This window comes from Leiobunum rupestre, chromosome 6, assembly GCF_980474605.1.
Source record: "Leiobunum rupestre chromosome 6, qqLeiRupe1.1.hap1, whole genome shotgun sequence".
Classification (NCBI taxonomy): domain Eukaryota; kingdom Metazoa; phylum Arthropoda; class Arachnida; order Opiliones; family Sclerosomatidae; genus Leiobunum; species Leiobunum rupestre.
Window position 1 is genome coordinate 4,749,757 of NC_143389.1, and position 72,089 is coordinate 4,821,845.

At 37.2% G+C, this 72,089-nt stretch overlaps 5 protein-coding genes across 5 annotated transcripts; 2 read left to right on the forward strand and 3 right to left on the reverse strand.

Moving 5' to 3' along the window:
* Positions 1 to 581: 581 nt before the first annotated feature.
* LOC149938854 (uncharacterized) lies at positions 582 to 2,768 on the reverse strand. The gene is made up of 3 exons (XM_090179015.1): positions 970 to 2,768; positions 667 to 901; positions 582 to 596 (listed from the first exon to the last, which is right to left on the reverse strand). The coding sequence occupies exons 1-3, from the start codon at positions 2,766 to 2,768 to the stop codon at positions 582 to 584; spliced, it is 2,049 nt and encodes a 682-aa protein (XP_090035141.1).
* Positions 2,769 to 22,938: 20,170 nt separating this feature from the next.
* LOC149938855 (uncharacterized) lies at positions 22,939 to 25,076 on the forward strand. Its single transcript, XM_090179016.1, has 5 exons — positions 22,939 to 23,286; positions 23,339 to 23,590; positions 23,736 to 23,900; positions 23,967 to 24,063; positions 24,112 to 25,076. The coding sequence occupies exons 1-5, from the start codon at positions 22,939 to 22,941 to the stop codon at positions 25,074 to 25,076; spliced, it is 1,827 nt and encodes a 608-aa protein (XP_090035142.1).
* Positions 25,077 to 25,652: 576 nt separating this feature from the next.
* LOC149938856 (uncharacterized) lies at positions 25,653 to 28,045 on the forward strand. Its single transcript, XM_090179017.1, has 2 exons — positions 25,653 to 27,643; positions 27,709 to 28,045. Exons 1-2 carry the CDS (start codon positions 25,653 to 25,655, stop codon positions 28,043 to 28,045), a joined length of 2,328 nt encoding a protein of 775 aa, XP_090035143.1.
* Positions 28,046 to 47,796: 19,751 nt separating this feature from the next.
* LOC149938857 (uncharacterized) lies at positions 47,797 to 48,171 on the reverse strand. The gene has a single exon (XM_090179019.1). It carries the CDS (start codon positions 48,169 to 48,171, stop codon positions 47,797 to 47,799), a length of 375 nt encoding a protein of 124 aa, XP_090035145.1.
* Positions 48,172 to 54,511: 6,340 nt separating this feature from the next.
* On the reverse strand, positions 54,512 to 58,407 carry LOC149938858 (uncharacterized). The gene is made up of 4 exons (XM_090179020.1): positions 58,113 to 58,407; positions 57,050 to 57,264; positions 56,182 to 56,465; positions 54,512 to 54,716 (listed from the first exon to the last, which is right to left on the reverse strand). The coding sequence occupies exons 1-4, from the start codon at positions 58,405 to 58,407 to the stop codon at positions 54,512 to 54,514; spliced, it is 999 nt and encodes a 332-aa protein (XP_090035146.1).
* Positions 58,408 to 72,089: the final 13,682 nt, after the last annotated feature.

The following is a 72,089-nucleotide window of genomic DNA, read 5'->3' on the forward strand; positions in this document are numbered from 1 at the left end:
GGGATTGACCTGGCCATTTAAATCTCCAACCCATAAAAACCTGACCGAATCTTTGTCGGGCTTATCTAACGCGACCTGTAAAAAGGCATTTTCTATATCCGCGACAATGGCGATGGAGTTATTTCTGAAGCGGATAAGAAGTGCTAAAATGTCGGGGTTTAAGCTGGGCCCAGGTGATAGGCAGTCATTTAGTCAGGGTGCCCGGGTGACGTGCGCGGAGGCATCGAGGACGACGCGAAGCTTCGTAGTTGCGGCGCTCGCCCGAAGCACCTCCTGGTGTGGGACATAGTAGGTGCCTGGGGGGGAGGAATCCAATTCTGATAAGGGGACCTTTTCTACGATACCCTGTTCAATTTGTTCATCAATAACCCTTTTGTATTCTAAATAATACTGAGGATCATTTTGGAATTTTTTGATTAACCCATTTAACCTCTTCGCCGCTACGGGGTAATTATTAGATAGGCATTCTTTACTAACCTACCAAGGGAACTTTACGCAATACCTTCCCTCTTTATAGGTTATGTCATTGAAAAATGTTTCTAGGGTTGGGTCATCGGAACTTTCATGTATTTCCTTGCTGCTTATTCCCAAACTCTCTAAATCCCAAAATGTTTTTAGAGTGTCATTTATTTTCTTTTGGCCTTAACTAATTAACATGGTTTTTACCGATTTGTGGTGTCTAACTTGGGATTTAATCGGTCCCTGCAATGTCCACCCTAATTTGGTGTGTTGGGCTACTAATGACGAAGTAAACCTTTCTATTTTATCTGTGGCAACATTCCAAAAATAATCACCACCTATTAAAATGTCTAAATCAGTGTTCACTTCGGGACCCCTATAGTCGTCGGCTAATTGCATTCCCTTTGTTTTCATAATGGTTTCGATCTCGCCAATTTCGGCGCTATTATTAGTGCAACACAAAAATGGTACTTCAACCGCAATAATTTCTACAAATTCGTGGGGATTTGCCTTACTTTTTTACGTAACTGATCCGAGGGACTTTTGTTCCCAAAACTATAAACTTCTAAATATTCTTCGCCCACAACCGAAAGTCCCAATTTTCTAGACAGCTCCTCTTTGACAAAACTAACCTGGGACCCCCCTTCGAGCATGCACCTGATCATTTTTCGGTTTTGTGGTTGGGAGGGATTTCTTAACAAGGCGGTCGTGGTTTGTAACAAAACAACATTGTCATTGCATTTAACGCACGCTACGGTAGATAATACACTTGCCTCTTCGATTTTATTTTCTTTCATATCTGACCTAGGACTTTGATTGACAGGGTTATTTTCGCAGACGGCGAAATGATGGCATTTTGGGCATTTTAAACATGTTTTAAATTTAGACTGGCAATTTCTAACCTCGTGACCTCTACGGAGGCAATTGAAGCATCTATCGGAATTTTTTACAATTAATCTTTTTTGTGCAAGCGTGTGACCAGAGCAGTTTACAGTTTTGTGGGTATTTTTATCACAAAATAAACAATAAACGTCATTTGCATTTCTAACATTTGTATTTAAAACTGCGGCTGATGGGCTCGTTTTATAGGATTCGGACCTGAATTTACTTTTAAATCTATCTCTTTCACGATCTTTATCGTGGTTTTGATTACTTAACTTCCTATTTGAGGCGTAACTAAGCGAGTCTGCCATCCCTCTACTTTCTACCTGTTCTCTAAGCAATTTGACGAAATTGCCCGCGTCCCAATCTCCTGGGCTTGTTTTGGTCGATTGTCTACGGACACAAAATTCCGTTCTAATATCTAGGGGTAAGCATTTTAAGAGGTGAGGACATAAATAAGAGGCTTTTTCCTTCATGTCTACTTTTAATACTTTGAGACTTCTTAAACTAATTTCGAAAGTGTCTAACATCTTACGTAACTCTCTTAAATTACTAGAATCATTTATGGGCAGAATTTCTAGCAAACGCGATTGGTGCGAGTCCATAGCTAGGTCGGGTTTATCGAATCTATTTATAAGAATTTCTACGGCTTCGTCGTACGAACCGTCCGTTTCTTCTAAACCGTCTACCGCTCTTAAAGCGTCACCTTCTAAGTAGGACGTTAAGTAAATAAACATTTCTGCCTTACTCAGATCTTGATTTTTGTCCACCGTCGCTTTAAACCGTCCCCAAAAGCTGGTCCACTTGGAGTTTTTGTCGCCGTTGAATTTGGTGATGGTGATTTGCGGGAGTTTAATCTCCGCTTTATGGCTCCGCGTCGGCGGTTGATAGGCAATGGTCGATGCCGTTGTTGATCCTCCTTTTTTCCAGATGATCCTGTTGGTTTTGGATTTGCAGAGGGTTATTTGTTCCCTGAAGAGGACGGCGTTCTCCATCTCGGATTGCAGCTGGTCTTCATCGTACATGTATCCTACGACTTTGACTTCCGCATCGGCTAACTCGTCTTCGCTTTTGGTGAGAAGGGTCATTTCGTCCTCGAAGTCTTCGGCGTCGTGTGAGTCGGGGCTTGTCATCATATCCATGATGTGGTCGACCTTTTTCGTGACCGCCTTTCGGATACCGTTTCTGATAGCTCTGGCTAATTTGAGCTCTTTACTCTCGGCTTTCGCTCGCGCTCCTCCTTCTGGAACGCCGTTGTTGGTGGTGTTGCTCCCATTCGTATTAATTTCGCCTGAGAGAGGGACTCGCTTCGTTGCGGCTTGGGTTGCGGATCTGGTGCGGTGACTTTCTCCGGAGGATTCTTGTCGTCGTTCGTCATTTTGAGTTGGTTTTTTACGTGATTCTGGTATCCCGGGTTTCGGCACCATGTAGAAATAGGCTAGTTTTAGCTGGGAGAGCTTAATTAACTTGATAGCACGGACTGAAACATGTTACCTAGCTTGTTAAAATAACACTAAATATCAACGATAACAAGAAAAAACAGATTTATTTGGACTTAGTAAAACTGGACTTGTGGTTACAAATTTTAACCTTTCTTGGTTGCGGACGAGAAGATGAGTGCCCGTTAGATTTGGGTCTAACTCTTAAGAAAACGTCGGTCCGCGGGGGGATGTGAACGTGGTATTTCCAACTACGTCACGCTCGTTTCCTCAACTCGGCCTTAGCAGGCAATACACTACAAAAACATTCCAAAAAATTCCCACCACCTGCACTGGAAATTTACAGATAATTATTTTAAGGTACAAATTATTTGCATCGAAAAATGGTCATAGTTTTTACAAGGTAATAAATAGCTTTGGTAGTCGCTTACAGAAACGCGATCTAAATTATGTGGGTGCATGTTTGACTGTTTCGTCATAAATGAGGATATAATTGAATTTACACTAGGTTTTATAGAGGTGTCCACGTTATTCGAGGTCTAAAGTGAAGAGTGACGTGCACTTTACCACGTTCGAATTGTACCGGCTGCCCAGTGTCACACATAATATTAATTTCAATGGTTTGAAAATTGTTGCTCGCAATAGGCATATAATGCGGTCTAGAAAACTCTTTTTCCACTGTATCCCCATCTTTTCCTTGAATACTTAGAATACGTAACAGTGGGACATCCGAGTCTCCAACCGATCGACTTTGAATTATGTCCGAGTATACGAACAGGGAATGTAAACCGGCATCCATATCGCAACTGAAAGGGGCCGTCATACTATAAACGACTGTGATATCCTTGCCAGGTGTTCTAGTGAGGACTAATATGAGGGCGATTTCGTGAGGGAAATATATTTGGTTATTTTTCAATAATGTTATAACGACGCGTCGATTTGCTCTACTATAAAAAAGCTGAACTCTAGAGCTTATATTTCGACCGTCATCATCGGTAGGCATTATTTCCAGTTAATCTTCGACCGTGTAGTACCCTGTCGGTATTACAATATTTATGTAATCCATTGCGAGGGGGCTATTGAAACCGTCAGTTTTCCCCTCCCGGTTTTCACCCGAATCTTTTAAAGGTATTGTTTTCCAAATTCGAACTACGCATTCGTTTGGGACGTTATTCCATGTCCTTGGATAACTTATTTCGGTGAGTCCAACTTCGTAAACACCATCAAGCTTTACAGGTTCCGGTAAATAAGATCGGAATTAACTTATCGTGTTGTTGGGGAAATAACGCGTGGAAGAGTCGGATGGCAGTGTAATATAAAAACTCATGATGTAACGATTTCCTGCACCCAAGAATCAAAATCAGAGCTGTAACCTTTCCAACGTACGAGTAATTCCTTAGTCCCTGTGGGCGTAGTTCTTTTTCTTAAAACTCTATCTATTTTAAATAAACAGTTATCGAGATCCTTTCCGACTTTCTGTATTTCCTCTTTGGAGAACACACCCTGTATGAGCTCACATTTCAAATCTTCAAGTATATATACCGCGGGGTCCCTCGGTAACCGCTTCACCACCTTAAATAATTCCTCAGTATATGTTGTTTTATACCCTTTTTCAAATATCCCCTCATTCACACCAAGTCGTTTATTTCAAATGGGTACGAAACTGGGGGTGAAAAATACTTTACCATATAAATTGAGCCATACTTATTTACAATTTTCACTATTAACTTCGACAGGTTTAAATTTTATAGATCTATGAAAGTTATTGTTATATGATTCCAATAAATCCGGTAATACGTCAATGTATTTATGAGTATTATTTTGAGTAAAGTAACGGTACATGCGAGTTTTCAAAGTTCGGTTAAAACGTTCAATAATGCTGCTTTTTACTTCCGAGCGGGTGGTGAAGAATTTTATGTCCCTATGCTTCAGTTCTTTTTGAACCTCATTTGATAAGAATTCACCACCACAGTCCGATTGCACGATCTTCAGTTTTCGTCCAGATTCTAAAATTGCTCGAAACGCCTTGACCATCGTTGTTCCTTTCTTGTCCTTGGTGGCGACGGCAAAAGCGAATCTGCTAAATACTTCAATACAACATAGTAGATAACGATAAACGTCGTTGTGACGTTTAATATTTTGCATGTCTGCCAAATCAAGTTGCCATTGTTCATCGATCCCATAAAAACTATCGTTTTATTCCTTTTGAATTTTTTCCTAATGGGTTTATGTAATGTATACGTATCCTGCCGCTTCAAAAATTCTCTAACGTCGTTTAGAGAAACTTTTAAACCATTCGCTCTAGCCCCCCCGATAGAGGGCGTGCCCCCGTAACTTCCGGGGTCTTTCACATTAAAGTATATTTTTTCTAGCTCATCCATGTCTAGTGTAATTCATATTACACTCGTGATTCCAGTGTACGTATTTTAATATCTCCATAATGATAATAATCAATAGTATCAAAAATGTTGTTATACTTTTAGGTGATTTTATTAATGATAAGGCTATCCTCGCCGTAGTGGTGGGGTCTCTACACCCTACCATCATGACACGTGAATTGTAAATGAAATAAAAACGATATGTGATATAGATTTATATTTATTTCAATTTAATGCAATTGAGTAGTCCATTACCATTCAAAGATGCGGGACTATACGGTAAAGCATCAAAATAATTTGGAACTTCATCTACCGATTCATTCCATACGTCGTTATGCGGAACAATACCGTTGAAAGAATTATACGGAAATGTATTTTTTACAAGTGTTCTGGGTACATTTTCATTGATAAGCAATTCGTAAAACTTATCTATTCCGATAACAATATTTTTTGGTTTACTTTTATAGTTTTTAACCGTTTCGTGTAGAATGTCCATAATATTGGACGTCCTTTATATAAAAGTTCACCTTTGGGGGTCCATTCAATCTTTTCATTACCCTCAATCCGCTTGTATAATGCTATAGCGGGTTTAAGATGTGTATCGGGGATCGTGATTGAAATTTCCGAATACCAATTCTTTTTTTGTCATTATCAAGTTTTTTATCCCCCATCTTTTTCCTTACACCTCTCTTATTAATAGCGCGTTGTAATACGTGGTTATATAAGTCCACTTTTTGAGACTCATTGAGTTTCTGGTTATTCAAAATAGACTGCTTTTCCAAATCCTCATTAAGTTCCACCCTCGGTTGGGAATTCAATCGACGATAAACCTCTTCGGGAAATAGGATCATCTTTCTAGCCATTCTTAATAGCTTTACTTATAGCTGCTCTGGCGGCACTGCCAATAATTGATAGAAGGGGTGCTAACAGCAAAGGTAGAAATCCGCCCTTTTGAACTAGAATCTTTCTACGTTTTGCTACGGTGTTTGGTTTAGATAACTTCCGTAAAACCTGAGAGTGCTTCTTCAGTCGCTTCCTCCGTTCGTCTGAGAGTTTCACGTTCCCATGTAAAACATTTATACAACATTCCAAAATCGCCTTGATTGAATCGTCATTAGCATTTTTGATGGCCGCCTTTCTTTGACACGGATTACAAGTAGCTAGACATCTCAAAAAGTGTTTGTTTTTACGAATTCTCTTCATTTCGGTAAAAAGACGGCAGCTTCCTCTGCAGGTATAAGTCCGGTTCGTAGCCTATGGTCATCTGACGTAGTCGGTTTCAAATCAACCCATAAATACCCAAAGTCTCTAGCGATCACCTGATGAAAGGCGTCGATGACGTATTTACTGTTTGTGGGGGATATCTGTCTCGCCAAATGAAATATCGCCGATTTGTCGCGCGGGGACTTGAAAATAATTAGATAGTGCACGTTTAAATTTAATGTTCTAATCTCTTTTCCGGGGTAATACAAATTTTGCATGAGCACGAAGACTGAGGTGTTTTTATGAAGGGACCCGCGTATAAATAAATTCGTCACATCTTTGTTATTCGATATCTCACATAGTAAATCATCGAGTATTACGAAGTTCCTGACATTGGGATCCAATATTTTAACGTTCAATAATCCTTCGGTGAATTCGACTTTAGGTGTGTGATCTAATACCGTATTAAACAGTTTTGGTTGATACTCGGTATAACACCATATTACCCTCTCCGGTGGTGGTGAAATACATACATCCATATCTTTCAGCACGTTAGCCACAAAATAACTTTTTCCAGATTGAGTCGCCCCGGCGATAAGGCCGTTAAAGGGATGTTGTAAGGTGAAATCCATGTTAAGAATGACTCGATTTTCGAAAAACAATTTATTTTATTTATATAATTTATGTAAATTGGATGATAAAGAATGACTCAATTTTCGAGAAACAATTTTATTTAAATAATGTATGTAAATTGGATGAAACACATGCACACACAGTTTTTGACTTAGGAGAATTCACGCCGAAAAATTTCAAAACCTTAAATTACTTCAGAAGGTTTATCCAGTGGTGTCCAAAAGCTAAGGTTTTTTACCGTCCCCTAATAGATAGCGTTTGGTGTCGCATGGATTCAAAGATAACTTTCTTTGATTGATTGTAAATAATTCGTGTTTGCAACTTAATATTCGATTCATGGAACTAATAGTGACTTTTCTGTTAAACGAACAATCGCGATAGTGGCTATGTCTAATATTTTTTTAACAGTGTGCCTAGAGATACCCTTCAAGGTTTTTTTCTCCCCCTTTCTGGACAATAAACTAAAGGATTTGGGTCTCAATCCGATAAATTCTTCGGCGCAAACACTCAAGCTCTTCCTTCATCGTCCCTAAAACTTTATGGTTCGTTTTGTCGGAATTGGGGTGATCTTTAGGATAATCTGAAAAATCAAAAAGGTGGGAATTCGCTCTTAAGTCGGTGTACACGTCCGATGTTATTATATCGTAAATTAAACTGTCCGTATCTGTAAATAATAAAATGGCGGAGTTTCCGTACTTATTTTTGATAAAATCATAATGGAATCTATACATAAATAACTTTGACAAATCTAAAATTGAAAATCCCGTATAAATCGGTCGATTCAATGTCAGCTTCTTCTTCGTCATTTGAATCCCTACAAGGTCGTTATGAAATATTGTAAATCTCTCGAACTCTGGTGACGAGGCTTCTTAGTCGCCATTTCCGGGGTTTGCACCAGGTGGAAATCTATTCTATTCCTCAAATTTTCCATTGTTTTGAATGTAAATGATATAATTATTAAGAACAGCGCTATATATTACAGTTATATAAATTACTAACAAAACACGCTGTTGTTCATGTATTTAAAGAGGTTGCGTGCTTCCGTTTCTCGGTGTTAAAATCAATATAGTGCCGAAGCCATGGTCCTTGTCTAATGACAGTATACGGTGCACAGCGGTTAAAATCAACTCTTTTTCGACGTAGTAAGTTAAATTTCTGTAATGTACAACGTAGCGTTCTTTTTTGCATAAATTTTGAATTAACTTTGGTAGGGCGTCCTTTTCGGGGAGTCCTACTTCCTTTAAGAGCAGTTTGTAATATCTAGAAAACATATCTTTTGTGATTGTTTTGGATTCGGGGGCTAGCGGATAGCGATCGTGAAGTTAATGCAACTCGTCAGGGTATTCGAGGTCTACCTCAAGTATAGCTGGAAGGTTTACGACATTCTTTTGCGTGAAATCCAAAAGGTCTTTCTCTAGCACCCACTTAAAGTCTCCCATTGGTAATGAATCTCGCATCACAGTTCCATATAAATTCGTAACGTCGAGATACATGATATAATTTTCCGGTTTGGTGACGTCATATGACTCGGGGAGGTATCGATTATTAGCTTTTGCATACGCCGACTAATAACCGAGACGCCACCTCTCAAACCCCTTTCGATAAAAAAATGCATGTTGATATCTGTTAGTAACTCCAATTCCACCTTGGTCATTTTTAGAGCCGCCTGCCAGGCGAATCCCGAACCCGTGAAGGCGTGCGCGCAATCAATACCGTAAAACTCATATCCCATTGTCCTGAATGACTCGAATACGCAGGCCAATTGAAGGGTGTCAACTTTAACGTACAAATCGTGAAATTCAAATAAAGAGACACAGGGTGTAAAAAAATTGTGGCATTTATGTTATGCATATGTTGAAAATACCTAAGTTTTTGATTTTAAAGGCGGTCCAAACTTCACGCGCATGCTGATAAGATTCGTCGGATATATGTTCGTTCGTTAATGTATTGAAAAAGGCTTCCTTCGGTGGTAGTTCACATTCATCAAACTTTTTCATATCCGAAATATAATCATAAGGATATGTTTGTTTTTTTAATAGTAGGGCAGCCTGATCGGGGGGCAACGATGCGTTGAGAATTGCGAAGCTATCGAGTCCACTCTGGGCTAAATTCTCCACTAGGGTTTCTAAGGACGATGGCAGGAAGCGTATTGAGTCTATGAATCTTAGACGACCGTAAGAAAAACTGATGTACACTTAGGACGTGGTGGGAATACACTTGATTTGTTTATCTTTACATAATCCAAGTCTATCCATTATTAGGTGGGCGTCATAATGTGATAAATTGTGAACTTCAACCGGGATGAAAGCGCCAACACGTAGCTTTAGATTACACGAACGATGAGCCACTCCCCTAAAACGACCTATTAAACCGTAAATGAAAGTATAAATCATTTATTGGTAAACTTTACAATGTAATGGATAATAATTTTAATACCTGTGTAATGGTCGTGGTCTTTAACTTTTGGGTCCTCATCCGTGAACACTTTCAAGAAAATTGCTGTTATTTCATTATATTTCAAATTATATATAGCATTTAAGAAATTAAGCTCTACTCGGTCATTCCAGTCTAACATTAAACAATCATGTTTCAATTGTGATGGTTGGTCCATATCGCATCCATCGCAACGTTTTCGAATGAAATTATCAAACTGATTAATGGTAATATTTCTTATTTGCCCGTAAACACGTTTAGCTTCATTGTGACAAATCATGATTTCATCGAATTTATCCATTACCACCTTCCATGTCTGAAGGGCGATGCTGAATCCAACTTTCGATGGGTAGGTCTTCCCGTTATTTATTCCAGTGCCCAAAATAATTTCACGAATGTTTTGCAATCTGTTATTTTCAAAAACGTTCAAATCGATTTTCCTCGTCTGAGACCCCTCGAAAAACCACGATGACGGGGGAATAGAATCACTTTCTAGGTATGACGTAATTCGTTCTCGGTCCATCCACACTTGTTTAAATTCGAATTCCGATAACGTAATACCGGAATCAACATCTGTTCGCCCCAGTTTGATTGCACATTCCGGAGTTATAGCGGAAATATTGAAAACTTTCATTCCATTTCTTTTAAATATATAAGGGTAAAATTAATAAAATATATTTGTTATAAACATATATTAGCTTAATGATACTTACATTTCCGATATTGAAAAAGTGGCAGAATTGACGTGAATAATAAATTCCCCGTCCGTGAAATCCTTTATATACGGTATCATTGTTTATTTAAGATTTCATTCTAAGATAATTCAAGTGTAAGCTTTAAGTATTTTTATAAAAGATAAACTTTATATTCTTCAATAATTTAAATATACCACCGAAAACCGGAAGCAATGAAAATACGATTTACCACCATACCACCAAATTAATGAAATACGATTATACCATCATACCACCAAATTAATGAAATACGATTATACCATCATACCACCAAATTAATGAAATACGATTATACCATCATACCACCAAATTAATGAAATACGATTATACCATCATACCACCAAATTAATGAAATACGATTATACCATCATACCAGCAAAAATACCATCATATGGTATATAATTGGTATATGACTGTCATTCTTCCCCTACTCATGAAGAAACGTGTTCCTCATTATTCTGAAAAAATATTCACCTTGATACAATATGTCGTTATCAGTTTAGCGAATACAACGTAAGTGAAAATTGTAGAGCAATATAAAGTTAAACAAAAGATAAGACTCACATTCAACTTAGCAACGTGAAATCACTTTTTCATCGGGTTTACACGCTTATTATATCAATAAGTAATTAATATGCCTACTTAATCAATAAATTGTTTATTATTTAGACAATTTCGTTTCTTAGAAAAACAGCAAACTTATAATTTAAACGCCTAAGAAATATTATACAACTCAAACCGTAGGTTCTTAATGTGATGTAATCATCAATTGAAAAAGTATTAGCTATGGCTTATCGGACTAGATTTAATATTAAATTAATGGTAATAACAAAAAATTATACTTTATTATGTTTCTTAATTTATAAAGGAACGGTCAAGTTTTAACCAGTTCGATAGCCCTATAGCCCGTTAAAAACTAAAAGTTTTGGCGAAAGCCGCATAAAAAAAAATATAAAATGGTTGAATCGCGCGTCCGCTGCGACACCAGGTGAGAAATCGGTGAGACAGAAAAACAACCTAAAAGCGCGTGCTGCTGAAGACGTGAAAGATTTGTTTTGCACGCGCGGCGCGTTCCAGTTATACGAGACCTAAGCCTAATTTGCCCGATTTTAAAAAATAGGATAATTCCCAAATCGCTCACTATGGTGCTGCTGGCGATACACCTTAAGATGGCGGCGAAAATTCAAACCCAAATACTTTTTATGTTTAAATAAAAATTTCTTGTGCACTTTTAACTGTTTGTTGTTTTAATTTCTATTCAATACATCTGCACAAGTAGCTAAAAATTCTTTAAATTAATAAAGTGTGCTTACGCCAAATCCTTTGATCAAAGATGTCTTCAAATTAAATTTTTAGCATACTTATGAGCTTTGACGATATAATCAACTGTATAGTGGAGTATTTCATTTACTTAGGTAATAAATTAAAGAAAACATCGACGTCGAGGATTGTAATAGGCAGTTGGCTACTGAGTTTATCCATATTTTTAATTTGGTATACGAGTTTCATGACGGAAGAATTAATGATTTCAAATTCCGATTACATAGACGATGTCGATGATCTTTTGCGAAATTTAAAAATGAAACCTTTACTAACGGGAAACTCGAAGATAGATCTTATCACACGAGAAAGTTACATCGTCAACAATGTGTATTCATTCTTAAAAAGGTTATGCTTTCAATTATTTAAGCTAGCGTAATTATGTCCAAAGCGTAAATTTTCTTATTTTAATCAAGCGTTAATAATCAAAATCGATTGTTTCCTCATTTATATCTAGCGTGATTATGTCCAAAGCGATGATTTGATATTTTAAACATCGTGTTTCTGTCCAAAGTGAGGATTTTCTTAATTAATTCTAGCGTTAAAAATCGATAATTTTCATATTTTTATCTATCGTGATTATGTCGAAGGTGATAATTTCCACGTTTTTATCTAGCGGTATTATGTCCAAAGCGATTTTTTCAAAACGACTATTTCCATATTTTAATCTAGCGTTGTTTATTCGAAATCGATGATTTCTACATTTCAATCTAGGGTTATTATGTCCAAATCTATGACTTGATACTTTAATCTAGCATTATGTCCGAAGCGATGATTTCCTATTTTAATATAGCATTATGTCCAAATTGATAATTTCCTTATTTTAATCTAGCGTTATTTTGTCCAAAGCATTATTTTTATATTTAAATCTAGGTTTAAATATTCGAAATCGATGATTTCTATATTATAATCTAGCGTTATTAGGACCAAAGCGATGATTTCCATATTTTAATCTGACGTTTTAATGACCAAAGCGAAAGCGTTTTACACTTTATCCTTAACCCTGAGTTCCGTCTTTGGCAAGGGTATAGATTTACGAGCGCAAACTCTGGTGGCTTGTTAATCGTCTAGGTTTTAATCCTAAAATTGGAAGGGATAATAGGAGAACCTTAGAATATTTATTTGAAATACAGTACTTCCAGCAAGGAAACCAGTCGTTGCAGACGATATCTGTTTCCACCACTGGGTTTTTGACGTTTCCTCTTTCTGTTTAGAAACGTATGAAGTTCATTTCCAATATTTTGAATTTCTAAATCAATAATTTAAAATAGGGTTGGTGCTTTCTACGTCGTCAGTAGAGCTCTGTGTTCTTCTCGAGAGCCGCTGTGGGAAAGACAACGGGGTTTAAAATGATTTCAGGCTGGAGCCGGGAGTTAAAAGTTTTTTTTTGTATCCTTGACCACGTGGGAACTGTTTGAGCCGCGCTTATTTTAGACCAAAGACAATACAGCAGAGGATTCGAAAGAGTTGTTTCTTAAGAGCGTAAATCGTTTAAAAGCCTATTGCTTTCTTGACCTCGGTCACGATGGAAGTTTTAGAACAGCGTATATTTAAAACGAGGAATGGAAAATTTTGTTTTTATATTTAAGTCCTTAATTATTACAAACATAACGAGGTTAAGCATAAGTTTATAGTCATAATTTTTGTTACTTCTATCGTTATATAAATTGTGTTTCGTATGATTTAATTCTCTTTAAACACTTCTTAACTCGAAACAACTCTTATTTTTAATTTACGTACTTTACGGCCGAGATATGATTAGTTTTGGAGTAAAACATGACTAATTCAATTCTGGTTACGAAACATTTTTCTTGGAGTTTTACCCTTATTTCATAAAATTTGTATGCTGTTAACTTTTAAAATGGTTGTTGTGGTTATTCTATCCGTCGTACTAACAACTCTAATACAGTTGGAAATTCGTTTATCCGGCGCACTCGGAATTGATTTCCATGTTAATAACAGTTTACCTTATTCTATTTAGAATTTTATGCTCTCCAACACAACTTACGAAACATGCCTTTTAAAATATGTCTTGTAGAGGTTAATGGTAATAGTAATTTTAGGAAGCTGTTGGGTCGCGTGGCGTGAATGGCTTGTCACCACCATCTCACGCATCGAAACCCAGCCATCTGAAAGCATGGCATTAAAAGTCGCCAGATGACTTGAACCTTAGGTGGTGCCTTTCCTTGGGTATTGTCCTAGCTAATTATTATATTAACGCGCAATTAAGAATAATAAACACCAATTTTTTTAGATAGAACTGTTTTTGTACAAGATTTTGTTGATTTGTTTAAATAAACCAGTTTAAAATTATTTTATTTTCGTTTCTCAGAAGAATGTGGAAAAGGAGCTTTGTTCTGGGAATCAGATTACCGAAACTACCCCATTTCATATGTGGACAATTTGCTTAAGAAAAGGAAGATGAAAGTGTACGAAGGAAAAAGTCCATGGAATATCACTCTCTTCACTTTTTTTCAACAAGAAAATTGAACGGAAACTTATCGAAACTTTAGACCAACGGTAAGAAATTAAACATTTCTAAAATTACGTAAATTCTGTTTTTAAAATCCATTAGTAAGGTTTTCTGATTCTTGAAAAAGAGTTCAACATATGAAATATATAACGCGTATATTACTCCATCTGTAAACGTACTCTGTGTTTTTTACTTGCAATCCTTTTCCCCCTAAGTGACAATGTTCAGAATAATCATTATCGTAAGTTTAAAGACCTATTTAAAAGAAACAGTGGGAAACTCACGATGATACATGTTTCAATAGAGAACAAAATATTTGACGAATTATCTTTACGATCTTCACTAAAGAATACGTAACTACTAAAACGTTAATAGAGAAAAAGTTTTATTTTGGAAGACGTTTCCCAAACGAAGCGGCTTGCTTGATTATACCTTACCCCGCAGGGGAATTAACACATAGGGCAAAGATAACAGAAATACACTTAACGAAATTTATATTACTTTCACAGCAAATCCCAAGTTAACGAAAATTTTAAAATTTTGCAAGTATTTTTATGTTCTACAAGAAGACTAATCAAGAGGAGCAGATATTTCGTAAGCTTAAATTCAATCAAAGGCGACTCTGGGTGTCCGAAGACAGTTCTTTAAAAGCAGTAGCGAAACCTTCAACACTGAAATTCCTGTCACGCGTGTTTTGTCTGTACATCTGGGGAATTGCCGCGTCTCTTTTGGCTGTCACGCTCGAGGTTATAATTGATTTTAAGCCGCCTCGTAAATCGGGTGCAATAGCAGACCCTGAAACAAGAGACCGAAACTTATCAATAGCTACTGCGACTTCTCAAAACTCGATCGGAAGAGACAAAGACCCAAAACTTGCTAAGAAAACGATTCTCGTTCGAAAGCTGGTGTTGGAACGAAGCCATTACACTGAGACGTTAACAACTGAATATTACGGCTAAAATTGGGATTCATGCCTAAGCAACTAAAGGCTAGAGCTTCCGAATGGCAATACAAAAGAAACCGAAAGTGGTGAAGCAAGACACCCATTCGTTAAGTTTTTTAAATTAGTGAAACAGCTTTTGGTGAAATTAAATAAAAAAATAAATTTGATATAAAAAATTAAAAAAGCACTTATTAATTTTAAATTTGACAAAACTACTCGTGAGTAAACCCTCTGAGTAAAGCGGATTAACCTGATTTGAGGCTGCAAAAATAGTTTTGATACAATACACTGCGTGAATTATCAAATTCGAAAACAATTATTCTAGATAAAAACAATTCCAAACGTAAGCACGGTAAAGCTACAAAAATTAACTTCAAATTTAAACTAATATTTATAAATCTAACGTAGATAAGATACCTCAAAAAAGATGTTGGTATTTGTTATTTTTAAGTAGTTTAATGAATATTCCTCGTAAATACTAAAATACAATTTATTTTATTTAAAATATTTTGATTTAACAACATACTAGTTTGCCAAGTAAATATTAACTTCATTTATTATCTGTTTAATAAACGAGACAGTTGAGTGGCGACTTCGTCATAACATGGGTCTTAATTTAAATTAGAGAACCTTAAACCGTTAAGTGTTTAACATACACCAAAGCTTTAAATCTATGCCATTTTACTTTCAGGTCTTAAATAAATAGATTGATACATGTAGGGTTATAGTCTTTGCAAAGGGTTTATTTTGATAGAAAAATCTTCTGTTTAAGGTTAATACAAAATAAAGCACTTTTTTAATCTGAATCTTGAAAATATTTATAGGTTAAAAACATTTACTGAACGGAAAAATTTTGGGTATATCATCACGTTGAACTAATTTTCAATAGTACTTTCATTTTATACGACTATAAAAAAAAGATTTTATTGAAATTATATATTTTTTCCGAATAAAACCTTAGTTCCTCACCTTAGTTATCCAACTATCCACTATTAGTTTCAACTTAGTTGTAAAGATCTTTTGAAGATGTAACTCTTCAAATCGTTGAATAGTAATTAAACAGGTGGCTGCGCAGGTCGACTACAAGCGACTACGCAAAGAAGTCAAAACCCTACTAAGTCGAGACAGGATACTGTTCTCTCAGTCAACGTACGAGAAATCACTTAAGGATCCCAAACACCTATGGCGCTATTTTAACGACAGGCTTAAGACTAAATCGCCGCCCGTATCACTTAAAATTAACGAAATAATTACTTCCGATCCCGAAAATCTGGCTCAGGCATTTTCAGACAGCTTTGCTAACATCGCAACTGAATCCCTCTCTGACGTCACTAACTACTTCGTCGAAAACATCAACTCTGTGCAGCATATTATGTCTCATATACACGTTAGTGAGGCCTCAATCCACTCTGCCATCAATAAAATCAAACCGTCCGAATGTACTGGTATTGATAACATTCCTATTTTTATAATTAAGGGTTGTGCAGCTATCTTTGTCCCACTTCTCTTTCATATATTTAATCTTTCCGACGCGGCCGGCACTTTCCCCTCTTTGTGGAAAATTACTGTAGTCACTCCAGTGTACAAATCTGGTTTCTTCGGGGATGTCGCTAACTACCGCCCTATTTCACTGTTATGCTGTTTTGCCAAAGTCTACGACGCTACAATGCAGACACTTATCTACGACTGGTTCAAGCCCCATTTCACCGATTCTCAACACGGGTTTCTCCGAGCCCGATCGGTTGAAACAAACCATGTAACTTTTCTCAACGATGTTAATAGATTTATCAAAAGCATTTGACCGAGTTTCGCACAAATTGCTTCTCCATAAGTTACACCAATACGGTTTTGTCGGCAAGGCCTCGCTTTGGTTAAAGGACTACTTAAGTAACAGGACCAACAGACTCAAATGTAATGGCAGTCTGACTTCAGTCTCGTTCCCTACCACCTGCGGGGTCCCCCAAGGCAGTTCCCGGGGGCCACTGCTCTATAATATCTATGCCAATGATTTACCATCCGTCGTTCACCACTCTAAGCTCAAGCAAGTCGCGGATGATAATAAAATTTATAAGACCGTCAGAAACATCGATGATTGCAAAGAACTACAAGACGACCTTTCCAGAATCTCGTCTTGGTGCACTGCAAACATTTTAATTATCAACGAAGCTAAGAGCCAACTTATTACATTCTCAAGAAAATGCCACGAGATCATGTACATTTACCAAATTAACCCCGCACCTGCGTATTAAAAGACCTGGGAACCATTTTGGACTCTGGTCTTTATTTCCGTGAGCACGTTGCTATGGTAGTCGGGCGATGCCGAAGAACGCTTTTTGGACTTTTACGCCTTGCAAAAGATCTCGACTCGGTGAATTGTTTCAAAACCCTCTACCTTAGCCTAGTGTGCTCTAGGCTCACATTTGACATGGTATCGTGGGGAGGATGCGCCAACTACCTATTAACGAGAGTTTACAACGTTCAGAGAAGATTTATTGAGCTTGCGCACACTCACTTTCTTCCCAGGCTACCCTACGATCAAACCAGTCTGCACGACCACCTAAGATTGGAGCCTTTGGCGTTGTAAGCTAAAAAAAAGGGAACTCGTTCTTATCAAAAGAGTCATATGCGCCTCCCAATTTTAAGAGCTAACCAACTCGCTCAATTTCCCCAGTCAGGGCACCCGTCAGAAAACAACATTCGGGGGCACCGCACTTGTTTCTCCGTTAAGCAGATTGCAGGCGACTTGCAATTTATTTTCCGAAACTATAGATATATTTTCGTGTAAATATGCTGATATACTGAACTTAAAAGAAAACATAAAACCCTTAAATTATCGTATGTAAAGTTTTTCTAATTGTAAAATATTTCCACATACTCCACGTTTAAAACACTGTAAAACCTACAAATTAAAATTTTTTGTAAATATCAAAAACTTGAAATACATATCCCTACTATACACGTTTTCAGTATCAAGCCTGTTAAACCAATTTATCAAAAACTTATAAAAAAGTATTCCAAAAATTTTAAACTTATAAAAATGTATTCCTGATTTTATCAAAATGTGTTTCTAATAAAGACGCTTCCCGTGTCCAACCTTGTAGGTTCAATTTGTAACTGTTGTTGAACACGTTAAATAAACATTTCATTTCATTTCATTTCAAACTGACAATTGATTGAACCAAATTCATAAGCAAAGATAGTCATCAGAAAAAACCAAAATTAGGAGCATAAACCCTTTGTTTACGATGCCTTCAGAAACGGCCCTTATCGACCAAAAATGTTAGTCATTTCCCAAAATAGCTGCTACCATTTAGACTAGTACAGATACGCTTAGTAAAAACAGTTATTAATTAGTGAAGTTTTAGAATATAAGGTATTATTTACACTAATTTTTTCAATGTCAGCGACATTTTAGCTAAAACTTGGAAAATTTTGCTTATTTAATAACCAACTAATACGTTAAACGATTATTGTATTATATCTTCATTATTTAAACTGGCTTCCATTGGAAATTTAAAAAAAATGTTTTGTATTAACTAGTGATCAATTTGATGTTTAACCACTGGCTTTGTTTAAATTGATAAAGATCGAGTCTACCCTTTATTTTTAATGCACATTATCAATGATCAATTGTAACCTTAAGACACATAATAAACTTATCAACACGATAACGCACTGAATTGTATGAATAAGCGTTAAAATAATTAAAGTTCCTCAACATCGTTTTGGTCGGATTTACCTAGTTTTCCGGTTAACTAGTTAAAAGATATTTTTGTTGAATAATGGTCACAGCAAATTGACATCAAAACGTTAGAAGTTCGAACTGATGGCGGAAAGCTGTCCCGTTAATCTTAAATCATAGATTTCTACATTTAGGTTGTAATTAACGGCGTGTTTCATTCTATTACCCACTGGACATCGTTACAAATTAAATAATAATTTCATCCATTCAATGATTTACATATCTTAGCGTTATCTCACCTAGGTCCATAATTGTTTTTCGACAACAAAGTGAACAACACCAGTGGCTATCCTTTTTTGTAGCCACTGTTTTATCTTGTAGGCTCCGACCTCCCTTACTTTAGCCTTCCGTTTCACCTAGCGCTACAGGAATTATTGCTTAAAAAATCTGGTTTCCCGTCTATTATATCGTCGCAATGCACTGCCTGGCCTAGCGCACATAAATTAAACTCACGATTGCGTTTTATTAGATAATTAATTCCTTTAAACTCCATCATCTTTATTCTACGCTAAACTGTGAAAAATAATGGTATAAAAATGGTATATTAAGGGTATGAAAAACAATAATATACCATTAGGGGTTGAAATACGGCACGGTCGTAGATGGTTTAAAAAGGGTTTACATATTTTCAGCGACACTTTAGGGTTTTAAAAAAGACCCCCTTGTCCGTTCACGGGTTGAAATAGTATCCATATCCAATATGGTACGGAAATGGTCTATATCTAACACCTTTAGGGGAATGTTTAAGCTTTGAAGAAATCTTTTAAATGTATATTGTTTTCAGCACTTAAATGTTCTCAAAAGTTAATTTGTAAAGATCGTTGTTTAGTGGCTTAGCTACGAAATCAGAGAGAGAGAGAGAGATATATATATATATATATATATATATATATTGGATATAAATTGAAATACTAAAGTTGATTTAAAGCTAAAAAAATGTTATATTTAACAATTAATTAAGCTATTAATAACCACTGGCGTAGACTATCGGTTCTGTGTCCAAACCCCCTCCCCTTTGACTGTACAAAATTTCCACCCCTTCTCGACACTTTCACATCTCGACCCCCCTCCATTGATGAATTTCTCGCTATGCCACTGTTAATACCATATAACAATATAAAAATAAAAATTGTTTAAAAGAAAAAGATCAACAGATCTTTATTTTTTTAAACTTTGACAAGCATATTTATTAAAATTTGAAAACATTAAGACAAAGACACGTAACGCTAGATGGCAATGTATAGCTCCCCAAATTCTGTTTTTGCCGCCGCGAAGAAAATAACGTTTTATTAGAGCGCGATATATATATAAAATTCTTAGTCATATTGGATTTTTCAATTTATGTTATTTCGTTGATTTTTAAAAAAAAAATAGACAAACTCGGTACTTCCTCACATTTTTTGTAAAAAAATGTTATATTTTTATTTCGTAGAAAGAAAAGACTCGCAATGGGTAGTAATAAATAAGTTATCGGACCAATGTCCAATGACCCCCCTCTAAGATTTTGAAAAGTTATCGGACATTCGCAAAATGTATCGGACAGTGTCTAGTGTCCGGTGCTTATTTCATGCCCTGACTTCCTGCCAAAAGAATCTGCAACGGAAATAAATTTTGCAATTGATGATTCACGGTTTAAAGTAGATTATTATTAATCCAACCATAAGTATATAATAATGTTACATAAGTACATAATAATGTTACATAAGTATACAGGGTGTCCACTAAAAACGATCCAGGTCGAATATCTCAGAAACCGTTTTCTCTAGGAATTTGAAATTTTTATGTTACGTAGCACGTGCAGGGGGCCAAAGAAGAATGATAGCCTCGATGACCTTGAACCATGTCTTCAAGGTCATCCAAAAACTATCTCGAGAACCGTAAGTGCTAGAAAGTTGGTTCCAATAAGAAAGGTGTTCCCCTTTTTATGCCTACATAGCGTGAACATGATCGGATTCGACCAATAGTAAGTCGAGAAAACTTTTACCAAAATCACAAATGTCGTAAAAGGGAAAATTGCAAGACAGCGCTAATAACTCCAAAACAAGTCGTGCTACATTATCGAAATTTGCTAGACAATCGCATCATGGTAGGGTATTTTAATATTTGGAAAATTGTATAACCTTGAACCGTTGCCTTCAAGGTCATAATAAAATTATCTCGAGAACCATTACGTTTAGAGCAAAAATTCCAATAAGAAAGTTGTTCTTCGTCACATTTTATGTATTAATAACATTAAATTATAATTTATAATTGGAATTTTTGATCTAAACCTAATGGTTCTCGAGATAATTTTAGTATGACCTTGAAGACATGGTTCAAGGTCGTACATTTTTCCAAATATTAAAATATCCTACCATGATGCGATTGTCTAGCAAATTTCGATAATGTAGCACGACTGGTTTTGGAGTTATTAGCGCTGTCTTGCAATTTTCCCTTTTACGACCTTTGTGATTTTGGTAACAATTTTATCGACTTACTATTGGTCGAATCCGATCATGTTCACGCAAAGTAGGCATAAAACGTGACGGGGAACACTTTTCTATTTGGAACCAACTTTCTAGCACTTACGGTTCTCGATATAGTTTTTGGATGACCTTGAAGACATGGTTCAAGGTCATCGAGGTTATCATTCTTCTTTGGCCCCCTGCACGTGCTACGTAACATAAAAATTTTAAAGTGCTAGAGAAAATGGTTTCTAAGATATTCGCCCTGGATCGTTTTTTAGTGGACACCCTGTATAATAATGTTACATAAGTATATAATAATGTTACATAAGTATATAATAATGTTACATAAGTATTCCACTTCCTTTTTTTCACATGCAAATCGTTTACTGAGAGCAAGAGAGACTCTACGACGGGCTTTGGCAACGTTATACGTTTTTTCGCTTTCTTGTCTCCCGCCACATTGAACAGCGCCTCGCTAGGGGGCGAATTTCTTACCATGATGACGTCTCTCTATGAATAGCTTTCGGTAAAATATTTCCCAAAGCGGCATACAGTACTTATTGAAGAATATTATAAACCTATGATCCAAGATAATTATAAAAATTAGGCTTATAATAAAAGCATGGCAACTACAATTCTATTGTTATGTTATTTTTATTATACGTGCTAATTACAAATAAGGTATAGCTTAAAGGGTGTTAATTAGTTTGTGCGTAGCTAACCGATTTTGATCTTACACAGAAAAAACAACGTTAAGCTTTTCAGCATTTGAATTGCAATTTAACGCGTTATAAATGTAAATGGCTACTTTTGACGTTGATTCCCTAAACACCAAAATGTTTAAATCAAAAATGGCAAATCATTTAAACACGAGGAGCAAGCGAAAATCTATAAAAAAGCGTAAAACACCTAGGCGTTTAACAAAATCAACATCAACCTAAACATCTGTGTTTTAAAGTGTTCAGAACGGATCCACTCAGAAAAAACAACGTTTCGCTTTTAAACACTTGAATTGCAATGTAACGCGTTATAGATGTAAACGGACAAAATGGCTAAACAACTAAACACGAGAAGGAATCGAAAATCTAAAGAAACACGTTTGAAACCTAGACGATTAACAAAATTAGCATAAACCTAAACACCTGTGTTTTAAAGTGTTCAAAATGGTTCCTCTGGGATATAGATTTTGAAACGCCTTTTGTTATAAAAGCCAAAGTTTCCGCTAATAACGCGTTAGATCCGACTGCGCCGATGTAACCGTTTATTTTGCTTCTTTCAAATTCTAATGTTCCTCACAGATTTAGTTATAATTCGTAAACGAGTTATCCTACGGATTTGCGACCGGTGAAATTCGGCACTAAACAATACGTAACATCCGAAAGTATGGTCACCAAACTTTGTCGATTACCGTTGGACTCGTGATGTTAGAATTTCTTGAAATTTAAAATTAATATTTTAAGGTGGCCGGAATGTTCAGTCATAACTCTAAGTGTTTTACAAACTCACCTTTTTTAATTTTCATATTTTTTACGCTTATCAGTCATTAGATATGAGATCCTATTTTTAATTGTGTATATATTCATTGCCATTTTTATTAAAAGTCAGTAACGATCAGATCTTTAATTGTAGCATGTAATCGTCCTAAAATAAATAATTGATTGATTTTCTTTGAACCGTCGTATATTCTTATTTCGTATCTGTCACGAACATTATTTGGTCCGTCGAACCAGATATAAGTCGCGTTACAGTTATTTGAGCAGATTAATTGTCAACACCAGTATCCTGAGTCGTGAGAAGCAGTATCACCTAATTAGAATCCGGTTCGAGTATTCAACCTCAGTTATTAACCATTATGGACGGCTACCTCGTCAGGAGACGAACCGTCAAGGGACAACTTACTAGATTGGAATCAATAGTATCCGACCATGTGATTACGCCAATCACACCGGTCGCAACAACAGTCTACAAGCAGAGGGCCGACGCGCTGGCAGCAGAGTTGGAGATCGTACAACAACATACCACCGCTTCATGCTCTACAGAAGACTTCGATGCTCACGAAACCGAGTACAATCAGCTCGTAGCTCGTATGGAAGACATTGTTATATTTTTCAACACTCTTAGTAGTCAAGCAGCAGTTATTCGAACATCCAGTTTCAGTCAACCAACAGCCAACATCAAGTTACCAAAAATGGAGTTACCGGTATTTGGGGGCAATTACATCGATTGGTTCCCATTCCACGACCTCTTTACAGCGACAGTTCACAACAATGGCTCGCTGTCAAGTGCTCAGAAGTTTCAATAAGTACAATCCACTCTACGCAGCGAAGCAGCTTTGCTTATCCATTCCAGTGACTGACGGTAACTACGCAGGGGCTTGGGACATTCTACTGAATCGATTTAATAACACCAGAGAGGTCATTAATGCTCATGTGAAGCGCCTGTTCAATCAACCGCAAGTCAAGGACGAATCAGCTACCTCATTGCGACGCCTGATTGATACCACGGCACAGTGCATACGCGCACTTAAAGTTCTAAAAGAGCCAGTCCAATTCTGGGACGCAATTCTCCTTCATATAATTGGCGAAAAACTCGACCATGAATCCAAATGACATAATTATATGTATTTGTACCCCGCTGCTCCGCTTTAAGTGGGAACTATCACTAAAGGGCACAGCAAGACCAAGTTATGAAAACCTGACCACATTTCTCGAGCAGAGGGCTAGGGCACTGGCCGCCTCTCAACCAACAAAGGATTCCAGAGTCAAACCATCCACCACATTTACCAAGAAGATCCCGATTTCGCACTATGGATCAGTACGAGATGACGCTTGTCCGATCTGCACAGAACTGCATCCTACATTCAAATGTCCATCACTGTAGAAAGTCTCGCACGAAGATCGGTGGAATCTGGTCAAGACCCAATCTCTCTGTTTCAACTGCCTAAGAAGGGATCATCTGAGTAGTGACTGCAAATCAGGTAAGTGTCGGAAATGAAACGCTAAACACATCACACTCTTGCATCAAGATTCGCAAGAGAAGGAGTCGAAATCCCGAAGCAGATTGAACAGCGAGGTAGTGGCTCATGTTTCCAGGCAGTTACTAGGCCCATCTCAAGTAATACTACCAACGGCCATTATCCAAGTCAAGGGAGGAAATGGCTATCTCTGGTCAGCTCGAGCGCTGATAGACTCCGGATCCCAAGCAAGCTTTATTTCTGAGAAGTTCATGCAGAAATTGCAACTTGTACGAAATCACCAGAGCACGAGCATTGGTGGAATCGGGATCTGTCATTCACACGGCAGCGCAACTTTGCACATTAGCTCCAGAATTGACGCAAAAATTAACGCAACGATCCAAGTTTTAATACTGAAGGAAGTCACGGAGAAACTCCCTAACTTTACCGTCAATCTACGAAATTGCGCTCATATCAAGAAGTTACAGTTGGCCGACCCAACATTTCACGTTACAGGAGCGGTCGACATGCTACTTGGAGCGGATGTCTACCTTGACCTAATTCTAGGTGGAAAATTCCTGGGAAGATCTGGAGTTCCGGGTGCCTTTAACACCGTCTTTGGCTGGGTAATCACTGGAAGCTTGGGAAGTCAAGATCGAGGGTTGACTAGTCCGTCAATCACCGTCAATTATTGCCACCTCGAAACACAACTTGCCAAACTCTGCAAAATTGAAGAAGTAGGACACAGACCGAATCTTACACCCGTGGAAACTCGATGTGAACAAATATTCCAAGACACCGTCAGACGAGATGATTCTGGGAGATACATCGTAAAACTACCAATCACCAAAGATACAAGGAAACTTGGTGAATCAAGAAACATCGCATTACGAAGATTCAAGTATACCGAACGACGTCTAGAAGCAACATCCAAACTTCATGACAAGTACAGAAGGTTCATGGAAGAATATATTAACTTAAACCATATGGAGCCTGTACCATCCGATAGCATGCACATCAAGAACGCTTACTACTGACCTCATCATGCAGTTTTCAAGGAGTCAAGTTCAACAACGAAACTCAGAGTCGTATTTGATGGGTCTTCAAAAGCAACCATCGGCATTTCCTTGAACGACATACTTCTCGTTGGTCCAAAACTACAAGCTGATTTGGTAAATCTTCTAATTCGATTACGAAGTCACGCAGTGGCATTAATGGCGGATATAGAGAAAATGTATCGCCAGATTTTAATCAACCCAGAAGACCTTCATTACCAACGAATTCTGTGGAGGCGTCAAGGGGATGGACCAATTGAGGATTATCAATTGCGTACAGTCACGTATGGGACGGCGTCAGCACCCAACCTGGCCACGAAAGTCTTGCAACAATTATCAAAAGACGTCGCCTTCAAATATCCATTGGCATCTCAAGTCCTTAGTGAAGATTTTTATATGGATCATTTACTATCAGGCGCTGATGATAGTACCACTGCTATCAACTTACAGCGAGAGCTCAGTCAAGCCACATCCGAAGCAGGACTTACTTTATGAAAATGGGCATCAAATGATCCAGGCCTATTGGAAGGCATTCCATCCGAGCTGCGAGAGATTTTGATGCCTTTGAACATCGACAACAACGAATCCGTCCAAACATTGGGACTACAATGGACACCAGCGACAGACGTTCTGTCATTTCTCGTAAAAGCACCAAGAGCCAGACTAACCGTCACCAAACGCACAATTCTGTCCGACACGGCTACGGTATTTGACCCCTTGGGGTTACTGTCACCTGTAATCGTCCGAGCAAAAATCCTACTACAAGAAATGTGGCAAATCAAGGTCGGTTGGGACGAAGAGTTGCCTGAGTCGCTCGTCTATAAATGGCACACCTTCCGAGAAGACTTAACTAACATTGAAAACCTTCGTATTCAGCGTTATATCAGCCAACTCCATCACAAGAGCGTGAGTATCTATGGGTTCTGCGATGCTTCGGAGAAAGCTTATGCGGCAGCAGTCTACTTGAAAACTATAACTAATTCCGGAGCTATCAACGTTCAGCTGGTCGTCGCCAAAACGAAAATAGCGCCTCTCAAACAGATTACGCTACCAAGATTAGAACTTTGCGCTACCGTTCTTCTCTCAAAACTCGTTTCACTTGTACAACAGTCTCTACGATATACCATTACCGACGGCCATGGTTGGAGTGACAGCAAAATTGTACTTTTCTGGTTGGCATCACCTCCGCAGAGGTGGAAGACGTTCGTAGCGAACAGGGTCCCAGAAGATCAGGATACTCAACCGACTATTCAGTGGCATCATGTTTCTGGCTCATCCAATCCTGCAGACTGCGCATCACGTGGAATTAAAGCTACGGAACTTCTTGATCATCCGCTAAGGTGGCATGGACCAAATTGGCTGCAAGACGAAACAGTCTATGATATCCCAATTCTAGAAGACGCAACTGAGTGCCGTAGCGAAGAACGAGTCCGATCAGTCGTCGTCCTACATTGCAACGTAGACCAGAGCCTTCTCACGAAATATTCTTCACTGACCACTTTAATCCACGTTACGGCGTACATTCAGCGTTTTAGTCGTAACGCAAGAGCAACCATAGACTCAAGACAACTAGGACCTTTAACCAAAGAAGAGAACGACATGGCGTTTAGTCACTGGATAAAAACCACACAGTCAATCAACTTCAGGGAGGAAATCTATCAGCTAAAGAGTCAGAAGGACCTTTCAACAAAAAGCAGAGTTCTGTCGCTTACACCTTTCCTTGACCAATCCGGTATCCTGAGAGTTGGAGGACGCATTCGGCACGCAAGGATTACAATCGACCAAATTCATTCAGTAATTCTACCCAGAAAAAGCCCATTCACTGATCTTATAATCATCAACGAACATATTAAATCGCTTCATGGTGGTCCACAACTGATGATGGCGTCACTGCAGTCAAAATTTTGGATCATTGGACTTCGTGATGCGGTCAGATATCATGTCCAAAAGTGCCTGAAATGCGTTCGACAACAAGCAAAGACGATAACTCAACTCATGGGTAACTTACCAGCTCCTCGAGTTAACCCTGGTCGGGCTTTCATAAAGTGCGGAGTGGACTACGCTGGACCTTTTCGTCTCAAGGTCATGAAGGGTCGTGGCTGTCGATCATTCAAGGGCTACATTTCAATTTTTGCCTGTTTCACAACCCGTGCCTTACATCTAGAACTTGTCAGTGATATGACGACCAATGCCTTCCTAGCTACTTTTAAGCGGTTTGTATCTCGTCGAGGAAGATGTACGGATGTCTTTAGTGATTGTGGGACGAATTTTGTTGGAGCTAACAAAGAATTAAAGGAATTCATGACGACCATTTCTACCAACACGAAGGATCCGACTATAACACGCTGGATGAGCGATGAAGGAATTATCTGGAACTTCAACCCATACGCGTCACCTCACTTCGGCGGACTTTGGCAGGCCGGAGTGAAGTCCGTCAAATACCACCTAAAAAGAGTTATCGGAGAAAAAAGCCTGACGTTTGAGGAAATGCAGACTCTTTTATGTCAAGTGGAAGACTGTCTAAATTCCCGTCAACTTACGCCAATGACGTCAGACCCAAGCGATCTCGCCGTATTAACACCTGGACATTTTTTAATCGGTGATGCGCTTACAGCTATTCCAGAGCCCGATTTGACTTCAACCACAATAAACCGATTGTCCAGGTGGCAACTCGGACAGCAATTACCACAGCACTTTTGGCGACGTTGGCAGCAGAGTTTCTATCCAGGCTTCAGCAACGTCCAAAAAGGACAAAACCAACTCGAAATCTACAGATTGGCGACTTAGTACTACTCAAGGAAGAATTACCACCAACCAAATGGAAGATGGCCCGAATTACCCAAGTACACCCCGGTGAGGATCAACTGGTACGTGTAGTCACAGTGAAGACGTCGGACAAGGAGTTAAAAAGACCGGTCACCAAACTTTGCCGATTACCGTTGGACTCGTGATGTTAGTAAATCTTGAAATTTAAAATTAATATTTTAAGGTGGCCGGAATGTTCAGTCATAACTCTAAGTGTTTTACAAATTCACCTTTTTTAATTTTCATGTTTTTTACGCTTATCAGTCATTAGATATGAGATCCTATTTTTTAATTGTGTATATATTCAAATGTTGCCATTTTTATTAAAAGTCAGTAACGATCAGATCTTTAATTGTAGCATGTAATCGTCCTAAAATAAATAAATGATTGATTTTCTTTGAACCGTCGTATATTCTTATTTCGTATCTGTCACGAACAGTTGGTCTTGTCCAATATTTAGTGAAATTTCGAGAAACTATTAGTACATACTACAGAACGATACCCAACTCGACCAGAGTTCTAAATTTAAAAGGTTTTTTCATATCGGAGAAAAACGACCACGTAATTCAGTACAAATTACTCGGAAACAGTTCACCGTACAGACCTGTGAAAATTATCATCGGGCACAACACCAAACGCGGTCCAATTCGTTGAACGCAAATTTCGGGGCCAACTGCCCCCTATTGCCTCCTTTGCCCTAACCCCCAAAAACTATGTTCGCCACCCCGCATCGCTGCGGACTCATCATCCTTAAAGGAGATCAAATTGCAAGTTGGGGCGAATTTTGCTGTTAAGCTATAGGGACGGTTTGCAGCCGCATATTTTATTATACCTCTCGTGAAAAACGTTCGTTTACAAGCCACCCCCGTGTCCCCCGGCTTGAAATTTGGTGATTCAATTCGGAAACTACTTAGTTCTTAACGCCATCTATCGTTCGGTTTTTAAACAAATATACGGAATTTTACCCGCCAAAATAGTCAAGTCGTCTGCTAAGTTTATATATGTTTTATAAATAATTTGTAATTTCTGACAATAGAGTAATGGCCGGCACTCCGTAGTTTTGACAATGGTCGCCATTTTGGTCGCGATTTTTTATCTATAGGAAAAAGCATGGGTGACGTGCCGTGACGTCACACTGCCATTACTCTATACATTACTTTCCTGTTTATCATTCCAATGAATTAATTTAGTAAATATCACTAGATTATCAACGTTGTCATGTATTTTAAATAGCTTAATTAACTTCAATATTACAATGGCCAAGGTCTTAGGCCAAGGAATAAAAATCAACCTATCTGAAAAACTAATTCGTTCATCATCACAAGGTGCTCTATTTTAATATTCCCTACATTTACAAAATAGAATTAATGGGTGCGGCTCTGATGTCTGCATGGCTCCAGATTATTATAGTTGCTAGCAGACTTGGAAACAGCGGTAGTCCTGGGGCCAATGGCCCTTAAAAAATCAGGGGCCCCTTAAAATAAATCAATTGAACGAGGGTAGCGGGCCACCAGGGCCCTCATATTAAAGTAAAAAATTTTTTTAAGCTGTTTCTGAAACACTGTCTTCCTATCCTAGATGAGAGCGAAATCTAGCGTTACTGATAGTCTGATGTGTTACAAATTTTACTACTTAAGCCCAGTTCACACTATACAATTAATTGGGCCACTTAATTGTATCCAACTAATTTTAAGCAAGAACATTGTACAGTGTGAACAGAAAAAGCGGTGACATATAGTGTAAACAGAAAAAGTGGGGACAATTCTTACAATTATTCGGCTCACACTATGCAATTTTCTTGCTTACAATTAGTTGGATACAATTAAGTGGCCAATTAACTGTATAGTATGAACTGGGCTTAAGTTACGTTTAATATGTTTTGAACATCTGGCAACGCTGTTCCTTAGAAATATTCGCATAGTCGCGTTATCTATGCTTGTCTTCCATTTCAAGACGATTCCGAGCTGCTCACGTTTTTCTTTGAAAGTAAGTCTACGTGAGAGATGATTTTATTTCTCATTAACAATTACTTGCAAAATAGAAGAGTTGCTTCTTCTTGTATATTAATGTAATTCCAAATATCTGCGTAACGAAAATTTAGGCCTAAGTTAAGCTTGGATGTAGTATTGTACTCTTATCATGAATACCAGTGCTAGTCTGCCTAATGAAATCTATAGCCAAACGATTATTAAATAAAAACTTTAACATTTTAGTTCTAAGCTAATTATTAATTCGATCAAAAAATTAATATTAAATTCAACAATGTTATTACAATTTAGGGAAGACATTAATTATAAATGCTGGAGGTAAAGTTAAACTAGCGAAGAGGTTAAAAGTAGGGAGGGGTTAGTCTAGAAATTAAGCTTAGAATATAATTATTGGCAAATTGATATTATTGAAGTGAAGTAGAACTGATGAATGACATGCAATGTGGTTTAGACAAAATTCTTATTAACTTGACCCCCTGACTCCTATTGTGGAAAAACACATGGTGGTAATAAATAAAGTCAGTACCATTGTGGAGGGGGCGGTTCGATCTGGGCTGCATTTTTAACGTGAGGCAATTTCATTTTCAACGTATTTTTCGTTGGTACAGGACCGTTCTTAGAGCGCTCGTGGCCCCGGGCGAAATGCATGGGTGAAACTGAGTGTAGAGGCCCTCCGGTATATACATCCATATGGTAAAATTTTAGAGGCCCTGGGCGACCGTCCTGCTCGCCCCCCCCCCCCTTAAGAACGGCCCTGTATGTTGGTATTATAACTGCCGGCCAAATGAAATGTTAGCCCAGGGCGCCAAAACCTCTATTTACGTCACAGAAAGATATCGTATACTTGGCGCTACGAATCTATAGTGTTATATGTAAACACGCAAATTTATCGTCGAAATGATTCTTGGGCATCTTTCGTTGTAGACACACAACTTACTAAATATTGTCCACGCAGCTCAAAAGCTTCTTTATGAGCTCTACTTCACTTCACTTCAGTTTGGTTGGGTCAAATAATAAAGAAAAACAAAAAATTCAGTTTTAGGAAAGAACATAGCGGAACGGGCTCGTCTCACACCAAAAGCCCGAGCTCGATTTGAAGCTAAGCTGAGCATTTTTATGAGAATGATACGAGCCAGAGAAGAGACCAAAACGTTGGGGTCATTTAATTTGAGCCCGAGATGAGACCTTTATATTATAGCGTATTTTTGTGTGCTCGAACTGCAATTATTTTAATATAGCGTATATTTGTGAGCTCGAGATGATAACATTAAAATATAGTAAATTGCAGTGACCCATAGCGGAGTCCAATATAATGTACTACTACGAGTCCGAGCTGAGACCATATTTTTGTAACGAGGCCGATATGAGACCTTTTTATTTTTAAGAGACGGTTGTGTCCGTTTTTGCACGATTATATTTCCCCTTGGCCACTGGGGAGCGCTGCGGAGCAGAGCAAGACTACGTACTTAAAAATCGGTCCCCAAAATCGTCATTTGTTAAAACCACCAAATATTTAAAATTTGTGGAAGAACATCATATTGATATAAAATGTTTGATAATCAATCAAATATTTTTAGCAAATAAAAATTTTCTTTAGAATCAATTTTTTCTTTGAATAATCCGAAACGTTTCAAGAACTCGATACATTTGGAATTCTAATGTTGCGGGAACTTGCCGCGTTTGAATCTTAAACGTTTCAAGAACTCGACGCGTTTGAAACTTAAACGATTCGACAACTCGACGCGTTTGAATCTTACACGTTTAAAGAACTCAACGCGTTTGAACCTTAAACGATTCGACAACTCGACGCGTTTGAAACTTAAACGCTTCCAGATTTCGACGCGTTTGAAACTTAAACGATTGGACAACTCGACGCGTTTGAATCTTACACGTTTAAAGAACTCAACGCGTTTGAATCTTAAACGATTCGACAACTCGACACGTTTGAAACTTAAACGCTTCCAGATTTCGACGCGTTTGAAACTTAAATGATTGGAGAACTCGACGCCTTTAAATCTTACACGTTTCAAGAACTCGACGCGTTTGAAAATTAAACGTTTCAAGAACTCGACGCGTTTGAAAATTAAAAGTTTCGTCTAATAGACGAGTTTACATTTTAAGCACTACAAGACGCATAAAACAATCATTTCTAGAACTTAACATGCTTTAAACGAAAACGTTTTGTAATTCGACGCGCAAAAAGACTTAACGTTTCTTCTACTCAACGTGTGTTGGTATAGTATATGTCTGTGAGAGCGTTGCATTTTCCCGTTTAGAAAAACGTCTAGAATTTAAACATTGTTTTTTCTGTGTAGTGTAATATAATAATTCTGCTCGATTTGGTACGCGTCTAACATTTCGTATTGTTTTTCTTGACCCGCATGAAGGATTTCCCATTTTTCAGGCAGTTCTTTGACCAAATATGCATGCAAACCTTTGTGAAAACATTCAACCTTGTATATTGTGCCAGCCATTATTAGGGATATATTCCAATAAAAAATGTACTTAATGTTCAAAAATGACTTAAATAAATTGTTTTCTATATCATGAACCATAAAACAATTCGTCGAATAAGATACATTAGAAAACGTTGCGTTGGTCATTGAATATACATTTTCCGGGAAGTCTTCACTTAGAACTTGTTTTAAATGAGTGGGTAATTTATCTTTAGAAATAAATTTCCCAACTTTCGTGCTTTGCAAGCCATTTGGTTGTTCATCTAGCATATTATAACACTGCAAATATTGATGTCGTGAGGCCAAAGTTTTAGTTATATTTCGCTATTTTCTTAAAGAAACTGTGTTTGCTCTCGAAACGCATACACGAAATACCTTTTAGAGGCCCATATTTTTATAGGAATTAACGTAATGAATTAGGAAGTGAAATTTTGGCGTCATAATTTCACTACCAATTACGCTTGATACCGAACTTAAAAACTGTTCGATAAGGTTTTGAAGTTTAGGGAAAAAAGTGACGTGTAAATGCGAGGCGTATACGTAATCTACAATTTCCCTAAGTTGAAGATAAATTTTCCAGTGTAAATCGTTTTCATTTGGCAAATATTCGGTCAACATGAATGGCAGAAGTCTAAACAAGCAAAAGAAATTTTCTGTATCGATTGGGCTCCGGGATTTTTCCTTAGATTTGTTTTTAGGAAATGCAGTTTTCCATTTTTAACACAATAGGCATTAATATAAACACCACAACATACACCTCAACTTCCTCAAGAATTAAAACGAACCAAGGAAGATAGGCTTCTAGTGTTAATTTTGCAAACCATTACTTTTTAAGCTTATACGATATGTAAAACATGTTAATACATTCATTTGTAATTGTTGAATTAACATGTATTATTTCTTGGTCGAAGTCGCTCAGAAGATATGTAATACCGTTGGGGTGTAGGTCTGTGTGTTTTTCCCGGAAGTTTCGATAAAATCGTTAATAATATATATAATAGGTGTCCCTTTTATAGGCGACATTTTTTGCAGTTATCAAAACGCTTACCCCCCAATTCTTTTTAATATAATAAGCCTTACATCAATATAAAATTTTAACTTCCTAAGTTAATGTTAACCCACGCCGACAGGGCCCCAAAGTTTATGTAGATAGCTATTTTGAACACTTTTTAACATGTAGCTTGGTCATTGAAAATATGCATATCTTACTTGTAAGTTTTAATATAAAGACAAATTTGAGTAATGCTTTCAATTATTAAAAAATAAAGTTACATAAATATTCAAGATACTTTCTTTTTAAGGTACCTTTTTACAGTCTGAATACATCTTTCTATGTTATTGCACACAATGTAATAAGAATTGGTTTAGTTCTTCTTCTACGGTAATTAACCCATAGAAGTCTCGCATTAGCTTAGCAGCTTTTTCAGCTACGTCATTAACTGCTTTTAAGCTAAAACCATCTTTTTAGCTTCCACAAAGGCTGCATTTTCTTCCCACGAAGATATATTTTCTTGTAGGAAACTGCTGTCAAAATTTAATCGCTAAAATAAATTTTTGTTCCTGATGGACACGAAATCACTTAAGATTTTCCCTAAAACTATAAGTAAAATTAGTATTTCCAGAAAAATAACAGAATTTAAAATAACATAACGAACAAAACTCTAACCGTATAAAGACACAGACATCTCTTCCTTCGATGGAACATATCTCTTCCCAAAATCATATCAAATTTCTCTTTGTAAGTTCGCTACAATATTCGCCTTGGTTTATTCATCAACTGCACCATCAAAGAGTTATAATACGGCTATTTACTCTGAAAAATACCACAGGTGTTGACTGAACTTGCTCAGGACCGCTTTGGAAATCAATTTATCAACCGTTTCATACTCCTTCAACTTCTTTAAAAAACACAAATCTTGATTCGGCGCCCTCACCGTGAAGCTGCATTCAATTCAAGGCTTCACATAAACTACCACAATGAATAAACAAACATCTTGCAACGCTCATTTTAGTTTCGATAGCATTAATGTTCTTCCAGTTATCTGTAAACTTTTTGAACAATGGAATATCGGGACTGCAAGTGACACAGAAATGAAATACCGATAAGGGGGAAAGCACAACGACGACAAAGCAGCAGGCAAGCATACACCCACACAAATTTCAGAAATATATAATAGATTTAAGATGATTAACGTTTTTCCTACTTTTAGTAATGGAATTAAGCGTCATAAAGGCTCAACAGGAAATTTTAATCCTCATTTGAGGAGAAAACGTCCAGGAAAAATAGTCAGAAAAAAATTGACAATTCTGTGGTCCTAGTAGAATGAAAAAAAAGCCATTCTTTAATTATTACTTTTAATCTAAATCTTTAAAATTTTATATAATAGAGTTTACAACGTAATCGTTCGTTTCAAATATTTCAGATGTTTTCCTAGGAAACAATTGATGATAACATAATTTATTTTGTTTTAACCACCTGCCAGCCTTTCACAATTGTTGAGACTCAGTCCTTTGTAGACCTAATGGAAGCTGCTAATCTTAGGATAAATATTTTTGGGACTGACACAGTTAAGCGCAGAATTTTTCAATTTTTCGAGGATGAACGTACTGACCAATATAGTGACTATATAACGTCAAAATTGGTCTTAATAACTAAAGTTAGCCCATATTTTTATACTTAAAAGGAAACGAAAAGCAAATTTTCATTTGTTATAGATGCCTGGACATCGGCCACTCAAATATCCTACCTTGGTATGATAATTCGGTGGATTTATGAAACATGGACATTTCCAGAAAGGGTGCTCGACCTTAAAGGAAGTCACACTGGAGAAAATTTGGCTCATGTCTTTTGTAAGTTCTAGAAAGTTTTCAGCTTACTGATCACTTATTTTCCATAACTTCCGATAATGCAAGTAATTGCGATTTATTTTTTCACCATTTAACAAGGGCTCTCAATAATAATGTGTATATTTAAATTATTTAATTTAATATATATATTATACACTGCAGATGTTTTTAATCGATATTCGCTCTCTGTTATTTACAATAGGGAATTAGCTTAAATTGCGAGAAAGATTTTCGAATCCGGTGTTTGGCACATGTAATTAACCAGGCGGGCCAAGATGCACTTTCTGTACTTAAGATTTATGTTTCCCCTACAAGTAATATTTTATCGAAGAATTTCGGAAATAGTTCACGTAGCGAATCTGACTCAGAATCCGATGGCGAACAAGAATTTGTTATCTCAAATACCAAGTTATCAATTTACGACCGCGTAAGCCATAATGTGATTTCTTATTTTAACTTCGAAAAATATTTTTTTTTAAACTAAGAAAGGAGTTGTTAAAATAAGAAAATCTTCATTAAGGCGGGAATGTTTAAAAAACATTGCAAACTCGGAGGTATTAAACATCGAGAATTAGTAGGTGACGTTAGTACCAGATGGAATGTATCTTACTATATGTTGAAACGAGTTCGTAAAATGAAAGTTGTATGTATTACTAATTTTACTAAATATTTACATGGAATTTTATTATTTGCTGAATGAAATAAATTCCTTAGCCATTCTAAGAACAGATAAAGACCGTCAGGCATCTAATTCTGACAAAAAACTTAATGTAAAAGCATTGAAGAAATTGTTAGGTTCTTAAAAGTGCTGCCAATAAACTACATTTTGCAACTTATTTAAAAATATTTAACGCGACTTAAATTGTATCTAACTCTATTTATTTCATTAATGTTTAAGCATCTTCTAAGGTCTGAATAGGACATATTAATAATTAGAAATGTTTTCCCTTAAATTTAGCCTTTCCAAGAAGTCACTGACTATGTCGTTATCAGTAGCAGTTTACTGTCTGTATACATGCTATAAAGTAATTGTTTTAGAGAGTTAATTACTCTTAGAATTCCACATCAATTTTAATGTAACTGATTGCGTTTGTGATAATCGAAGATGGATTCATCTCACGAGCTTTTAGTGGTATCAAGTGCTGCGAGCGCTTGCGAGAAATTAAACAAGTACTATCCATCGTCTGATGGTTTGGTATATGTCATGGGCAAACGAAAGCCAAAAACAATATAATTAAAGTGTACATTATTTAACTTTAAACCCCAGATTTATCCTGGTACGGCAGTATGACTAAAAAAATACATTTTCCAGCAATACAAAAAGTAAATATTATCAGTAGTCTATAATACCTCTTCGGGCGGAAGTATGAACTATACATCTGTGGCGGACCAACTCAGATTTCTCTCCGCAGCGTAGCTTGTTGTGCGACGGACGATGGTACATCCGTAGTTACCCCATTGCCGAGTTGAACTGCTCGGGTTCGAATCCATGCCCGATTAAGTAGCAAATTTATCTTTTTAATTTTTTAAAAGTTCAATAACATTAAATTTCATGGACGCCTGCAGACATTTTTCCAAGGGGGGAGGAAACATCCATTTGAAAAATAATAAGGATACTGATATCATTATACAGGGTGTTTTTTGGGCTAATGGAAGTTCGTCTAGCTGCTATGCTAGTTCGTTTTGTTGGAAATGTAAATAATTCTGCCCATTTATATTTTGTGGCAGAAATACAGGATCAATATGACGGTTTCCTACTAAACCAACCCAAACGTCCAAGCGTCCAAACTGAAATTGATGATGGTGTTGAAACCCCCAGTGTGGATTATCGTCTTGGCAAAAATTATTATTCGGGTGATTGTAAGGCCCATCTCTCGAAAACGGAGCTTCATCAGAGCATAAAACGTTGCGGATAAATTGAGGCTGCTTATCCACAGAATTCTGCAGCCAGTTTCAGAAGTCCAGTAGTCTTTGAGCGTCTTCATCTACTAAACCTTGGTGGAACATAGCTCTGAAATGTACAAGTAATATTTTCCATACACGTGTTTTACAACACCTGAAATCAGCACTTGCCACGGAACAACTTTTACGCGTGTACGGGACAAAGTACGTCAACACCGTGATCTCCAAGTCGTAATTACGCTGACCAACACCTCGAAATCTAGGTTCTAAATTACCATACTGCAGATTGTCATTGACAGCTCGCCTTACTGAAGATACGGACGGTCTTCAATCCAGGTGACGTTGTTGGAAAATCTAACTCACTTTTCTCAGATTTCTAAAACCTTCTACGTAGTAAATGGCAACTATCTCCGTACCATCCGCTCTAGAATATTGAGGCATTATTACTACGATTAAATCTCACAAAAGAGTCAAAATGATGTAAAAAACAGCATGCATTACATTTTAAACAAAATAAACTAGCGGTTTTCCCTGACCTTATGACATTATTTTCGTTTATTTAGCTACCAACGTCTCCATGTAGTTGTTTATTCTGGGCATACTTCATAGTTTTATTTTAAATTCAAATGCTTTAAGTGAAATATCTGCCAAATGGAAAATAATCGAGAAAAAATTACCATAGTACAATTACAACAAAAAAATTAAAAATTAAAGGAAGAAACATTTAGTTATCCCAACTTCCCACTTTTTCAAGTCATGTTTTGCAGTGTGTTGAAGATAAAAAGCTTTATCGGCTTTTCTCGTTTAGTTTTTTTTAATAGGTTAAAAATGTTTATTGTAAATAAGATAGATTTTTAATCACTAATCTTATATTACTATTTTTTAACCAATAGGTTATGGGCCCAGCACGCTCCCACTGCGCCACTACTATGCTGATGATCTAGTCTGCTGTATCCCGGTTTCAGTTACCATCACCGTAATCCGTATCCTGTCAACAGTTCCCGTTAGTAACCATGGATATTCTTTTTCGTCAAGACGTCGAAAAACTATCAGGTCAAGAGAATTGGAGGAGTTGGAAAAGACAAATAGTCGACATCCTCACCGTTCGAGACGTATACGAGATTCTTACTGGCGAATGGATTGAACCTACGGAACCGGTACCTGGAGCAACAGCAGCAGAGAAGTCTGAATACACTTCAAACAAGAAGAAGTACCGAGTGGCGTTCAGCACGGTCCGTGGTATCCTCTGGTCAAACTTATCCAAGAAGGTCCAAAACATGATTACCAATTGCGAGACACCAAAGGAAATGTGGGACAAGCTGCTCGAAATCTTCGAGCAGAAGTCGTCCAACCGTCTGCGTAAGCTTCTGGCGCAACTTATGCGAACTACGAAGTCACCAGACGTCGACATGGCCACCCACATTGCCCAGATGTGTTCTCTCTGGACAGATATCTTGTCAACGGCAAAGACAGAGAAGAACGTAACATTCGACGACTGCATCCTGATTGCCTGCATCTTCGAGTCCCTACCTCAAGATGAGTATCGAGAATTCGGTATGCTCTGGGACACGCTGCCAACCGAAAAACAGACGGTTGCGGAGTTGGAACGTTTATTGATTGGCCGTGCAACTCGAGAAGGTGACTCTTTCAGAGATTCATCTGGTCTGATGGCGAAACGCAATGCCGGAGGTCATCGCAGTCACTCATCAAACGAGACGAAAGGCATGAGACGTAAGCCAAAATGCACCTATTGCCGAAAGTTTGGTCACATAGCGGAAGACTGTCGAGGACAAAGGAAAACTCCTAGAAGGACGAGCGTTGACGAAAGTAATCGCACCAGCATCGGGGGTCTGATCGCAGCAAATGGTCTCGTTGCTTGCTCATCGTCTGAAGCAGCATGGTACTTTGACTCGGGTGCTACACAGCATATCACGAACGACGCCACAAAATTCCTAAACTTCCGCAAGTTCGCTACTCCAGCGACTCTTCAGATTGGAAACAAGACGCAGATGACAGCGGATGGTGAAGGAGACATAAGGATTCAGTTCCGGATTGGAAAGAAACTCTATCAAGAGGTAGTCCACAATGTCTGGCACATCCGTGATTTTGCCTGCAATGTTTTCTCGCTGAAAAGCGCAATGAAAAGAAACAACAATCTGGAGTTCAAGGTCACAGCAAATTCTTGCGGTCTCTATGAAGTTGTCGGAGGCAAAAGGAACCTTTGTGTACCTGGCAAGGTCGAGAGTCTGTATCGTCTGGATATCAAAGTCATGCAGCCATCATGCTCCGCTCGCATCGCAGCAGATCCGAGAAATGACCGGAAAGCAGATCTCCAAGTCTGGCATGAACGCATGGGTCATCAGGATAAACGGCATGTAGCAGCGACGTTACGGAGACTCGGATACGAAGTTCTAAACCAGACGTCTGACAAGCTCTGTGAAGGGTACATCTACGACAAGATGACTAGGCACAGTTTCGGCACTCGTTTGGAGAAGGCTACGAAACCAGGTGAAAGGATCCATTCAGATCTCTGGGGACCATCACCAACACCGTCCATGAAAGGGAAGAAATACTACCTCCTATTCAAAGACGAGTATTCCAGTGTTCGAGCCGTATATTTCCTAACGAAGAAATCCGAAGTCGTCAATTGTTTCAAAGATTTCCTTGCCTTTTGCCGAACCCGCAATCACACAGTACAAGAGCTGGTCACGGATAATGGGACTGAATATGTCAATGAAGAGTTCCGTCAATGGACGTCTCAAGAAGGGCTACATCACCGCAAGTCCATGCCATACACGCCTGAACAGAACGGGGTCGCCGAACGAGAAAATCGTACGATTATGGAGTCTGTAAGGGCCATGTTGCATTCCAGATCGGACTTACCACCGAAACTCTGGGCTGAAGCGGTGAACACGGCCGTCTATGTCCTGAACCGAACAGCACCTACATGCATTGCTGGGAAGACGCCGTTTGAATTGTGGACAGGGAAGACAAACCCATCGATCCAGCATCTGCGAATCTTTGGCACTGAGTGCTTTGCCCACATACCAAAAGAGAAGCGAAAGAAGCTGTCTCGGAAGGCGTATAAAGGTTTCCTGGTTGGCTATGAAGACAATGCAGACGGATATCGAGTTTATGTTCCTGAGCTGGACGACGTACTAAGATATCGAGATGTCAAATTCAATCCCGAGACGTGCGTTCCTGATTCCTGGATTCCTGTCTCTGAGGAGTTGTCCAGCCAGGGCGAGCAATTGACCGACGATTTCGTTTGCGAAAACCGGCCAACCAGAGCCACCAACTCATCAAAAGACGGACCAACCAGAGCCACTAATGCACCATCGGGCATGCCAACCAGAGCTGCCGACTACTCAAACGACGAGACAACCAAATCCGTCGAAGCGTCGGAAGACGTGGCTACCGGACATAATGAGGCAACAGTGTCTCTTTCTGACAATGTCCGGGACAATCAACCTGAGAAGAGCGGTCCAGTCCTTAGAGATCGTTCAACACTAAGGAAAGTCCAACCATGTCAGAGCTGCCAGCTAGCAAATAAAGCATTCCTCATCTGCGACATGTTACCACAAACGGCACGAGAAGCACGTTCAAGCAACGAATCCGCCGAGTGGGAGAAAGCGATGGTAGATGAACTTTCGGCAATGAAAAGACACGACGTCTACGAAATGGTTGATCCTCCACCTGGTCGCAAGATAATCGGAAATCGTTGGGTCTTTCGTACAAAGAATGATGAAGATGGGACGATCGTCAAGCACAAAGCCCGGCTTGTCGCAAAAGGCTTTACGCAACGAGAGGGAATCGACTTCAATGAGACTTTCGCTCCAGTTGCCCGATTCGAGACACTACGAATCTTTCTCAACCTAGTTGCCCAGAAAAATCTCAACCTCAGGCAATTCGACGTAAAGACCGCATTCCTTCATGGGAAGCTATCCGAAGAAATTTATCTGCGTCAACCTGAAGGTTTCGACAATAGTAGTGGACAAGTCTGGAAGTTACGGAAAAGTCTTTATGGTCTCAAGCAATCCCCACGGTGTTGGAATGAACGAGTCGACAAGTCCTTACGTGACCATGGTTTCAAAAACGCTGATGGAGACCGTTGCCTGTACATGCTGTCCACCAACGCCATTTTCTTGGTTCTCGTCCTCTACGTCGATGATGGTCTTATTGCTGGAAATACTACCGAAGCTGTAGACGAGTTCCTTTCCAACTTCAGTGATGAATTTGAAATCATCACAGGAAGAGCGTCAACCTATCTTGGGCTGAAAATTGATACGTTGAAAGACGGGTCTATATTTTTACACCAGAGCGCCTGATTTTGATGGTAATATTCTACAAGATATAATCCCAAAGTATGCGTCGGGAGTATATTCAAAATTATGCGTAATAACTTTAACATTTTTACAATCAAATGCCTTCTTTTGTAGGCAAAAGGCGTAAAGACTACAAAAATCAAAATAGCGGATCGTTTCACCAGCTTGTTGGTCAATTTCGTGTTACAATTTAATTGTTTCTACTCGACTAGGTGTAAGAGACTAAAAGACGCGCTCTTTTTTAAATGTATATATATGCCGGGATCAGTGGAGTAGTTTGGTTATTTGGCGCCCAGGGCTAAACTCCTAAATTTGCGCCCCCCCACCTACGCCGGCCCCCATTTCCGCCATAAAATTCCTTGTTTTTAAACTAAACCTAATCATTATCAATAACAAAATTAATATTAATCTATTACACTTTAATTGATATATTAAAAAATTTCAAGTTTCCAATATCCGCTTTAATACTTTAGGCGCCTCTTTGGCACCCCCCTGACCGTCGGCGCCCGGGGCGTATGCCCCCTGCCCCCTTCCCTCACTACGCCTCTGGCCGGAATCGTGACATAGATACCGCCACGGTCTCGGTCAAAGGAACCTCAATTTTTATATAGAAAGGCGGGACTCGATGAGTCAAAACTGAAAGTAAAAACTGTCTCTCGTCTCTTTTATAAAAAGTATCTCGCTTCAGTCTTTGTTGTAAATAAAAGCATTATTTTATATCGTAACTCACTCTTTCAAACTTTTATTTAACTCATGTAGTTTTCTAACAGGTAATGGGCTCGCGACGTTTTCACTAGCGCAAATTAAGTCGGAGATTAAGTAAGCGGCGACATTACTTAATAATTATTTCTGCAGAAGAATTAAATCGTCACAAACGTGAGCGACATCAAGTTTGAATTTTTGGTAAAGAAGAATGGCGGCTACTAATGACGAATACAGAATCACCAGACTATCAGCTGACAAAGGAAATTATCATTCCTGGTCAGTAAGGACTAAAGCGGCGTTGATCAGCAAATAAATTTGGGATGCCATAGACAAAGGATTTGGACCCGCAATGACAAACGCAGAAAGGAAAGTAAACGAAAAAGCTCTTTCCTTCTTATACCTTGTAGTCAAAGACAATTATTTAGATGATATTGGCAGTCACGTTAGGGCTAAAGAAGCATGGCTAACGCTCGAAGATATGCATACGAAGTATGGATTGCTGCACGTTTTGCAATTGTTGCGCGATTTTTTCAATATCAATAAGGGAAATGAAGAAAGAATACAAGTTTATTTGGGAAGAATCATGGACCTACACAGAAAGTTAACAGAGTGTGGCTATGGTTTTTCGGACAAAGAAGTTGCTTTGATCATGCTTATGGGCTTACCACCGCCCTATGAAAGTCTTATTCTGATGTTGGAACATGATATAAAAAACATCACTACGCATATTGTCAAGTCACGTCTGGCAGTCGAAGAAAAGAGGCAAGATAGAAAAGAAGAAAGTCACAACGACACTGGAGAGTCAGGCACTAATAAGGCCTTTATCACGCGCAACTACAATAAAGAAGGCGCAACGTTCAAGAAGAAACCTCAGAAGCAAAACATTGCGAAGAGGACTGGTAAAGCCGATATTAGATATGTTAAATGCTACTGTTCCGGAGTATTCGGCCATATAGCGAGGGAGTGTCCCGACATAGAGAAAGAAAAATGTCAGAAAAACGTAGCTAAGAAGGCAACTATTCCACAAAACCATAAAGCACTATGCTCGGGTAATCTTAAAGTAGACGACGCTAACGAAAACACCTGGTTTCTCGATAGTGGAGCTACAGACCACATGTCATGGCAGAAGGCGAAGATGACCCATTTTATCGAGTTCAAGTCTAGCGTAGAAGTTGCTAACAAAGACTCAATTAAGGTAGAAGGAAAAGGTGATATGGAGTTCACACCAAAATCTGCGACGGATAAATATATTATCAAGTTAGAAGGGGTTTCATACGTACCTGAATTAGACGGAAACCTAATGTCCGTTGGCCGCATAGAAGAGATGGGCTATTCCATTGAATTTAAAGACGGATTGGCCACCATAAAGGAGAAAGACGAAATTATTTTAACAGCGACAAGGATGAGCCAACTCTACAAAATAGAAGAAGATATTGTACCACCTCTGGCAAAACTGATCAAAACATCTGACAAAGAAAAGTGGCATAAGAGATTAGGCCACGTCAACGACGGCGCCTTAAAACTAATTTTGAAGGAAGAGGTTCAAGGCAAACTAGAAGAAACCACACCCTGCAAGACTTTCATGCTGGGGAAATTATGGAGGAAACCATTTCCAAAGGGACAGGCAACCAGAGCAAGACGGCCCTTGGAACTGGTGCACTCCGATGTCGTTGGTAAAATATATCCACAATCAAAGGGAGGCGCGAAGTACATCGTAACTTTTGTTGATGATTTTACACGTCGTACTTCGATTTTCCTTTTTAAATTCCAAGAATACAAAGAGCGTTCGGAGAATGAGCTCGGATTGAAGATAGGAACCTTAAGAACTGACAACGGTGAATACGTCCGTAACCATTTTGACGAATATCTGGCGAAAAACGGGATCACACGTCAACTAACGATACCTGGTACACCTCAACAGAACGGAGTTGCGGAGAGGATGAACCAAACCCTCATGGACACGACGCGTGGTCTCATGATAGAATCCGGACTTCCGAAGTACTTTTGGGCAGATGCGATGAATACCGCGTGCTACCTCAGAAATCAGTGCCCTTCAAAATCAGTCGAAAACGGTATTCCTGAAGAACTATGGTTAGGTAAACCAACGACACTCAAAACACTTAAGAACCTTTGGATGCAGAGTCTGGGCAGTACGAAGGCAACTAGACAAACGAAGTAAACTAGATCCTAAAGGAGAAGAGACTGATTTCATTGGTTATCCGAACGGGGGGAAATGATATCAACTCGGGAATTTTCAAACTGATAAAGTATTCGTAAGCAGAGACGTCGTGTTTGACGAATGTTTTTACCCTCTCAAACGAAAAGAAGCGACAAACGTCAATCAAGGTGAACAATATGACGAAGAAATACTATTTGGAGAAGAAATACTAGAAGACGAAAAGATTGAATCCACTTCAATAACTCAATACGACGAAACTTATGCGAAAGAAGAAACATCCGCTGAAAAGCGGGGGAAGCAATCAACGCCGACAGAAGACATTGTGATTCATTCAGTAGCGCGAAACACCATTACTGAACCAAATCAAAAAGAAGATAAAACAAAAAGAACGGATTATCAGCGATGACCCACCAAGGAGATCAGAAAGGATAGCCGCGCGAGAGAAGAATGCTATTCGGCAAACCATACTCAAAGCCTAGATCCAGATCCTATTACCATTACACAGGCGATGTCAGGGAAAGATGCAGTTCAGGTAGAGATTGGTCATCTGAAAAATAACGTTACGTGTGAATTAGTACGACGACCAGCTAACAGGAACGTCATTGGTTCGAAATTGATTTTTACGAAGAAATACAATAACGACGGGACTCTGGAGCGGTACAAAGCGAGGCTAGTCGCAAAAGGGTTTTCGCAAATTCCCGGTATGGACTATATCGTTACCTACTCACCCGTTATTAAGATGAAATCGTTAAGAATACTGCTGGCTCTCGCGGCAAAATGGAATTGGCAAGATAGACAATTAGACGTAACGACGGCGTACCTGAATGGAACTCTCAAAGAAGAAATATAAATGGAGCAACCCGAAACGTATTCCGAAAAGGGAGAAGAAGACTGTGTTTGCAAGTTGTCCAAAGCTATATATGGATTAAAACAAGCTGGGCGTGAGTGGAATAGTTGTCTAGACAAGTTTCTCAAACAGTCAAATTTAACAAGATCGAAAGCTGATCCATGTATTTACTACAATCTGGAAGGAGGAATAATCATAGGCGTTTACGTCGATGAAACACCCTTGATCGTTAAAAACGATGAAATCGTTTTATACGAAAAATGAAAGAGGTCTTCGAGATACGCGACTTAGGAGAAGCAGATCATCTGCTTTCCATTCGTATCCAAAGAGAAGAAGACTGAGCAATATCGATAGATCAAACTAAATACGCCGAGGAAATTTTGTCGACTTTTGGAATGATCGATTCACGAGGCTTAACAACGCCATAGATCCAGGAGTTAAGTTAAGCTAAGTGTCAGACGAAAACTGGGCAGAAGAAGAACCCAAAAGTAAACATATTCCGTATCGCCAAGCTGTGGGAAGAATATTGTACCTAGCAGCACTTACGAGACCTTATCTAGCGTACGCGGCTACGTACTTAAGCCAATTTAACGAAAGACCAACGGAAGAACATTGGAAAAGCGTTAAACACGTGCTGCGTTACATCAAAAAGACCAAACACTTAAAGTTATCTTTCGAAGGTGGTGAAGGAGGATTAACAGCTTATTCAGATTGGGCAAGGGATAAAGTAGACAGAAAATCATTCAGTGGCTACATACTCACACTAGGCGGCGGCACAGCCGTATCAGGACGAAGTAGGAAGCAGAAAACCACAGCTCTCTCAACGGTAGAAGCCGAGTATCTTGCTATGTGTGAGGCGGCCAAGGAAGCGATTTGGTTGAAAACCCTGCTCACAGAAATAGCTGACGGAAAGCTATTCGAAGAACCCTCGCGAATCAACGTTGACGCTATGTGTCTGGCCAAAAACCAGATAGCTTCCGACAGAAGCAAGCACAGATTTAAGATATTTCTTCCTACGGGAAATGGTAGACGAGGGAAAGGTCGATTTCGAATATGTACCGACGGAAAGTAATTTAGCCGACATGTTGACGAAACCATTAGGAGCAGTTCACGTGAAAGAACACAGTGAACAACTGGGGTTGCACGAACCGTCAAGGGGAAGTGTTATAGACTAAAAGACCCGCTCTTTTTTAAATGTATGCTGGAATCGTGACATAGATACCGCCACGGTCTCAGTCAAAGGAACCTCAATTTTTATATAGATAGGCGGGGCTGGCCCACGAGGGGTTGGAGTGTGCAATTACTGGTGGCTTTACCGGGGAGTCGGGGCCCGGCTCTTGTAACCCAGCACGGGCGGCGGCGCACTGGGAGATGTTAGCTCCGTCCAAATGGTCCTATCTCCACCTCCGACTTCGGTCCGGTGTGGGCTGGTAACTGGGCTTCGGCCCAGGCTAACGGAGAGGGGCCGGGCAAACTGGCCGTTCGGCGGATTGCGTTGCCTGCTGTGGGGCTGCGGGCCTCCGTATGAGGGCACGGCGGACCCATCTCCCGGCCCTTTGGGGTTCCACCGGGATATCCGGTGCCAGCTGTGCCGGGTTATGCGGGCTGCCGTGTGCCCGCCGTTCCCCTTTAGGCGCTCCTTCCAATTGGCTGGGCTCTCTACCTTTATAGGTAGGGTGTCGGCTGGCGTTGCCAGAGCATCCGCTCTCATTCCCACTGCTGTGTGCAAAGTGGCGCGTTGGTCGGCCCATTGCTGCACCTTCTGCTGGGTTGAGCGGCTTGCGTCAAGGGTGCGACCATCAGTAGTAGGGTTCTGCTACCCATGCTGGTTTTGTCACCTATCTGGGCGTGTGGACGCTGGCGTAGGGCATTTGATGATGGACCTCCGGTGGTGTGGTTTCAATCTTACCGGTACACCGGGCTATAAATCTGATGGAGGTCTAGATAGGCGGGTCTCGATGAGTCAAAACTGAAAGTAAAAACTTTGTCTCTTTTCTCTGTTATAAAGTGTATCTCGCTTGAGTCTTTGTTGGTAATAAAAGCATTCTGTTATATCGTAACTCGCTCTTCAAACTTTTATTTAACTCATTTAGTTTTCTAACACTAGGGAATCTCTGGGGTTAGTTTTAGGAATAATCTTCATATTATTGAAGAACATCTTAGCTTCAGCGTTGCGTTTTACCATTTCGAAAACCGCACATTCGTAAATTTTAAAATTCCTATGATTTGGAAGGTTTTCTTCAATAAACTCTCAACGATCCAATTCTCATTTGGTAAATTTATTTAGACTAAATGTTTTTCCTAACACAGAGTTGAAATAAGAACTGGGAAAATGTGTAGGACATGCATGCCACAAATCACCCATCACATTTACAGGGTGTCTTAATTTGATCGGCCCAGGCGTTTTTCTCAAAAACTATAGTTGCTAGAAATGTTAAATTATCAGGATATACTTTATGAAAAAAAAAACAAGTTGGTACTACCCAAAAAGGTTTACGTCTCATGAAAAAGAGAGAGAAACCTATATAATTTGAAATGATCGTATGTCTGTAAACGGACTGATTTTTAAGCTAAATCCTTCAAAACATTTTTTTTGAGAAAATACAATTTACATAGGCCTAGTTCACGCGTCTTATTTTAAATGAGTTTCAATAATTCCACCGTCCGCTGCAATACAAATCCGTGCGATGAAGCATAATTTGAAACGAAGCACGGAGCATCTCGGGAGTTACGAGTTGGAACGCTGCGATGATTCTCTGCCGTAGATCTTTTTCGTTAGTGACAGGCGTTTTATACACTTCCTCCTTGACGAATCCCCACAGGAAAAAGTCCAGCGGTGCGAAATCTGGAAACCTTGGAGGCCATCGTACTGGACCGTTCTTGCCTATCCATCGCCCAGGGAACTCCTTGTTATGGTACTGCATGACGTGTCGTTCTTGGTTGGCAGGTGCACCGTCATGCTGGAACCAAAGGCGTGGGACGTCGACTAATGGCACATCTTCCAACTTGTCTGCAACTTCCATTTGTAAAAAGGGCAGGTAGTTGTGTCCATTGAGTCGACGCGGAATAAAAAATGTCCCAATAATGCGATCTCCCAGAAGGCCAGCCCAGACATTAAAACGGAGTTGTACCTGATTGTGGTGAGGAAATCCCCAGTGCGGATTTTCATCCCTTCACATGTGGTTATTTTGGCTGTTAAACTGACCGTCTCTCCCAAAGGAGCATTCGTCGGACCCAAGAATCAAACGGAGGAAATCTTCGTTTCCGTCGGCCATAGTACAAAACCAGTTACAGAAATCCAGCCGAAGTCGCTTATCACCATCGTAAAGTGCTTGGTGGAGCGTGGCACGAAATGGGTGATAGTTATGACGATCAAGGACACAGTGGCGGACTGGGTCTAATATTTTGGGCTGCCAGAAGACAAAGGGCCCCAGCTTAAACAACTATAACGCTATCATGTTTGAGGGGCCCACTTCATGAACGGTCCGTGGGGCCCACGTGCCATCGGGCAGGTTCACTCTATGGCCAGTCCGCCACTGCAAGGACACTCCAAACGTAGTACTTTGACAAGTCCAAATTAAAGCAGGCCATTCTTATGCTTGCTCGAGGGAAGCGACAAAGTAGGCGATTACTGTGTCTTCCATGTTGATGTTGTCATGGCCAGGTCCACGGAATCTGCGATTCACGTTGCCTTCGTTTTCAAAGTCACGGTCAGCACGGAGAACAGTGTGGCGATTAGGACGACTGTCAGGATACAACATTTGAAATAATCGACTCACTTCACGTGCATTTCGTTGATCATCCTGGACCGCTGTTCACAGGTATAGCGAGGCATCTTTTTATTTTACTGGAGTACGTTCAGAGAATGATTTTAAAACGAAGCTGTGTATCTTTAAATACTAAAATGGAGCCACACTTTAAGCGACAGAGTAGTGCAAAATAAAAAACACGTGGGAAATTGAATTGGCATAAAATAGACGGTTTCGTGGACTTCTTGCAACATTCTTGCCCCAAATAAGACGCGTGAATTCTGGAATTATACTATGTAAATTGTATTTTCTTTAAACATTTATTTAAAATAATTTGCCTTAAAAAACAGTCCCTTTTTATCTTTACAAACATTCGATCATTTTAAATTATGTACGTTTCTCTAACTTTCTTTTTCATGAGACGTTAGCCTTTTTGGGTAGTACCAACTTGTTTTTTTCATGACGTATTATTTCAATGAAAAATTGTCCGTTTTTGACCAAACCAATTTCCTTAATTGGACTGTAATGCAAAGATTAGTCCATTTAGAAAAGGGATCAAAAAGCTTAACCTAAAACAAATTTTGAAAAAATTAAATACTTACAAAAGCTCGTACCGATAGGTCTTCGAGCAAACAAAAGACGCGAAACTCGGACTAAATAGATCTTCGAGTGATAAAATTAATTAAATAAAATAAAATAGCTAGAATTTACAACACCTTGCGACTGAAGATATTGACGAGCCCGTATAACTGATTAAGACTATAATATTAAGTGTCTTCATATATCGGTTTTATCAAGTTATACCCGATTTTAGGCAATTAATCATAAAAACTTGCTGAGGGAACAGTAATAGTAATTGTAGGGAGCTGACGGTTGGCTCGCGTGGCATGAAAGGCTTGCCACCACCCTCCTACGCATTGTAACCCGGCCACCTGTTACTTGATCATGCACAAGCAACATTGCTTATGTGGTCGAAGATGGTGCCTTGGGTCTTAGCCTAGCTTATTATTATTAAAAAAAAATATTATTATTAATCAAATTTTACCAATTTTGATCAATTTTAATTAAAATTATTAATTTTGATAAAATTCAAACCACTTAATTCCATTTTATTAATTTTGATAAACTTCATTTATTATCGTCGATTTGGCGATTAGTTGGCAAATACAACTTTTTTTTATCTTTATATTTCGCTTTTCTCCATTTTTACCGATTCTGATAAATATTTACATATTTTCACCAAATTGACCAAAATTCATCAAAATATCATTAAATTAATTTCATTTGGCAATTTTTATATATTTTTTTGGTTTTGAAATTTTTTCAAAGGGGGAGGGACCCTTAGAAATGCTCAGATTCCCATGTTATTTTCACTGGGAAAATGTACATACTGTGTTGTCAAAAACATTTCGGTTGCCATGACAAAACTAATGCCCATTGCAACTTTTCCCTTGGTGAAATTTCATGATACCTAGTTTCAACAAAATCGGTGATTATCACCTCGGGTAGTCTCCTGGTAAGCGCCAGAAACTACTAAATGAACACATCAAAAGATATACACGTGTGGGGTCTCACAAATGCGGTAAGTTTGTCCTCGTTTGTAAGATAAAACCAAATCTTCAAGTGTGATATTTGTATTTACTCATGTGGAAAGAGATGCTATTTGTTTCAACACAAAATAACGCACTTAGCAGGGAATTTCTACCAATGTGAACATTGTAACTTCAGCTGCAAGCGGCAATTACCTTGAAAAAGCACGAATTGAAGCATATCATTAGGCAAATGAAAGAGAGGTCTGGCTTCGTGGTACTACAACGGCTAACAAATGATCAGATTAACTCTATTACTCCGAAACACAAGTGCGATGACGACATCAAAATTGATACAGACACAGCTGAGCCAATAAACGTCATTAATAATGAAAACATTCCTATTAACTTTAAACGCGAATATTGGGAAGGTGATGATGATGCGGACCAGAACTCCTGTGTTTCAAATCCCCAGGACCCCTTCTTTAAAAGTGAAATCGGTAATAAAGTCGATATGAGTCAAGAAAATCAAACGGAATGTTTTAAATTTCGTTTTCACGGCGACGAAGAAAAACCAGCTAACATAGTTAGTAATGTACCCAATCATAATCTCGTAAAACAAGAATATTTGGAACCTAACGACGCTGCTGATCAGAACGTCCATGATTCAAATCACCACGATCCCTTTACTGGAAATGAAATCGATATTAAAGTCGAAAACCAGCAAATCAGTCACGAAGAATGTTTTAAAATTGGTTTATCCGCATCAAAGAAGAGGCAGACAATTTAAATTCCAATGGCACCAATCCTAGTCTCGTAAAACGACAAAGTGACGATGTTGCAGATCAGAACTGCGTTGTTTGAAATCACGAGAACCCTTTAAATACGAGTTAAATACAGCGAATTTTGGTTTAGCTTCTACTTATTATTTATGACTACGCCACTAAATAACTTATTTATACGTGTATACAATTTTCTCGATCAACTACGGTGCTTCACATCAGTAGAAACGCTAACTTCCTGTTGCTGCTTGAGTTTCGTCTAAGCATTACATCTCTTCATATATCCCGTGGTAATTTTTAAAGGATGGTATATAACAACAATTGGTGAACCGACAGTGGACTCGATTGCGGCGATACACTTTTCGGCGTAAAAGGTTATTCCAAGACAATTATTATACATGTCATATTGAAATGTTATTAATTCCTTATTAAATTAAATTTTACTTTTAATTAATCGGCATTTTAAGGACTTGTACAAGCGGAAAATAGATTGAAAGTATGTTTAAATGGGAGAAAGGCTTAGGGAATGCCAACTGTCAGTAATATTATACTTTAGTAATGTAGTAGAGCTTCCGACGTGCTGAAATTTATGTATATCATTTGTTAACAAGGACTAAAACTTTGAGGAAAAAAACGAATTTTGGTTAAATTTAACATAAACGAAAACCAAACTTTAGATTACAATTTCAGGATAAAGTGTGTAGGGGGAAACCTACATTGAAAATTTCGATGACCTTAAACTATGTCTTCAAGGTCATCCAAAAACTATCTCGAGAACCGGAAGTGTTAGAAAGTTGGTTCCAATTAGAAAAGTTTTCCCCGTTACGTTTTAAGTCTCAATCGCGTGAACCCGATTGAATTCGACCAATAGTAAGTCGAGAAAAATTTTACCAGAATCACTAAGGTCGTAAAAGGGAAAATTGCAATAAAGCGCTAATAACTACAAAACAAGTCGTGCTACATTATCGAATTTTGCTAGACAACCCCATCATGGTGGGAGATTATAATATTTGGAAAATTGTATGACCTTGAACCATGTCTTCAAACCATTAGGTTTAGAGCAAAAATTTCAAATAAAAAGTTGTTCTTCGACACAATTTATGTATTATTAACTTGAACAACTTGGTAAATTATTCAGGGAAAATTTGGAAAAGTTAGGGAATTTGAAAGTGGCAAGCCTATGAAGAACCACATTATTTTCCCTAAAAATAGTAAAACTTTAACGGGTTATAACGGAATCTTAAATATATTTACTTCTAGCATGAATATTTTTAGAATATCGGTATCGTCCAATATAGACTTAAACGAAGTCGATATTGGCCGATACCGGTATTCAAAAAATATTTGCAGGAAAAACATTTAAAAATAATAAAACACTCGATTAACTACCTTATGATAATAAATTATTGCCACAACCTTACATTTCCCTTTGAAAAGGCAAGTCCTTCCGGTTGTACTAAACAGTCTCACTATCAACACTGGATGTAGGTGCCGATGGATGTAGGTGCCGATAGATATATTCTAGCAAGGCTGGCGAGAATTGGGAATCGTTCTATATTGGCACGCCACCATTCGAAAACATTGCTTGTCTTGGGGATTAGAAGAACGTTTTAAGAGTGATGGGCCGCGCCACGTACGCCAGTCTTCAGAATCTACACGTAGACCGTTTTTTTAGACGGGGGTTTCGAGTGTAAACGTTTTACCGGTAAATGATTTGCTCAAAATATTAAAAAAAGGGAATCGTTGGTAGCCAAGTATTTTGTAGCAGGGACATATTTCCGTTACAGTTGTTGCGTTTCATTTTACAATAAGCTTGGTCAGAAATCGAACGAATCGCGGTGCATCGTAATATTAAACCCCAAGGCTTAGAGTTATCTCTTATTACTTTCATATTATTGCCGCAGACTGGACACGGAATATTTTCTTCTTGACTAAGCCAGTGACGAATGCGAATATTTTACCCATCCATTGATTATATCCCTCAAAGTAGTATCCCCAGTTTAGTTCATCTCTAACACTCATTTAATAAACTTGAAATGAAGTAGCCCAAGGGCTTAATCGCACGACTATCGCATCCAATTAAATGGTATTTTTTAAAATATTACCTCAGAACGGTCGGACTCGAGTAGCAATGCTTTAGAATCTGTAGCAATTATGGAAAAAGGCAGTGGTGATTTAAATTGCTGAAAAATGACAAAATAAATGAGGTGAACTTGCCAGATCAACAATAGGTATATCAAGTGATCGCATTGGAAGTTTTAGGCGAATGAGCCTAAAAAAGTTTGGCTGTTATAGTTTACGCTTGCTTTTGGTCTGAAATCGAATAACCGATTATAAAAAGAAGGTTCTTTCGGGTTAATTATTGAATTAAAAAAAACTTAGTAATGAAACACTCGATTTATTATCATTAAACCTGAAATGCCATTTAAATAAACTTCACCACCCAAAACCCTGATCCGTCTTAGATTGTTGATTTTCACCAATGAAAACACCAAATTTCAATAAGCTAAACTTACCCGAAGATAAGCTGAATCTATCCGATAAAAACCTAAGACTACCCAAAAATTTACTAAAAAAGGCTTAGTACAGTGTTAAAGGCAGTGTATATTACCTGAATCACATTTAATATTAATATTATAGTAAGATAATTCCCTTTTGTTAGCACTGCTCCCGTTAGGTGAGCGAATAAATATAAAATTACTTATGAACCGTTAATAGGGCTATGCTTGCTGAACCTACCCGTAAATTAATTATTATATGCTAATTACGTGGTTAAAGGCTGCGTACATAACCAGTTGGATGGTCACAACAGCATTCTGTCTCAAAGTAGATACTACATTTCGTCCCTGACCGCTAGACTGAGAGGGTAATCTGCATTATATCAGATATCTTTAAAGTTCTGAAAGTTGCTGATATTATAATTTCTCCTTTTAAAAGCGCCGAAAACAAGTTATATACATAACAAATCCTGCTATAGAACGATCAGGCTCTAAAGGAAAAATCGAATAGTTAGTCCAAAAACCTAGGAAACCCACGATACCTTCCGATATTCGTTTAATTTGGCCTAAAATAAAGAAAATGATTAAAATAATCATATTTAAATATTTATTTAGAGCAGACTTTTTCAACAAATGACATGCTACTTATAAGAAAATCCTAACACAGCGTCCACCTGAGATCCGTCAAACATTCGGGCATTTAAAGATGTCCGATGGGTTGAGATTTACAAAGCTTCGCTCTATTTGTATCTACGATTTTTTAAATATAATATTGCATATAAAATTTTTAAATATAATATTTAATTTAGTATTTCCAGTACAATTGTCTAACTTCACAAATTACTGACAATAAGATTCCAATCGCGTAAATGACGAAAACTGGTATGAGATCTACGACGCTGAGAGGGTCTGGAGGATAATCTGCATCGAGAGCCACAGTCCTCCTTAACTGAAAGACAAGGCTTCTCTCCGATGGTGCCAACTGTTCAGTTTCCACAAATCTGCAAATTCTAGACAGAAGTATCATTTATTATTTCACGCCATAACAAATATGTCTTAAATGAAATCACTAAGATTTTGATATTTTTTAAATCGGATAAAATTAGAAAAACCTTTCTATAAATTTAATATGTCATTTTAAAGGTAGGGTTATTGGGTTTGATAATAGGAATTTTCAACTTAATAAAAATAATGCTACGGCCGAGAAGTGATTGTATTAGAAAATAACTGCACCTATATTTTATAATTTTTCGTTGAATTTTAATGTCTTTCTATTTCCTTTATTTTAACTAATTTATTAAATTTTCAACGCCATCCTATAATTTCCTCAATTTAAGCATTTTCATATAATTTCCTTAATTACACAATTTTCTTATAAGATAATTAATTACTTCATATTATTTGAAGCTAATATTTTTCTGTTATGTTCATATATTTTCTTTTTACCACCTGAGCTTATAAATTTCTTTATTTCGACTTCAATTTTCTCTTTCCTATAAAAATGTTTTTTTTCCCCCTATTCTATGTTCACCCTCTTACTACGTGTAAGCTTTGCAGAAAAACTTGGTTTGCCAAATTTTATTTCAAAACAAATATTCATCTTGATTTAATCAAAGAAGTTTGTAACAACCAGATGGCGGCTTGAGCAGAAATTACAATATGTTACATTTATTTTGGTTAACACATTTTATGAAAGTATTTTGAACGAGTATTCAAATGTCTTGATCAGAATTTGATCTAATTTTCATTTGTCTTAAGGGGGAAGTCAGCTATAACTCTACGACACTCCCTAATTCTACAATTATTAAGATATTTAACCTCGGTTTTTTGCATAATTTTGTTAGAAACCTTAACTAGTCAATGATTGAAGATTTATATTCGAATTTATTTTTAATATTTAATTTTAAATATTTTACAAACTATAATATTTGGAAACTGGCGGCCTTGAAAAAAAGCTTAACTAGTGGATCGATTTTTAAAATTAAAACTGCTCTCCATAGGTTTGACATAAATCTAGTTTAAGATTGAAAATGACACCGCTAGCTCAAGGAATTAATTTTATATCAATTAAAACCGTATTTTTGAGTAGTTAGCCTATCTGACGCGAGAAGTCGCTACGTTCTTGATGAGCAACTTTCTTAAAAAATAGTAAAATTCAAATGTAACGAGCTAAAGTATCGTTTTATTCCGCGAGTCAATATTTCAGCGCGAGTACGTTTTTAAATGCGCGCGTGCTGCTTTCAACTTGAACAATACAATAAGCTTAACTTAATCACGTGAAATTGAAATAAAAATATTTTTATGACAACACCCGCAAGAGACGTGTTTCAGCGCCATCTCTTATTTTTCCCAGAAACACAAACCACTTACTTCCGCCTTAACGGTTATATCGATAAAACCAGGTTATTAAACAAGTTCTAAAACGTAGAAGGTTAACTAAAATTGTTAATACGTTTATCACGGCATTAAAATTACCTTTTATTGATGATTTCTCTAAGAGTCAATGATATGTTTTTTGGAAAAAATAAAATAATTGACGCTGGTAAGTATCGCATGTCTCCAATTCTGAGTTTTCTCGGATCGTCTGTAGTGTTTTGCAAAAGATCCCTCAAGTTTTCGATGACGTCGATTATGACGTACTTTTCGTGGAGAATAGCATCGAATAACGATCCGTTGTAAAAGCACTCGTCGTAGAGCTCGTCCTCCATTACTTCAATTTTATCTGACAGACTCCTGTACATAGGGTCATATCTAACCATCTAAAACATTTCAGGCTATTGAAATATTATCTTACAAGTTTCTCTGGCTGACGGCACTTTACCTATGGCTGCGATCTATATTTCTGACAACCCCTGCTAAAGCTTTATTTTTTTGCTTGAACTGACTTTCCTACGAGCCCGAGAGGCTTACGGGTCTTCGTTTACAAACACCTGATCTCTTTTAATTTAATGATTTTGTTATCGAATATTTTAAATGTCAGTAATAATAAATATAATTCAGCTAGCGAATATTAATACCCTTAATTCCGATTGTGGTTTAAGAATGTTTTGGAATTCTTAGGAATGATCTATTGCTAAATTTTATCTCTTTCTAATTTCCGAACAGAATATCCAATGTTCTTTTTCAAGCTAACAGGGCAGCGTCAGTGTGCGAGTTTCAAAACTACTGGAGACACGTGAAGCAAGCAGAGTGGTTTCAGTTTACGATACCCAAAACGTCTGAGGGTACGCGAAAAAATTATGAAATACCCAGCTAATCAGAGAGTAGTAGACAATCGACCAAAAAGAAATAAGTTGGCATCTGTTACAGTATTAATAAAGAAAAGTGTGATCTTTTACATTACATTTTGAAAAAATTCCAAAGAGCCAGCACTTCTGTAAGACAATATTTTAAATGGCTTTCCAATGAGATCTTCAAATTGGTCAATTCCTTGTCCGATTAGCGTCGCGTAACCGGCTTGAAAATTACCGTTGTAAAATGCCACCATAAAAAATGTTTCAGCTATCAACATGGCAAACAAAAACCGTCCTCGATAGGTACTTGGAATCTTTGATCTGGCTGCAAATTAAAAGTATTTTAGTTACAATCAAAAACATTGATTATTATTTTTTGATAAATATAAAAACTAGATTAAGAAGCACATTCTAATTAACATGTGATTTTGCGAAGAAAGCGTTTGTTGTAAAGTGAATTACCCCCTTTTGGACCATTCTTATTGAAAGGGTTAATGTTCATTTTTATCGGTCACCAAGAGGTATTTCAATTTGTTATATCCTAAATTTTAAGGGTATTTGGTGTTAAGTTTTAACAATTTAAGTTATAATTTATAAGTATATTTTTATTTCGGGCGCAATTAAATTGAATCTAATCGCATAAATATTAAATATGGGATTGCCCATTTTAAGAGGGGTCGGTTTTCAACAAATAAAAATCCTTATTTGCTGGGTTTGACCAACAGACCATTTTAGCAATGAATTAAAACTACGGCAGTTAACTAAAAGGAGACAATTTTATCCCCATTTTCTAATTTGAAGTAAAGTTAAAAGTTAGTTTTATTTGTAAAGCTAAAGTTGATAAAGCCCGCCCCAATTTTTTCGTTTAGGAGGCACGTACGAAATTGAACGAGCCCTTACATATTGAAATATTAAGCAGCGCGCGCTTTGAAATATAGCCCTTTTACAAGTATGTCCTGACCACCTGTATTACTACTTCTAAGCAAATCGCTGAAACAGTTTTATTTAAGCGTTTATTGCTTCAGAAACTTTTCGATATCGAACTACCTTAATATACTAACGTCGTAAGTGAGTATTAGCTTGCCGCATGTGTTTGAATAGAGTGATGTTCGGAAACCTTTTTGTCGTGAAAAAGGATATTTGGTCTGTATAATAATGATCAAAAACCCTTACGTTTCAGCAAAAGACTAGCAAAATTTTGCCACAAATTCTCGCAACAGTTTTTGAAGCTCAACATTTCTTTTAGTGTCTTAGATTCCACAATATTCATCGTCACCGCCAGGAGGACCAAGGAACCGATGACGCAGAGGAATGAAGCGCGGCTGAGGCTGATGTAAACTGAGTAAAGAGGCTCCATGTAAGCCGCACCGTGGATAGCCAGTATCGAAGTATACGCTGTTTCGACTGCATTCGTTAGTTCATATCGATTACGGTTGAATTTGCTAGCAACAAATCTTTCAAAAACCATATTCGCTTCCTGTAATGAACTACCTCTTTTAAAATGTGTGACCGAACGGATTTAAATTTCCATTCGTCAAAAATTCTATGACAACCCAAAGTGAGTCTTACAAGCAAACAGTATGACTTGAACGTGAATTGTTTTGTACGAATTCCAAAATTATTTACCATGCATCATTTATTTTTATTTCATTTCAATCTTTTACATGGCCAACTGGGTAAGAGCTACATCAGTAGCTTTGGTTTGGCCCTTAACGTGAAATCGATGTGTATCTGGCCAAGTGGTATCGAAATATTAGCTAATAATTGACTATTCGTTAAATGTTGCTCTGAAATGTATTATCGTGTTCCATATTTCAAATTGATCTCCCTTTGAGTTTGATAATCAATTGCATCATAATAAATATATAGCATTGCGTAGTAGCGTATCTTATCTATCTATAGGATATATTAATCTTAAATAGAAATTAAGTTATAAGTTACAAGTTACAAGTTTAATAGCGCACCACAATAATTTTTTTAAACAAATAAAAACTGTTTAGAGACCACTAGTTTCGCGTTTTAACAGGTTCATCATCAGGTCGGAATAATGAAAGGTAAGGCAAACTGCGTCGGTGTAGATGCTGGGACCGTCGTCTCTATTTAAAATTCGATGTTTTTCATTATATCAATAGTTTCGCGTACATTGAGTTTCGTATAGTTATCTAACATTGAGATGATTCTAATTTGTTTAAAATCCTTAACGTGGGCAGAATGATGGGCAATGTTTTCCGCAAAGGCTGAAGAATAATCAATAAAGGCATGATTACCACAAGAGCAGACAAAGGAGGCTGTATTGTTTTGATTGATGAAGCAGAGAATTATAGACGGTTGTTTGATCTACTCAAAGACTCCACTACTTTCACTGAAAATAAACACGATCCCACCTTCACTTTCCAAAAAACAAGGTCCAATCCTGTGTATCCCTAGAAGACAAGACTAAAACCAATTCTTAGCTACACACTTTCCAGACCCTAGACTATACGCTCTACCAAAAATTCATATACCAATATTTAAAGTTCGACCAATAGTCGATAGCATCAACTCTTCGAAGTCCAACGCATACAATAGCAAAATATTAAAAAAAAAATATTTCATATATAAGCTGCAAGTACGCTCACTGGGTTAAGAATTCCAAAGCTATGTTAGATGACCTTCAAAATTTTGACATTGGTCAAAATGGTGCTTTTGTCTCTTTGGATGTGGTTTCTATGTTTACCAGAGTTCCAGTAGACGGCGGGCCATCGCCACTTTAAAAGGCGAACTATTACATGAAAAAATTAACATTTTGATACTTCTTTGACCTCAAAACCTGGTCGAAATATAAGTTACGAACCAATTTTTTACAGTCAATAATATGTTATATATATAAAAAATCTAGCCTAGCTATGAGTAGCCCCTGCGTCTTTCTTGACTACTAAATAATTTAGACCCGAACATACAATTCACTATTGAACTAGAAAACTACAATGAAATTGCATTTTTAGGTATTTTAGTTTCCAGATGGAACAACCAATGTTTTTCCTAAGCACTTTTCTGTATCAATGATCCAAATACGAAATCTTACCAAGCTCTTTCTCAGAAATTTATTGCTGTTTACTCTTTTATCAACCGCTCGTCAATTGTGTGTTCAAATGAGTCTTCCACCAATAGAGGTTTTAACGCGTTCCATTTCATAAGAGGTATTGATCGCGGTTTATATCGCAATAAAATCACAAGTCAAACTACCCTAGATAGACCCTTGAAGTCTAAAAACTGTTTCTTATCTCCTTTACTATATATATATATATATATATATATATATATAGTCATAGTAATATATATATATATATATAGTCATAGTAATATATATATATATATATAGTCATAGTAATATATATATATATATATAGTCATAGTAATATATATATATATATATATAGTCATAGTAATATATATATATATATATATAGTCATAGTAATATATATATATATATATAGTCATAGTAATATATATATATATATATAGTCATAGTAATATATATATATATATATAGTCATAGTAATATATATATATATATAGTCATAGTAATATATATATATATATAGTCATAGTAATATATATATATATATATATAGTCATAGTAATATATATATATATATATAGTCATAGTAATATATATATATATATATAGTCATAGTAATATATATATATATATATATAGTCATAGTAATATATATATATATATATATATATATAGTCATAGTAATATATATATATATAGTCATAGTAATATATATATATATATATAGTCATAGTAATATATATATATATATATAGTCATAGTAATATATATATATATATAGTCATAGTAATATATATATATATATATAGTCATAGTAATATATATATATATAGTCATAGTAATATATATATATATATAGTCATAGTAATATATATATATATATATATAGTAATAGTAATATATATATATATATAGTCATAGTAATATATATATATATATAGTCATAGTAATATATATATATATATATAGTCATAGTAATATATATATATATATATATAGTCATAGTAATATATATATATATATATATAGTCATAGTAATATATATATATATATATAGTCATAGTAATATATATATATATATATAGTCATAGTAATATATATATATATATATAGTCATAGTAATATATATATATATATAGTCATAGTAATATATATATATATATATATATATATATATATATATATATATATATATATATATATATATATATATATATATATATATATATATATATAGTCATAGTTACGGGCGCGAGGGTCGCGTGGCTTTTGTTTACGTACGCTGCGATTCGCGTTTTCGCATCGAGTCGGCTTTGATTTCCGATTTGGTTTTTAAATTCTTTAATAGAAATGTCAGTTTATAAAAATGCTTAAAATCTGTCGCCCCCGAGAGTTGGGCCGTGATTGTCCAACACGCAATACACCCGAAATTGTATCTCTTTCCGCCGCGGATTTCGGAGAGGGGGGGATCGTGCGGGGTAGTATCAGGTGGCTCTATTTTGGGGGAAAGGGTACCATGGAAATTATCGCATGGGAAAAAAGGGGAGGGGGCCTTACGGGGTGAGGTCGACTATGGTGTAAAGGGTACCTCGGAAATTATCGCATGGGAAAAAAGGGAGGGGGCCTTACAGCGGTGGTTTGACTATGGGGTAAAGGGTGCCACAGAAATTCTCGCATGGGTAAAAGGGGGAGGGTGCCTTAGTGCGGTGGTTCGACTATGGGGTAAAGGCTGCCACGGAAATTCTCGAATGGGTAAAAGGGGTTGCCTCGAAACACACAACTAGCTTATTTCTAAAACAAGTTATGTAAAACAATTCAGTTTCGGTAATGCTCATTTAAATTTCAAAACGGTTCTATCACGATACCCATTGCGGTCCTCGGTGCCCATAAATTTGGGAATTTGATTTTTTCGAAACCGCTGAGACCTTATATGTAAATGTTACGTCCGTTCAGGAGGTATAATATTTTCCCCATAGCGATGCCCATTGGGTCCCTTGCGGACCACACATTTGGCTGATGTGTAACTGATAGTACGTGAGAAATGTTTTCAGCCAAGCTAATTTCAAAACCATTTTCAAACCAATTAACAAAATTAATCATTTTTAACTCCACTTAAAGACAATATCCTTATAACTTGTTGGTTTGGTGTCTACCAAATAATGGTTCCTGTAATTCTGTATACATCGGTCAAACCAAACGCTACGTAAAATTCCGCATAAATGAGCATAAAAAGAAGGAAACAAGAAAAAAGCCTATTCCTCAGTCTTGGCTGAACACATTGCCCACCACGCCCAACACATTGATTTTAGATAACTATACGAAACTCAATGTACGCGAATCTTTTGAAATAATGAGAAATGAAAAAAACGTCAATTATCAAATAGAGATGGCGGACCCAGAAGCTACACCGATGGACTTTGAGGGAGAAAAATTGGCCTCTGTCCACCAGGGGTCGCTTGACCAAGCCGTCAGCGAAGTTTGTCTTACCCTTCATTATTCAGACCTGATGATGTGCCTGTTAAAACACGAAACAAGTCGTCTCTAAACGGTTTTTAATTGTTAAAAAAAATTGTTTTATTGCGTAATTAAAGTTGTAACTTTTAACTTAGTTGTTAAAAACGATTACTTTTATAAGTAATTTATTTAAATAATTATTTATTACCCCTTTGAACATTTGGTCGTTGAGCCAATCCGATTCGTTCACTTTATTTTCTGGAGCCGTTATATATTTTAACCTTAAAAAAATTTCAATTAACATAACGGTTTGAGTAATAATAATAATAATAATAATCAGCTAGGCTAATACCCAAGGCACCACTTTAGGCTTAAGTCATCTAGCGACTTTTAAAGCCATTAGTTCAGGGGGTAACATCTGTGCTTTTTACTGAACATTATTGTTGTATTAAAATACGATTCCTTGATTTATAATTTTAATGAACCTAAAATTCATAAAATAAAAACTTTCGGGTAAAAATTGTTTTATTTTTAATCAAATATACTTCTGAATTGGACAAAGAGTAAGTTAATTTGGATAAAGTTACATATTCACATTTGATTTATCAGATCTCCCACGTCATCTTTAGCCCAAAAGATCATGGAACATCATCGATTACTTGTTATTTTTTTAGGTTGAGTACTCGAACTCGACGTCGAATAAGTAATTGGACAATACTCATCTATTATCGAGTATGAAAAAATTGCACAGTTGGGTACTCGATTACTCGAACAAGCTGCTCTAAGTTTAAAAAGGGGTTTTTGCAACTTTTTGGAGTGGCAATAATAAACTGTACCTACAAGACGTACAAACAACAAATGCTTTGAATGATCTTGGAGATGGATCAAGGTTTCTAATACGTAGGGCGCCTGCGCAGTTTTTCTATAAACAATATAATTAAGTTTTGATTTTGGTTTGGAGTGCCACTTTGATGTCTCTTCACGAGTTCGGATGTCAGCCGGCGTTAGGACTCAGGAGTCTAAACTTCCTAAGCAATATACGGACAGACGGTACAATAATAATAAAAAAAATTATATTGTTTTGTTATTTTACTATTAATTACTATAATTAGGCTAGTTTCCTAATAAACTATTATTTTATATCCCACTAGCCACTGTAACGTTACTAAAGTTTTGGAAACTGTGGTTCGTTTATATTAAAATAATATTTTTCAGCATTGAAAGTTAGTTATAACACAACTCGTAAAAAATATTACTCGAGGTTTTTTTATGAATTACTTGACTCGAATGAGAGAAAACTTCGCCTTAATCAAGTACTCGATTACTCGACTCGAATACTCGATGAAAAAAATTCGTACTTGATACCTGACTCGATTGCGTATTTAGCCACTACTCGTAAAGCCCTACCAGGTTCTGTTTCTTTTCTACCACAATAAATATGTGTGTGATTGCTTCGTGAAGATAATGTATGTGATATTATTCAAAATAAATTAAAGGTGTTTACATTTCCTTGAAAATAAAATGTTTTACAACTTATTGTATATATTTAAAACGTTTGCTTAAGACACTTTTTAAACATTTTGTTCTGTGTTTTAGAATACTCGCAACCCAACCTGGATTTAACTCTGACATCCCTAATAGTACCTTGTTCTCTTTTTTTCTTAAAATTCTAGAGTATACTACAGCTCTGTTTCACTATATTATTAAGAAAATCAAACAGATAAATTTTAAGGTAAGCCTTTAAAGAACGTAATTTTAACGGGTTACTAAAAATAATATTTGAGTCATATATAAATAATGTATTGTATTAAAGTCTTTTAAAGATACAATTGAACTAATGGTATTCTAATGCAAATATGATTGAAAAAAATCATTCAACTATTTAAAATAAAATTTTTCTCGCTCTGTCTCAATTGTTTGTAAAAACAAATTAAAGTACTTACCTCCAATTGTTGGAACGAAAAATAAAATTGACCATATCACTCAATTTATTATCGCCAATTTTGTAAGATTCCCAATATTTCTCCATCGTAAAGTTAATATCCTTCAAACATAAATGTGATGACAGATAGTTAATTAAATGGATAGCTAATAAAGGATTTTCCTGGTTTGACTGCCAGAAGCGCTATTGATTTTCTTTAAGAGGCGAATGCCTGTAGTAGCCTATATTCATACTTATATTTTATCAAGGCAAATGATTTACAAAATAAAAATATATACATTTCCATCTGGTAAGTATGTACATCAAATTACGAGAAAGGTGATGAAAATTGACTACACTTTTTTTCAAACATTTATGAAGTAAACTAAAGGGTACTTTTTTCTTTATTGGTCCCGACTTAGCCCCCACCCTTGAATCTGCCTTTAAAATGCTTAAATTGGTAAAAACATTTTTGTTTTATTATATTTAGATGGCCCTGTCTAATTGTGCACTTTCTTTACATTTAATATTAACTAAGACTTTATATATACATGATTCAAATATATGACTTATTTCGTGAAAATCATTTAGCCAACACTGACACTGAAGCGGGCTCGGGCCGGGTCGGGCATAAAAAGCCCGATTCAATCGGGAGCCCGACTCGTCTCTAATGACATTTTCGCACCCAAACGTTCACATAATTAATCTTTCAAGATTACATATTTACAATTGTTACAATTGAATTAAACATGAAATTGAATAATAACGAATAAATTATGATTTGGTAGGGGCGCCAAAGAGTAAGCTCTAGTAATGAATTTAAAGACCTTTTTTACATTTATTATTGCATGACGTAACACAGAATTGTACGAACAATTTCGCACTCCTCCGATAGAAGACGCGGTTTTCCACTAAGTAAACCATTATTATACACTTTACCTCTTCAGGGGGAAGACTACTGTGGTCATTGTCTACATTCGCGCTATTTCAAGGTAAACTCTTTTAATTTTGAATTTTTACTTATAAAATTAATATTTATGTGTAGAACTGCCTCTTGTTTAGGACCTAAAATAATTTTGACAACTTTAAATTTAAAAGTAATTAAGTTTTTACATTTTAATTCAGACCCCGGAGCTTAACAAGTTGGGCAAGCGAAACTACCCTTTAGTTAGAACCTTATATCTCGTTAACTAATAATATTAGAATTATAAAAATTATTTTAAGCACTAGAGGAAGGTTCAGCCTAATAAGAAAAATATAATTAAATTATGTAATTGTTAAAACAGCAACGTTCAGCTTGAACGAAAAAGAGGCTTCACTGTATTCTTCCCCCTTAAGAGATAAACATTCTTGAAGATTTCTTGCCTATCTTATTCGCCTGAAACTTGTACCCGCGTAGTAGGAATTTGATTTAACTAAAACATTTGGGAAAAAATACTGCGGGAAGAAGGCTGTCTTATATTGATTTTCTCGAATTATTTCATTGACATACGGTTGATCAATAGGCAAGTATCCTTAATAATGTAATTTTAAAGTTTCCTATCTTTAAGGGAAGTAAAAAACTTGTTTAGTTTTGAGCCAACGGAATCTGAGACGTCGAGCATGCGAATGTACATTTTTCATTTTAATGAGAAATATGGATATATAATACACTTCTGGCGATTTTTCTAAATGGCTCAACTGGAAAACAGGTGTGGGAGAAGCCACTAACAAGGAAATATAAACTTTGATAATCATCAATTTAATCAGGTTGTTTAACGAACGAGCATTTAAAATATCAAAAAAGAGGAAATTTATGAAATATAAATAATATTATTATATATTGTTATAGATTAGTCAATTTAAAAACTTAGGCATTTTTAGAAATCTTGCTCTCGCGAGAAACCGCCACTGAAGGTCTCAATAGATTTGATTAGCTTATACATAGAAGCGTTATTTCTTTTTTCTATCACAGAAACACTTAAAATTCTGAGTTTGAAAAAGGGACAGTAAAATCGAATAAACATCTCAGAATTTTGAAGGTGTCAGTTAAACCACGATCGAACGATACCTTAAAGCCAATTTAAGTTGCCTCAATGATCAGTTGTAATAATCAAAATAAAGAGACACTCTTCTTTAAAAATGCATTCAAACTATTAATTCTATAATGCGATCACCTATTTTAAACTTGTTTAACAGCATCTTTAAAAAAATGGAATTTATTTACTAGAATAACCTTTGCAATTATGATTAAAAAGCATAACTTGAGTCTATTTAATTTGATGGTGTAACGTCATATAATTCGATGTATGTAATATAAATAGTTAAATTTATGGTTTAATTGCTTACCTTTTGCAACACGGCTAGTACAAAAGTTTTATTATCCATCGATTCAGTAGTTGTCATGTCAGCAACGGTTTCTACAACTATCTCGTATCTCACGAAACTATCAACGTATGAATAATCAAACGGGGAGATACAGTCGGAGGAAATGAGTACTTTCGTCCTAAAGAAACAATATTTATTGATTAAAAAAGCGAAGTTTACATCTTAGATGCCATTTGTATCGGTTCTCGTGACACGAAATAAAACACTTTCACTTTAGTTTCACATGCGAAATATCATCAATAACTAGAATATTATGAATTGTTAATAGCGTACAATGAAAATAAAAATAACGTTTGTAGATACTTAAATTATAGACTGCAAGTGTTCTATTGAAAAGTCGAAGTAAAACGAACGACTAGTTATGAAAATGCTACTACCATTTAAAAGATTTGAATTAATGACGTTTGTGTTTTCTTACTCGAAACTTGAAATATTAGATTTTATGAAATAAAAAGCTACGTAACTTTGGTTGGGGTGGCGGAGTGGTTCAAACTTTCGCCTCGCAACCAGAGCAATCCCAGCTTGTGTAATGTGAATATCAAAATAATAATAAATATACTATTCCCTTCCCCCAGAATAATTGCTTATACATTATATATTATAAATTATTTATTGTGTTAAAATATTCCTACATGTATTATACATATGTTTACGTTTATATTTATTCTCAAAATTGAAGAGTTGGAAAATAATTCGCTAGATAAAAAACACGAGTTTTTAATAACGCGCGCTCGGACGCCACGGCTCCAACCGGACTCTGCCACTACGATAAAGTTTCCGCCATTCAACTAAACATTTCGGGATGAACTTTGTTAAGTAATGGTTGCAACCTATATTTTACATTTCCTTTATGTCGCGAGCACTGGCCAGTTGCTTAGTTTGTTAATATTTCATTTAGGTTAACTAGTATTTAGGTAGTTTTAAATTAGCTTAAATGTTTGGTTAGGATATTGAGGTTAAATTAAATCATTTAGTGTTTGGCAATCTAACAACTGGCTTGATACATTAAATTACAAATTTATCCTAGAAACTAATTTATTACTGAGGACCCTCGCTAACCCCACCATATAACGTTACGCGAGTAGTCCCGGGCGTATTCATTCATTATTATCTCCTTTGGTTCTCTTTTTTTTTAATAATTGTAGACGGGTACCTTAAGTCGATTGTCCCTAGGTTGAGATCTCCAACATCCGACACCCACGCTACACTTGTGGCACTGGATGAAAACTCGGAACAACTCCTTCAGCGTTGAGGTTGCAAGTGGTCTCCCATTTGGTTTATGGGGTTTCCCCTTCCATAAAACTTGTCGAGGTTAATTAGTGTAGGGAGCTATTGGCTCGCGTGGCTGGCCACCACCCTCCTACGCATTGTAACCCGGCCACCTGAATTAATGGCTTTAAAAGTAGCTTGATGACTTAGACTTAAGGTGGTGCATTGGTATTAGTCTAGCTGATTATAATTACATTTAAACTATAGTTTAAATATTATTTAAATTTTTGTAGCTTTTTAAATCCCAAAAAATTACGTAAATTGCTTTACATTATTATGACTAGTGTACTGTACCTTAATCGATTGAAGTTTGTATTTGATTTTTCCACGTAACCTCAATATTTTTGGAATCTTAGACCTTGGGATTGGATATTAGAAACTAAAGCATTTAAACTTGATCAGTTGGAGTGATTTATTGAAGATACTACTCATTGTAAAGAAATTCCAAGACCGATATCGTATTGCTGCAACTTCAAGAATTCGATCTTCCAACATTTTAGGTTTTTAGGTTAATTTTAGTAATAGTTTAGAGTGAGTCAGAGAGCGAGATCCGATTATCTCAACGTTGGCTTGAAAAACGTTTCGTATTGTCGGGTTCGATCCTCTATTTATAACAAAATTGCTAATTGACTTGGATAGGAATATATAATCAGTTACGTAATGAAATTAAATCACTTTAAAACAGCCAAATCTACAGAATTTTAAACTAAAATAACAAAGTCATTTTTGAACACACCCGTTGTATTTTAATAAAAAAAATCCTTTCCTAATTAAATGTATCAATTTTCAGACTATGGTTGGCACACTTTTTAAATATATCAATTTTCAGACTAAGGTTCGCACACTTTTTGAAAAATATCAATTTTCAGACCATGATTTGCACACTTTTTTTAAATATATCAATTTTCAGACTATGGTTCGCACACTTTTTGAAAAATATCAATTTTCAGACTATGGTTCTCACACTTTTTTAAATATATCAATTTTCAGACTATGGTTCGCACACTTTTTGAAAAATATCAATTTTCAGACTATGGTTCGCACACTTTTTGAAAAATATAAATTTTTAGACTATGGTTCTCTTACTTTTTTAAATATATATCAATTTTCAGACTATGGTTCGCACACTTTTTTATCGTTTTTCACGAGTTTCGGCGCCTTATTCAGTGAACGCTGTTTGGTTTGTTGCAGTTTCAATAATTTCGATTAAAATTTACTCAATCATCTACGCGAACTTTTATTTTTAACACAACAACGGTAATTTAAGACAAACACGACGAGCTTGAATTGAAGTGTTTTTATTTAAATACACTTCGCAACGAAACTATTAATTTGTAGTTTTTTATAAATTAAAGGATTGAATTTGTTAAAAGCTATTTTGTCATACAGTCAACCTGTCCACCATTTAAAACTTTAATTCCAAACAGTGAAAAAATAAGTTTTATATGCCCAATTCGAACGCAAAGTCGATTATTCAGGAATTGTACAATTTTGAATTATTCCTTTGATCGAAGTAATTTATATTGACCTCGATAATTGGTGTAGACTAATAGATAATACGTTTACGCCCGCCACAATTTTCAATTGGATCATAGTTTTCGATTTACGTGCTTCGTAAATTACCATGCGCGAGCCCGAAATGTTTAATATAATAATACTGCCACTTTGGCATAGCAACGTAAAGGCTATTTTGAAATTAGACTGCAGGTATTAGAGATATATCTTTATCATAAAACCTAAACCTGTTATTGCTTCTATTTAAATAGAACTTTCCGAAATAAAGCATTAGAACAAATATACAATCATTTTGGACGATCACGAATATTATCTAAGAGGAAAAGTTAAGGTTGTCAAAAAACCCGAATTTGTTAGAAAAATATTTCTATACTAATGTTTATTACTGTTAAGCTTATAGAATTATTTAAAAATATAGTCTTCAATGATATTACTGTAAAAACAAGAATTGTTATTTAGATTTGTTTTTCCAAAAATCAGGTAAGTCGATTTGCTAGGCTTTTGAACTTGGGCAGCGAAATCAAGGTTTTACAGGTGTACTACCACTGGTTTAGCCTCGGGTCTAGTTTGATCTGCTTCTGCATAAGCGTCCATTGTTTTAAAGAAATTGAGGAAACTTTTATTCAGAAATAAATTTATCTAATGTTGGGCAACAGCTGCTAACCTCCTTTAAAAGTAAACATATTTTCACGAGAATATTTGATTAAAAAATCTTCTATACTGTTAACAGTTTTAACTAGTTTACAGGAACTTACATAAAAACCTAACCTTGAAATGTACAGACTGATCTCAAAATCTATTCGAGTTTAGAGCGTACGGTTGGAATTTTTTTGACGGATCGATCACAATAAAAGTTAACTATAGCAAAACTAAGCTATAGTAAATTTGAATTTACTCCAATTCTACTCCAGTTTTTGCATCGTATTACACCAAAATGTAATAATATGAAGTAAGTTTTGTAATTAATGATTCTTTTTACAAATGTATTTTAATCAAAACTGCGTCGTCTTCCATGCGAGGAAACGTCGATAAAACCATTAAATTCAGTAGAGATGAGTCTTGGGCTCGCTAAAGGCGGGCTTACCCGACCCGACCCGACCCGAGCCCGCCTTGGGGTGGGCCGGGTTTTGGATATTGAAGTTTTTGGAGGGTCGGGTCGGGTCAGGTTTAATTTTTATTTTTTTTTCGGGCCGGGCCGGGTCGGTCTTTTTCTAACGGGTCTGGTCGGGTCGGGCTTTTTACACGAAACTGAGTAGGTCGGGTCGGGCTTTTTACACGAAACTGAGTAGGTCGGGTCGGGCTTTTATATATTAACTAGCCGAGAAGCCCACCTTACAGGCGGGCCCTCAGCTAGTTGTGTGTTTCGACGCACTCCACCCCAGTACGCCCCCCCAACCCCTTTTTCCCATGGTATAATTTCCGTGCCACTATTTTCCCCATAGTCGAACCACCGCAGTAAGGCACACTCCCCCTTTTACCCATGCGAGAATTTCCATGCCACCCTTTTCCCCATAGTCGAACCACCGCAGTAAGGCACCCTACTTCTTTTACCCATGCGAGAATTTCCGTGGCACCTTTTTCCCCATAGTCGAACCACCGCAGTAAGGCACCCTACCCTTTTTACCCATGCGATAATTTCCGTGGCACCCTTTTCCCCATAGTCGAACCACCGCAGTAAGGCACCCTTCCCCTTTTATCCATGCGAGAATTTCCGTGGCACCCTTTTCCCCATAGTCGAACCACCGCAGTAAAGCACCCTACCCCTTTTACCCATGCGAGAATTTCCGAGGCATCCTTTTCCCCATAGTTGAACCACCGCAGTAAAGCACCCTACCCCTTTTACCCATGCGAGAATTTCCGTGCCACCTTTTCCCCATAGTCGAACCACCGCAGTAAGGCACCTAACCCCTTTTACCCATGCGATAATTTCCGTGGCACCCTTTTCCCCATAGTCGCACCACCCCAGTACGCCCCCCCAACCCCTTTTTCCCATGGTATAATTTCCGTGCCACTATTTTCCCCATAGTCGAACCACCGCAGTAAGGCACACTCCCCCTTTTACCCATGCGAGAATTTCCATGCCACCCTTTTCCCCATAGTCGAACCACCGCAGTAAGGCATTCTACTTCTTTTACACATGCGAGAATTTCCGTGGCACCTTTTTCCCCATAGTCGAACCACCGCAGTAAGGCACCCTACCCATTTTACCCATGCGAGAATTTCCGTGGCACCCTTTTCCCCATAGTCGAACCACCGCAGTAAGGCACCCTTCCCCTTTTATCCATGCGAGAATTTCCGTGGCACCCTTTTCCCCATAGTCGAACCACCGCAGTAAAGCACCCTACCCCTTTTACCCATGCGAGAATTTCCGTGGCATCCTTTTCCCCATAGTTGAACCACCGCAGTAAAGCACCCTACCCCTTTTACCCATGCGAGAATTTCCGTGCCACCTTTTCCCCATAGTCGAACCACCGCAGTAAGGCACCTAACCCCTTTTACCCATGCGATAATTTCCGTGGCACCCTTTTCCCCATAGTCGCACCACCGCAGTAAGGCACCCTT

Bases quoted from the DNA above. Each gene is read 5' to 3' on its own strand.
- LOC149938855 (XM_090179016.1), top strand. From the start codon at position 22,939: ATGGACGGCTACCTCGTCAGGAGACGAACCGTCAAGGGACAACTTACT. The intron at 23,591-23,735 runs GCACAGTGCATA...CTCCGCTTTAAG, and splicing joins GACGCCTGATTGATACCACG to TGGGAACTATCACTAAAGGG. The intron at 23,901-23,966 runs GTACGAGATGAC...CCATCACTGTAG, and splicing joins CGATTTCGCACTATGGATCA to AAAGTCTCGCACGAAGATCG.
- LOC149938856 (XM_090179017.1), top strand. From the start codon at position 25,653: ATGCCTTTGAACATCGACAACAACGAATCCGTCCAAACATTGGGACTA. The intron at 27,644-27,708 runs GTCAGACCCAAG...ATGCGCTTACAG, and splicing joins CGTCAACTTACGCCAATGAC to CTATTCCAGAGCCCGATTTG.
- LOC149938858 (XM_090179020.1), bottom strand. From the start codon at position 58,407: ATGGTTTTTGAAAGATTTGTTGCTAGCAAATTCAACCGTAATCGATAT. The intron at 57,265-58,112 runs GTAAGGGTTTTT...TTTAATTTGCAG, and splicing joins TGCTAGTCTTTTGCTGAAAC to CCAGATCAAAGATTCCAAGT. The intron at 54,717-56,181 runs GTAATTTTAATG...ACTTCTGTCTAG, and splicing joins AGAGAAATCATCAATAAAAG to AATTTGCAGATTTGTGGAAA.
- LOC149938854 (XM_090179015.1), bottom strand. From the start codon at position 2,768: ATGGTGCCGAAACCCGGGATACCAGAATCACGTAAAAAACCAACTCAA. The intron at 902-969 runs GCAAATCCCCAC...CACTAATAATAG, and splicing joins CAGTTACGTAAAAAAGTAAG to CGCCGAAATTGGCGAGATCG.
- LOC149938857 (XM_090179019.1), bottom strand. From the start codon at position 48,171: ATGGAAGTTGCAGACAAGTTGGAAGATGTGCCATTAGTCGACGTCCCA.